Source organism: Camelus ferus, chromosome 13, assembly GCF_009834535.1.
Source record: "Camelus ferus isolate YT-003-E chromosome 13, BCGSAC_Cfer_1.0, whole genome shotgun sequence".
NCBI lineage: Eukaryota > Metazoa > Chordata > Mammalia > Artiodactyla > Camelidae > Camelus > Camelus ferus.
The window spans coordinates 38,440,927-38,505,778 of NC_045708.1; the positions used below are offsets into that span (position 1 = coordinate 38,440,927).

The following is a 64,852-nucleotide window of genomic DNA, read 5'->3' on the forward strand; positions in this document are numbered from 1 at the left end:
GATGGGCCCTGCATGGGGAGGAGGTCCCTGATCCTGTGTCAGGAAAATAACCATGATAACAACTGTCATGCTCAAAGTATTAACTGGATACTGTGAACTATGCTAAGTGTCAGACGCATATTCTCAGCATGGACTCCACACAACCACCCCATGAAGCAGATCTCATTAGCCCATTGACAAATGTGGGCACTGAGGCTGAGAGAGATTAGTGCTTCATCCAAGGACCCACCATTCATAGGGATGGGGTTAGGACTCAAATCCCAGTCCATGTGACCCCAAAGCCTGGGCTCCCAACTTGTTCTAATGCCCAACATGTGACGGGGCTTTGGAGAGAAGGGGTGTGGGATGGGCTGGTGTGCGTGTGCTTGATGCCTAATGCAGACCACGGGTCGGGTGCCCCCTCTACCAGACTCGCTCTCGTGCAGTCCCCAGGGCAGGGCCACGGGTGGGTGTGCAGGCTCCCATGGGAACCAGGCCAAGTCTTGAGAAAGACTCTTGGCATAACAGCGTGAAGTGGTTCTTCCAGCAGCCGGGTTCGGTGTTTCCCAGGTTGGCAGGAGGCAGACACGGCACATTAAAAATGACAGTGAGAAGCATAAATTACCAGGCACGGCTGCTTAGGTCTGTGCACTTTGTCCATAATTCTCTCTCCGTTCCGGCGTGATTAGAAATGAAATACTTGTAGGCTGTGCCCATTACCGTGTGTGGGCCTGGTGGCCTCCAGCTTATTTATCCTTCCTAATACACTTGGCAATTTACAGGCCCGCCAAAAAGCCACCTGCCACAACGCCTCCTGGATTTTTTCAGCTGAGGATCATCCCTCCTCCCTGCCTGCCGCGGGGCAGAAAACGCAGAAAGCCGAGCATTCTCTCACCGCTGTGGCCCAGGGAGGCAGGGCAGGGCAGGGCAGGGCAGTGCACCAGAAACTCTGGCTCAAGCTCTCGGCAGTCAGTTCCCTCTGTGTCTAAGAGCGAGGGGTCTGGAGATGAACATGCTGAGTGACCTTTGGCGCCTCCGAGCCTCTCTGAGTCTCCATTCTCCATCCAGGACTGGACTTGGTAACACGCACGCCAGCTCCATTCCCCCCGTGCGGCTGCCCGGCACAGGGTGCAGACACCAACTCTAGGGTGTCCCAGGTTCACAGGGAAAGACGCCTGTCTGATCGGTAACGTCAGCCATGGTCATTTGTTCGGTGATGCTACACATGCTACATATTTACGATTCCTAAGACGTGCCTCTGAGGGCCTTCCAGCTCCGAAATGGGGGCCTCTGTTGTGCTTCTCTGTGTATTGGAGGTGATAAGATTTCTCTGTTTGTAGACTGGAGGGTTAGGCCAGGAGAATAAAAGCTTCCTCTGTGCTCCTGTAGCATTTCGTACAGGCTACTGTTAGCTGGTGTGTGCCACATGCTAGACTGGGGGTATTTTGAGGATTGACATTTGATTTCTCTCCGGGCCCCTGGCATCCAGCATAGAGCTTGGTACAGAGTGGGCACCAGTGAATGTTTGTTGAAGGGATGGATAGATGAGTGAATAGATGGAAAATGAATGAATGAATGAATGAATGAATAAATACACGGAATTGTTCCAACCTCACAGAGTGTTAGTGAAGATGAACTCCATGTTGCTAAGGTCCTGGGAACGAGGAAGAAAAATGGAATGTGAAAGATAAGATGTCCAGAGTGCCCAGGGTGCTGAGCAGGAAGGACAAGGACACAGCAGAATGGGGAGGGAGTGTGTGTGGGCTGGCACCCCGTCTGGGCGATAAGCAGCCCGGGCTCCAGTAGAGTGCCAGCCAGGCAGTGGGCGCGGCCTCCCTCGGAGGGGAATGGGGACAGGACACAGGCACGGGTGCTACTGGCTTGTTGAGCAAACGGGATTGCCCTTGTTGCTTTCTCTACATAGTACATCTCCTGGTGACGCATTCATGCAGAACAGAGAGTAAACGGAAAAAGTAGAAAATCACTCCAAATCCCACCACGGCAAGATAACCACTGGTAAGATTTAGGTGAACCTTTTTCAGGCATCTGTGCACCTAAATACGCATGTATATATATTAAATATGAATACAAAGTTGCAAAATGAGACACTACTCTCCATGCTGTGCCATAACCTAATTTTGTCACTCAACAGCATGTTAGAACATATTCATCTGTGTCATAATTTTAAAAGTGAGGAAATTTTAGCTCAGTAATGTGAGGCCATTTGCCCACATGTATGTCTACCCTCAGGGTTCTCTCTCTGCCTGCCTTGTTGCCTTCCTCCTCTTTCCTCCCTCTCTCCCTCCTTCCTTCCTTCCTCCTCCCTCACTCCCTACTTAAAGGAATTAATTCACTGGAAGCACAGAAACACAGAATCATAAGTCTTGCCATCCAGTATGTAAATAGATGATGTTTAAATGCTGTTTTTCCTTGACTGTATACCCAAAAAGCAGTCTGCATGGAACGTGCAGTGCTGTTGTGATTACGTAGGTCTGTGTCTTTTCTTCTGAAAAGACCAAAGCCTTAATTGAAAGTGTAACAGTGCATCCCCATGGCTTTGGAGTTGGCAGGTGTGATGCAAGCAGGGGCTTGAAATGTGCTTGGCCAGGTGGAGTGGGGAATAGTAGGGGGACGGGTTGTGTTCCCCCCACTGCTAGGAAAAGAACATGTCCCACCTGGCCTGCCATCCTGGGATGAGGATGCGACCCACGGGGCAGAGCCACTCCAGACAATTCACAAACTTGTGAGCAAGAAACAAATGCTTATTGTCTTGCAGCACTGCGATTCCGAGGTTGCTTGTTCTGCAGCCGTGGCTGACTGATACATCAGGGATACACTGCCGAGTTACTCCAGCCTCAGGTCCCAGTTCCCTCCTCTAAAAAATAGAGATAGTGATGGCCTGCCAAATAGGGCTGCTGTGTAAGTCAGATGGGCTCCTAGCTGCACAGTTAGTAGTGGTCACGTCACCGTTAGCTGTTAGTGACGCATGACCTTAGAGTGAGGCTATTCAAATCACACCAGTGGGCTGTGAGATCAACTTAGTGCGTCACTGCTTGCATTTTCTTTTGATAGAACAGAAAGTCATCACAATACTCACAATTAGAAAGGGTAAACATTGTCTTGTAGGACCGTTGTTTTAAAGTGTGTATATAAAACAGATTTCTTTCTGTTGATCATAGTCAAAAGGATTGGAGAGCCTCCGCCTGAGCGAGGTCAGCCTGTTTCCGTCCCTGGAGGCTGGCCCCGTGTTGATGAGGCAGGAGCGGAGGTGGGGGGATGCCAAGGGCACCCCTACACTTGTGTGCCTCTCCCAGGCCCGCCCTCTTGTCACTGAGCCACCAGGCAGAGCACGCCCAGGACGAGGACAGCAGAAACCCAGAGGCTGCCCCGGGCTGGCCTCCTAAGCCCCTTTTTCTCGGCAGCCTGGGGGCATTCCCTGGGCAGGATTAACCAGACACACCTCGCCCTAGGTTCTTAGCTGCTCTCTCCCTGGCCCTCCTGTAGAGCACTTAGGTAGAGTCCAGAAGGGGCAGGATTTAGAGTCAGGACTGGAAGCGGATCCCAGCTTTGCCCATTGCTAACAGAGGAGATTAGGAAACATTCTCCCCTCCATGAAATGAGGCCGTGGGGCTCTTACCTAAAAGGGGTAAGATCCTGGATGAGACAGGTATCACTACGCCCATTTTTTCAACAAATATTTATTGAGCTCCTCCCTAGTTGTGGGAGGGGTCATGTCCAGCACACAGTAAGTGCATAATAAATGGCAGCCATTATCATCATCATTATTATTGTGTTGTTCCCAGCGTTTTTCTAGTTTTCATTTCATTCATTCATCCAGTTGTTTATTCTACAAACCCGTATTGAGTGCAGAATACTAGGGACATAGATGACCCAGGCTTGTCCCATGTCTCACCCCAGAGGCCAGCTCTGTGTTGACTGACCTCAAATGCAGTGACAGGTTTAGAGCTCTGAGTCTAGAACCTGACGGTCTGAGTCTGAATCCTAACTCCTCTACTTACAGCTGTGTAACCCTGGGCAAACAGTTTACCCAGCCCGCCTCCTCCATGAAATGGGGCCATTAGAAGTGCTCACGAGGTTGTCGCGTGGGCTCAGCAAGCATTCATGCAGGCCAAGCGCTCAGAGCGCTCTCTGACCCACAGGAAGCACACAGCAAGGGTCTGCTGGCTGCTACCACTACTCTCAAAGTTCAAGTATGTGACCTGGAAGGGACCCAGGAGACACTTCTAGCCCAGGGGTGGCAACACATTTCATCTCAAGTGCCAGTTGCCTGAAGTGCTGGGTTGAGAAGGATTATGAGACCAAATCTGGGCTCAGTGAACAAAGCCTTGAGTAACCAGAGATGACAGGATGGGTAAGGGAGGGGAGCATGAGGGTGCCAGGTTCGCATAGTTGCCGCCCCTGATCCAGCCTGAACGTCTGATTTTGCAGACAGGGACTAAGCCCCAGAGAGGGGAAGGGACACACCTGGGTCTGAGGTGGCATTTGAGCCAGGACTTTTGACTCAGTCCAAGGCTCCTGCTGACTTTCCTCCAGCCTCAGTGTTTTCCAGGGAGCATTGTCGCATCTTCCCTCCACCTCTGCTCTGCTGGGGTTCAGTAATTTGCACCAGGCTTAACTGGGCTTGGGAACATTTGAGGCGAAATACAGGCCTGTGGAGAGCGTTCGCTTGAATGGCACTTTTTGCAATGATGAATGTGCTTGTTTGGATTTGAATGAGACCGAATCAGCAGATACAGTATTGCGCTGGAAACTGAAGGGGTGGAGAACGCTCCTTTTTTTCCCTTGAAAAAGCATTTTTTTTTATACTGCAATTAAACAGCCCTTTGGGCTGATTTTGCTTCTCTGCTGCTGACATTGAAAAATGCCAAACAAAGATAGCAGCCCTGCTCTCCTTGAGATGTGCCCCCAGGGATGGAGAAGCAGCCGCTGTGTCTCTTGGGAAAACTGGGTGAGCGATGCCAGACACCGTTCTGGGAAATATGGCTTCCCATCCTGCATGCAAAAGGCCCCTGGGCTTCTGGGGAACCCCAGCCCAGCTGTCCCCATGAAGGACCACCAGCCTATGCTGCAAGTTGCCTGTTCTACCCCGGAACCCAGGAACGACCCTATTTGCTAAGGAGCCCAAAGTCTGTGTGCATCTGGGGGCCAGAGGTTTTGAGGGCTGGACGCGGCAGCCAGTCCTTATTGGGAGCTACTTCAGACCTGTAGGGGCTATTGACGTTTGAGGGTCACCCCGCATCTGAACCCCCTTCCACATGTTGGAGATCTCAAGATAGTTGAGATGCAGGGCCACACCTCCCACTTTGGAAACCGAGGCAGAACAGATGACCTCCTCTCCGCTCCCTGAAAGCTGGGCTGTGGGCTTAGCTCAGAACTCTGCTGGGACCTTGGATCCTGAAGGTGGGACACAAGCAGAAAGAACCATCAGGGATGGCAGCAAGAAAGCAAACCATGGCAGTTAAGAGTGTGGGCTCTGGAAATTGCCAGCCAGGTGGTATTCATCTATAGGCTGCTAATCTTGGGCAACTTGCTTCACCTTTCTATGCCTCGGCTTCCTCATCTATAAAATGAGTACATACAGGTAAAGCATTTGGCACGTGCTTGGACCTGGTGAGGGCTCAGTGAAGGTTAGCTGATGCTGCTACTTGTCATGGTGGTGACAACAGCGTACTGCCCACAGAGGCACAGTCTTCCCTGGGACTCCCAGCCGTGCTGCAGGGACACCCAAAGCAGACTGGTCCCAAGGCACAGTTGTGGATGGGGCCTCAGTAGCCTGGCCCCCTTGGCTCAAATCAATATCCTTTCAACAAGCCTCTTTTCTGCTCAGGTTGCTTAAGTGTATTTTTGTTGTCCTTAACTAAGACCTGAGGGTACAAGCCGTAATTAATCCATAGAATGGTTTAGAGGATTCTTCAGAATCCATCTGTGTGGCCACAGTTGCCTCGGATTAACAATGTAATATCTGTTATCTTTCTGACCCTCCATATGCCCCCTGGGAGGGGCAGGGCACCTTCTGTCTTCCATTTGCTGATAAGTACTTGCAGATTCACAAATGAGTTGAGGGACGTGAAGGCTCGTAGTAAACGGTGAAGAATTTTGCCACCAGTGGTTCTTATTTCAGCATAGTACCGCAGGATCCAGACCTCTGTTCAAACCCTGTTTCCTTCAGTTTCTTTGGACAAATCATCCCCCACCTCCTAGCCTTGATTTCCTCATCAGTAAAGTTGGAAGAACAACACCTGGAAAATTCCAAAAGAGGATACTATAATGCACCACAATGGGAGTGTTGGTTGGCGAGACAGTGGCAGACTTTACCCAAGAAATTGGGGGGAGGGGGGCAGGCACAAGATAGAGGTAGGAGATTAGAGGTACAAACTACTACGTATAAAATAAACTACAAGGATATATTGAACAGCACAGAGAATATAGCCATTTTTTTATAACTATAAATGGAGTATAATCTATCAAAATTTTGAATCACATGTTCTACGCTTTAATATAATACTGTAAAACAGTTATACCTCAAATAAAACAAAACTTGAGAACAAAAATATGTGATAATAGTGTGAAAACTCTAATAATGTATCACATCTTTTTTTCTTAAAAGATAGAACAAAACCCTAAACAGCACTGAGAAGCCAGCCCCAAAACAAAAATACCCCACCTTTTTTTTTTTTAAAACCAGGGACTTACACACCCTTATGCCTCTGGTAAAAATGGATTAGATTAGGTAACAACTGCAAAGCATTAAATTAAATTGAAAGAAAATTTGAAAAATAAGAACTTTTTAGTTTTTTCAGACTTCAGGGCAGGGGAGAGCTCTGGGCTTGGGGGCAGGGTGTGGGCATGGGAGCAGGAAAGACTGTGCTGGGCAGAGGGCCCACTTGGCTCCCCCCAGGATGGAAGGATGGCCTCTGTGTGGCTCTTGGCTTTGGGTGTACTCAGGCCACTCTGGGTCATTTCCCAGGACTGTATTTTCCTAGGAACTCATCAATTCTCAGGCTATCCCAGCTATGGAAGCTCCCCTGGATTTTTGTGAAGAGAAGGGTGGATGGGGATTGAGGTGTGTGTGTGTTGGGGTTGGGGTTCTATTAGCTAAGCAAATCACAGTGGTTAAAAGAAATATTTTTGGAGTTAGAGTGTCCAGGTTAGAATCCCAGTAATACTACTAACTTGCTGTGTGAACTTGTACAAGTTAATTCACCTCTCTGAGCTGTAATTTTCCAATCCATCTCTCATAGAGTTTAGGGATAGTCAGCTTTTAGCACTGAGTCTTAATAAATGATAGTAATTAGTATCACATTGTTGCTGAATTTATCTCATCAATCACCTCTTAACAGCATTCCCTTTATCTTCTACCCCAGGTCTCTACCAGCACCAGAGGGAAGGAAGGTCAGTTGGAGCAGAAGTTCAGCTAATGCCAGAACTTGGCCTGCTGTAGGCTCCCAGGCGAGGCCTTCTTGGAGTTCACCAGTATTTGGAGCAAACCACAGCCTGGCTCTGGTGCCCAAGACTGTGCCTGGTGCACAGACAGAACTCTCCAAGTAGGAGTTATAGTTATTACTATTTTGGGTACAGGGCCTCTTTCAGAAAGTGGATGAGTTTAATTATAGGAAAATTGTGAATAATGTGATCTTTTTCATTCCTGTAACTGTGACTTCCAGACACCTGCTCCATTCAAGAAAAAAATAGGTTTAATTTAAAAAATGCTTCTTCTGCAGTCCTTAATCATCACCTCATTGAAGTTTGTGATACAGAATGTCTTCCGTTGAGGAAGTGCATCAGAGTGATGGGGAAAGTCTGGGAGGGGAGGCAGAGCCCCTGATTTGGGAAGAGCATCAGGTCCTTTTACTTCACTGGAGCGGGGATTGTCCAGACTCAGGATAAGGGCAATGAAACTTGGCCACACCCATGACAGAGTATTTTGCATCCCTCACAGTGACATCTAGGGAAAGTTTAAAGTCCCTTGAAAGTGCTGATGTTAAAATGTTGAGTGAGAATCACAAATGATCCTGACTTCCTAAAAACTGACAAAATTTCTCACATAAGAAAAGACTGGAATTTCACTTCTATCTATCTAAGATGGAGCATCAGAGACTAGACTTACCCTCCCACCTGAACAGCTGAAACACTAGACAACATATATGAAATGATGGATTTTAGACACTGAACAACAGGAGGCGCAGGACAGTCACCCTGAGAGAGGAGAAACCCCTGAGGAGTGAGACTTTGATTGTCCCATCTGCCTGTCTGGCTCTGGTGCAGGAAGAAGGAACACAGGCAGAGCCTGCCCCCTGTGACCTGAAGAGAAAGAGCAAAAGTCTACAGAGCCAAGACAACAGGGTGCAGGGCAGAGTACCAGAGGAGGGGAAGCTGCCCAGAGAGAAAGTTCTGGAAATCTGCCTTGCTCATGCCTTCAGGTGAGAACTTATCAGGGCATGTGTGTGAGGAGATTATATGAGGCTGGGGAAGAGCCACTCAGAAGGAGCAGGAGACACAACATCCAGAGCTCATACAAGATAGGGAATCGATTGTGTTCCTACCAGCCGTGGATGCAAAATTCTTAACCAAATTTTACCAAATGGAATCCAACAATATATAAATAAATAACACATCATGACTAAGTGGATTTTATCCTAGGAATGTAAGATTAGTTTAATATTCAAAATGAATCAATGTAATTCACCATATTAACAGATTAAAAAAGAAAAGCGTATGATCATTTTAATAAAAGAAAAAAGTTTTGACAAAAATCTAGTCTCCAATTATAATAAAAATTGTTCTAGGCAAGCTAAGGATGGAAGGGAATTTTCTCATCCTGATAAAAGGCATCTACAAAATGCCTTCAGCTAATAGCATACTTAATGGTAAAACACTAAATGCTTTCTAGGAGAAAGCTGAATGCCATCCAAGATCAGGAACAAGGCAAGGATGTCCTCTCTGTCACTTCTCTTCAATATTATGCTGGAGGCTCTAGCCAGTGTGATAAGGCAAGAAAAACAAATAAGTGTCTACAGATTGAAAAGAAAGAAGTAAAACTTCTTTATTCACAGATGACATGCTCATTTGTGTTGAAAATCATACACCTCCTACAAAAAAGCTACCAGAAATAATAAGGGAGTTTAACAAGGCTGTAGGATGCAAGGCCAATATACAAGAATCAATTATATTTCTATATACTAGAAATAAACTATTGGAAATTGATATTTTAAAAGTAATATCATATTATAGCATCAAAAGTATGAAATTAAGACCTAAATAAAATGAGAAATAGACCATGTTCATGAATTACAAGACTCTATGTCATTAAGATGTCAGTTCTCCACACACTGATCTGTGAATTCAATACAATCTCAATCAAAACCTAGTGGGCTTTTTTGCAAGTGAGTGGAAATTGATAAACTGAGTCCAAAATTTATATGTAAATACAAAAGACCTGGAATAGCCAAAACAACTCTGAAAAAGAAGAATAAACTAGGAGCACATACACTACCTGATTGCAAGACTTATAAGCCTACAGTACTCAAGACAATGTGATATTGATATAAAAGCAGACAAATCAATGAGACAGACTAGTCTAGAGAAAGAAAAAGATCCAAGCATATATGGTCACTTGATTTTCAACAAAAGTGAAAGAATGCACTTTTCTGCAAATGGTGCTGGAACAATTATATGATCAAAATGATAAAAAAAAAAAAGAATCTTGGCCCTTATCTCACACCATATACAAAAATCAACCTGAAAAAGATCAGAGACCTAAATATGAGCTAAAACTTTAAAACTTCTAGAAGAAAACATAAGAGACATTCTTCATGACCTTGGGCTTCACAAAGATTTCTTAAATACAACACAGATACTAAAAATTACAAAAAAATCAATAAATTGGACTTTATCAAAATGATAAAGGCTTGTTCTTCAAAAGGATATGTTAAGGAAATGAAAAAGCAAACCAGCCAATGAAGGATAGATGAAGAATGAACCAGATTCAAGGGCATGAAGTGGGAGGGACTAAGGAAGAGAGATATGGGCAGATCTGAGAACATAGCAGGCAGCATCAAAGGCACTGGATGAGAAACTGGATTTGGGTGGTGGCAGGGGGAGGAAGACAAAGAAAGTGAAGATAAGCCACGGGGCCAGAGTCCTGCTATGTACCAAGACAGAGAGTACAAGGAGGAAGAGAGGGTACATGGGAAGACACCAGCTTCCAACTTTGCAAATGTGTAGTTTGGGTGCCTGTGGCATCCGGGGATGCGTCCAGTGGGCTGCTGGCCATGTGGGTCTGAGCAGGCACCATGGTGGTCAGCAGAGGGGAGTGTCTGGGAGCCCTGAGAGTGGAGACAGTGCCCAGGGAGGGGGACAGGGGAGCCGGGACCAGGTGCTGAGTTGTACCCACATTAAGGGAGAATGAAACACTAGAAACAGAGAAGGAAAGGGTTAGGAGATAACAACTCCAGAGAGCCCCACCAGAGTCATTGCCAGTCCCCTCATTAACCTGGCTGTCACCAGCCTAGGGGCAGGGACTGATTCATTCCCCAGTGTGTCCTCAGCACCAGCCTACACCCGGCATATGATGGGAGTTCAGTATCCCTTTGCTGGATGAATGAGTGAATGAAAAAGGAAAAAGCAGAAGGGCTGGTGGACAACAGATAGGAATTTGGTCCAATTTCTTACCAAAAAAAAAATCAGATTGGGACATTAGGACAGCAGGTTTCTTGTTCCTTGGGGTGGGCACTCTGTCTGGCACCTCTGAGAGGGCCTCCGATTCCAGGGCCAGAGTCCTCCCCCACTCCCCTTCTCTTCCGTATGCTGTCTCAAGTCCCAGCCAGGAAGGAGCTGGCAGGGAAACAGGCCACTGGCTTTCCTCTCCCTTTTCACAAGCCTGGGCCTCCCTTACCGTAGGTGCCCCTTGACGCCTGGCCCCAACTCCCCTGTCTTCCTCTCTCCATCCCTGGGCACCGTCTCCACTCTCAGGGCTCCCAGACGCTCCCCTCTGCTGACCACCACGGTACCTGCTCAGACCCACCAGACGAGTCCCCAGATACCACAGGCACCAAACCCACACATTTGTGAAGTTGGAAACTGGTGTCTTTCCAAGTACCTTCTCTTCCTTTTCGTACTCTCCGCCTCTGGGAATAGCAGGACCCTGGACTCCCTGACTCATCCACACTCCTCCTTCCCCCTCTCCCAACAAATCCAGTCACTCAGGGCATCCCATAGGTGATGCCTGCTAAGTTCTTCTTGGATCTGTCCACTTTTTTCTCCCTCTGACCTATCCAACTCCAGCCCCTCAGATCTGACTGGTTCCCTCTCATTCCCACCTAACTTCCTTTGGTTTAAACTTCCCTAATGTGTAGCAGACAGGAGATTTTTTTGTTGAAAGTGACCTAAACCTAACTCAAATTGGCTTGAACAAAAAATTGAATTTATTGGCTCATGTAACTAAAAAGTTCAGAGGTGGCTTCAGGCCTGGCTGAATCCAGAAGATCAAACGATGTCAATAGGACTTGGTCTTACTGGGTTGGCCTCACTTTCCCACATCAAGGCCAGCAGAAAGAGACTTCTTTCTTCCTTACACATCTAACAGAGCCTACTGACCAACTGGGTCCCATGGCTAATCCTAAACTTGTCACCAGGGCACTAGTGTGTGCACTGTTCTAACTGGGTATGTCTGGCTCACAAGCTCTTGTCTAAGGTTAGACGTGGGGTCAAGCACTATCCAAACCAATTGGACTGCAAGTAGGGGAAGGCAAGTTCCTCCAGGGAAATCAATGTCTCTGTCAGGATAGGTCCAATGGACATGAAACTGATGTCGCCCTCGCCTTAGACAGGAAAGCACTAGCAAAGGACAGGAAGCTGTTAAAAGGATTGCTGAGCAACAGCGGCATTAATTGTAGTCATTTACGTAACACATCTTCTGTTCCTCCCCAATTATCACTATGCACAATCACCGTCACACATGTGTTTAAGTAGGTGTGGGATGAACTTTGTTGTATGGAGTATTTGATGACAGCACTGAACTCTGCTGGTATGACGCTCATCTGTGCGGCACGTTCATTGTATGCTCCTGGGCAAGGCTGCCTGCTTTAGCTCTAAAATGACAGAGAAGAACCCCCTCCAGCCCCGCAGCACCCTCTGCTACCCCAGGGAGTGAGTTCTGGGCTAACCTTGGAACTAACTTCAGGATGAACCTGTCCGGAACCCTTGAGCTCAAGTCGGAGCCCAACCTGCCCAGTGCAGGTGTCCTGGGAGTGCAGCCTCAAGATTCTGACACCCTTTCTGGCAGGCAGATCACCTGGGAAATGAGGAGCCTGATGAGGAAACTGGCTGAGTGCACTCTAAGAAGTGGCTCTGGTGAATGTCCTGGGAACCTCTTCCAGTCAGCATCCCCCAGCCCTCACCCTGAGATTATCAGTCCTCTTCCTCAATAAATGGGACTTAGTTATCTTGGAAAAAGCTCCTCCTGGTAGGGGATTTTCAAGGACCTCTCACTGCAAAAGACAGGGACTTGTCAAGTGTCAGATGCAGAAAGCCTTGTCTGATCATGACTTATTGAAAACATCTGACCAGCTGGGCTTTAGGAAAAAGAGGAAGAGCAAGCACACTGGTTTTGAGTGTACCAAGGACATAATTCCTGGGTGAGCCTCATGGTAGAGTCCAAAGACGTCCTCTGTCCTGGGGCGCCCCCTGCTGTCCGAATCCATGAATGGCGTCCAGTAGCGCTCAGGCCTCCACTGTGAGGACAGGGAGACTCGGAGGGCAGACGTAGAATGGCTCTGCTCTTTGGGACTGAGAGCTTCCAGGTCCTCCAGGCAGTCCTCCCCGGCATGGGCAGGTAGCATCCCAGTGGAGGGGGCACCCAAATGCTGACCACAGAAATGTGTGTCTGACATTTTCTCCTCTCCCTCTTCAAAGGGCAAGGGTGGCAAGGGACGCCAGGCTCCAGGCTGGACCCACCACAGAATGACAGGGACTCTCTTCATTATCTGCCCATCTGCGAGATGGGGTTCACACATCCGCCGGCGACACAGGGTTGTCTGAGGCAGGGCATCACAGTTGTACATAATTCACCAAGTGCTTCTGTAAGTGTTAACTGAGACGGTGCTCACACCACACCCTGTGGGAGCCATGCTCCTCTTAAATGTGTTGATGTGGCTCAGGTGAACCCCCTACCATGAGAGCTTTTCTACACTGAAAGGCTATGATGTTGCTCTCCTGAGGCCCCCACTGCCTCGGGGGAGTTCCAAGCCCAAGGGGCTCTCAAGACTTCAAGACCTGGGACAGCCCTTACCAGCTGCCTCATTTATTATTCCCCAGAAAGAACCAATCGCTGTCCCCTCCACAACCTCCCTCTCCAATGCCCAGCTGCCTCATGGCTGCCCTGGCCTCACCAACTACCCCCTCCTCATCCCTGTCCCAGCTTAGCCTGAATATTACCTTGCCAGGAAGCCCTCTGACCTTCCATCAGGGCTGGCCAGTCCAGGGTTCTGTAGTCCAGGGATTCCCTCCATCCTGCCTGTCGTAATTGTCAGCAGCTGGCCCTGATACCCTCACCAGAGTGTGAACCCCTCCAGGGAGGGGCCCCATCCCCAGCACCGGCACAAGGCCTGGCACTCAGGACGGCTCAGCAGGGGCGTGGGGGTGAAGGAAGCAGGCGGTCCTCAGGAACCCAGCCAGGACAGCATCTGCCAGGCCGTCTCCTGGGTGGAGGCCACCCACCTTATCTGTGAGAGCTGTGGTTGGAGGTGTCCCTCCTGGGGGAGCTGTCTCTGGATTTATTCATTTGCACATGTGAGTGCCAGTGGGCCTGGGGCCTGGTCAGCGCTTCCCACTGGCTGCCCCTCCCCAGAGAGATACTGAAGGGACCCCTCCCACATGATCGTGAAGGCAGGGACTGGGACCCAGCAACGGCCAGGGGCTATACCCTTCATTCACTCATTCACTTATTTATTTTTCAGTGAACTTCAATCATCTGTGTTGATGTATAATTCACATGCAATATAGTTTACCCATTTAATATAGTTTGGGAAGTTTTGACAAAGTGTAACCACCACCCCACAAAACATAGGGCGTTTCCATCAGCCCCAGAAGTTCCCTGGGGACCATTTGCAACTGATCCCCTCCCCTCCCCCAGCCCTGGCCACATCGATCCCTCTAACTCTCTATCCCTGTAGCTTTGCCTTTTCCAGAATATCATGGAAATGGAATCATACAGTGTGTATCCTTCTGAGATTGGCTTCTTTCACTTAGTATATTGAATTTGAGATTCATCTCTGCTGTCGCATGTGTTGGTAGTTCCCTCCTACTTACTGAGTAGTGTTCTGTGATGAGGATGTACCACAGTTGGTTTAATCCAGGCCCCAGTTGACGGACACCCCCTTTATTTTTTAAGGAGAACAATTAAAGGTCCTAAAGAACTGTGTGGATGTGGTTCTGGGAGAAAAGAGGTGGCAGGGCTCCTTCCAGAGGGGACAGTCAGGAGAGGCCCCTCCCAACGGCTCCTCTAACCGGGTCACTGTCACCATTCCCAGCGGGGCTGTGGAAATGAGTTTTTCCTGGCTGCCTTCCCAGATCTGATCAAGAGCTTTCCCCAACCAAAGTCTTTTGAGCAGCGCATTCATCTAATTTTCTCTGTGTGGATGTTCTTTTTTCCAATGGGCAGGTATTAAAGGTTAGGGAGAAGCTGTATCCACTCTCCTGGATTATGCCAGCACCTCCTGAGTAGGGCAGAGAAAGTGGGGCATCAGCTGGGCCAGCCGACACGTGAGGACCCCTCCTGTCCAAATGGGAGGTGGCTTCTTTCCCTGGCATGGGCAGCTGTGGTGAGAAAGCCCCTCCATCCACAGCCTGGCCCCGTGGGAGTCAGGCCCATGAGGATGAGACAAAAAGACAGGATCAGAGAGACAGAGAGACACGGAGCCCTGGCTCTGGCCAGCTGTGCCCTCAACAAGAGCCTTCGCCTCACAGTTCTTAGCTGTAGGTGGAGCTAGCTCCCAGAAGACCGGAGTTCAAGGCCTAGCTTGGACCCATTGCAGGGCCTTGGTCAAGTTGTTTAGCTCCTCTGGACTTAATTTCCTCATCAGTAAAGTGTGAGGTCACTCAGATGATCTGTGAGCAGAAAAACAGAGTCACCCTTGTCTCCTGCTTGGCCCTGCCCTTACCCCTCTTATCCAAACCTCATTAAAATCGTCATAATATGCATTCTGTGCACACACTGGTTGAGTGCCCCCAGTCCTTTACCCTTTTAGGGATTAGGGAGCCAATATCCCGAAAATCAAAATCTTAGATGACTGATCCATTAACAAGAATACCCCACTATTGATTCTTCTTGTCTGCATCTCAACTCCCTCCCCCACTGCAACCCCGCATGCAAGACTTTGAGTGAAGGACTTACCCTCTCTATGCCTCAGTTTTCTCATCTGTAAAATAGAGATAACAACAGTACTAACCCCCATGAGGATTAAACAAGAAAGCCTTGAGAGATGGGAAGTGTTTCAAACATTGCCTAGCACAAGGTAAGCACTCAATATAGGCTTGCTGCTGTGATGGTGGTGGTGGTGGTGGTGGTGATGGTGGTGACAATAATGGTGGTTTTGCTGGTGATGGTGATGGTGGTAATAATAATGGTAGTTGTGGTGGTGATGGTGGTGATAATAATGGTGGTGATGGTGGTGATGATAGTGAGGAGTTTATCTTTCTGCAACCTGATCAGATCCAAGTTGGGGGCCTGTCCCATTGTCCAAATACCTACACCTTGGCTGCTGTGCGAGACTGGCGGACTGGCCACCAGCCATCATGCTGCTGTATCTTGACCTGTCATTGCCCTGGGTGCAGCCTCTGAGGGTACCCCACCTTCCGGCTGGTCGCTACCGCTGCAGGGAATGGCAGTGTTGACAGAATCAGGCCCTCCAAAATCAAAAGGACTGTGGGATGTATTCTAAAAGTTAAAAACTCAACTAACAAAACACGTTCTTTATGTCTTTCTCCCTCAATGTCATGCTCTCCTTTGCTCTGGATCAAGACTGATTTTCTTTCTTTTCAAACGCAGGGCTAAATCTCCTTTCAAATATGTATTTTGTTATACTGTGTTTATTGTTGCACTCCGCCCTCAAAATGCGTGTTCAAAACACTTTTCAAACAGTAAAAATTTGTTTGACTGTAAGAAATGAGAAAAGGCTTCCCTCCCCTGGGGGATCCCAAAACAATTTCTGGGAAGCTGGTGAGGCTGGATCTCGGGCTGGACTCAGGAATAAAAGAGACCTGAAAACTCTACGCCCGGCAGGTGTCTTGTTTTCTCTCCCATCCACACACGCAGGAGCCACGTCTTTCCTCCCAGGATCCTGGTTGCCAGGTAATACACGGTGCACAGGTTCTTGGAGAAGGTGTGAGGAATAACTCTTTTCTCCTCGTTACCAGCTGCGGAGGCACTACTTTGTCATGAACACCTCACACTTATTACCTCTCATCCTCACAACACCGACTCGTGGGTGTGACTAGCCTCATTTTACAGTTATTATCCTCATTTTGCAGAAAACAGGCTCAAAGCCCAAACACAAGTGGCCAAGTTACAACCACAGGCACGGACAGGGTGAGAACTCAGGAGAAGCTTGGATTCCAGAATCCACTGCAATTGAATAACTCTGTGCGGGAATGAATGACAGGATGATCTGCCTCTCCCTATCTGCTGTGTGCCTTTCCATTTTATGCCTCAACCCCTTGTGCCAAACCTTGTACACTCGACCTCATTAATAGATTTCTTAAACCTAGAATCTTCTTTGAACTTTTTTGGTATGCAGTTTGATGTTTTGGCATATGTGTAACCTCTGTGAAACCATCTCCCATCAAGAGAGCGAATTTATCGATCACCACCAAAAGTTACCTCGTGCCCCTTTGAAATTGCTTCCTCTTGGCCCCTTCCGGGCAGCCCCTTCCTCCAAGCAGCCACCAGTCTGTTTGCTGTCACCGTTGATTAGTTTGCACTTTCTAGAGTTTCCTGTGTTCTCTTGTTTTGTCTGGCTTCTTTCACTCAGAGTAATGATTTTGAGTTTCATCCATGGTGTGGTGTAAATCAGTGATTCTTTTCTTGGAATCTTCCTAGAATTCATTCTGTAATAAGCCCTACGTGGTCATGGCCTATTATTCTTTGAATACTCTTGGTCTGCTAATAGTTTATTTACAACGTAAGCATCTGTATTCCTTACTGAGGGTAGTCAACCAAAGTTTGGACCCAGAATAGACCCACCAGATAGCCAAGAGCAGCCTAGAAAAAACCTGGTAGACTCTTCAGGGCTCCAGCAAGGAGAATTCAGGGAATGACATGATTTCTTGAGCCTGTATCCGTGTGCAAACCCACGCGGCCCACGACGGGCACCAGTTAACAAGGGACAAGCTGTTGTCCCCTCCCTGGGCACAGAGTGGACTTGTGCTGAATTAACTGACCCATTTGGGGCTTCCTTAGAAGGAGGAAACAACCAGTCTTTTTTTTTTTCAACTTTACTGATTCCAGAGAGAATTCAGAAAGGTGAAAAGCCAAATAATTATTATAAAATGCTTGAAAAAAGCAGACCCAATCCATGACAAGTTTGGGAAAGAAAGCCATTGTGTGCTCACTGGAGCAAAGTAGAGACTCAGGATTTTTATAACAACTGAGAACATTCTTCCTGCTCATCACGTCTGAGAAAAAATGATGTCCTCTGGGCAGACACCTGAGCAAGGAGAGTGGGGTGGGAGAGGGGCCAGGATGAGGAGACGGGGACGTGAGGGGAGAGGGAGGCAGGGCAGAGAGACAAAAACCTGGGAGGACACGAGAGGGGCAGTGGGGAGAAAAGAGGGAAGAGACCAAGAGAGGGAGAGCAAAGAGGAAGAGAAAGATGTTAGGCATTTAAGCAAGCATCAGCTCAGGGAAGCCAGGCAGCATCCTCCCTGAGCCTTTAAGCAAAGTACCTGAGCTCTGAAGGCAGGAAGGCAGAGGCATAAGGGGCTGTGTTGAGCTGTGTTCTTCAAAAAGATATGTTCAAGTCCTACCTCCCAGTACCTGTGAATGGAATCTTATGTGGAAATAGGTTCTTTGTGGGTATAATCAATTGTGGTCATACTAGATTAGAGGAGGCCTCATAACAAGAGAGAAGTTAGACACAGACACACAGAGGAGAAGGCCACACGAAGACAGAGACAGAGATTGGAGCAACGTGTCTACAAGACGAGGACTGCTGACCATGGACAGAAGACACCACAAGCTGAAGAAGCAAAGAGGAACCTCTTGGAGAGCCTTCGGAGAGACAGTGTTGCCCGCCAACACCTTAATTTCAGACTTCTAGCCTCCAGAGAAAATCAATGTTGTTGTCTTAAGCCCCCCAGTGGTAATTGGGGGATGGTAACTGTGGTCACTGTTCCAGCAGCCCTGGGAAACCAGCACAGGGTCCCTATCAACTAAAGTACCAGCAGCCCCATTCAGCTACAGGCTGAACTGCATCCTCCCAGATTTGTGTGTTGAAGTCCTAACCCTCAGTACCTCAGAATATGACTGTATTTGGAGATAAAGTCTTTAAAGAAGTGATTGAGTTAAATGAGGGCATTAGGGTGAGCGCTAATCCACCTTATAAGAGGAGGGTATCTGGACACAGACATTTGGAGGGAAAACCTTGTGCAGACAGAAGGAGAAGGCAACATCCACAAACCAAGGACCGAAGAAACCAACCCTGCCCACAACTTGATCTCAGACTTCTAGCCTCCAGAACTGAGATACACTTCCGGTGTCGAACACACCCCATCTGTGGTACCTGGTGATGACAGTCCTAGCAAACAATACACCCCAAACCCTCAACGTCCATCAGCCCCATGGTGGGGCCAGCTGGAGCTCTTCCCGGCGGCTTCCCGGGCCAGCCTCGGTGGCTCAGGCTGGGGTGGGAGGCACTGAGCTGTGCGGGGGGCTCCACCTGGCACCTGGCCAGCCCTTTCAGGAACACAGTCCTCCTCTAGCGCCCCAGTAACCAGAGGCCACCCCAGAACAGCCCGACTTCTCAGGCTACTCCTGTACCAGGCTACCTGTAGTGCCCCGGCCTGGACCCCTCCTCCAGTGGCCCAGAGCTTCCACACGTGGCTTTGGACACCTCCTGGCCGCCAGCATGATGCGAAGGCTAGAGCTGGTGCACCACAAGGGGCAGGATAATAATGGTCACAAGTGGGGGCTTCCACACCTGGGTAAAATGTTTATATGCTTCAAGTCTGTCCCTAAGCCTTCATCTCCTGCCAGGTCTGGGAATTCATCTTTCAGAGCTGCCTGCTATAGAGTGGACTCATATTCCTGAGGAGAGTGTCAGAGCAGAAAGATTCAACTTCCTTGTGCATCGTTTTTGTTTTGTTTTGAACACCTGAGAAACCTAAGGCGCAGAGCGGGGAAGGGACTTGTCCCAGGTCACACAGCTATTTGGGGTTGAACTGAATGCAGAACATCTGGCTCCTGAAGCCAGCCAACCCCTCAGCTTGCTAAACACAAGTGCCTCATGAGCTCTCCGACAACCCACTTGGGTCACTATTTTTTCTGCCTAACAGTCATATTAAGATTTGGGGTGGGCGCAGTATTTTTTTTCCAACATTTAAAAGCACTTCAGCATCTTATTTATTACGGCAAAATCCAGTTCACATCCCTGTTAATAAAACAGTGATTCAACAAAGAGCTTTTATTACACAAATAAATTTCAGTAATAACTGCTCAACCAGACAACTCTGCAATTAAAAATAAAACTGTGCAGTAAAGAGAAATGCAACTCACAATAAACTAAGTTGTTCCCTCTCCCTGCCCTCCGTCCACCGGGGCTCCACAAAATTGCTTCCCAATTTCAAACCATTTGCTGGCACTAGGCTGTTTAGTACTGTTCTGTTCTCCAAATAATGGGACAATTTCATATTTTCAGCTCAGGACTGATTCTCCAACAGATAGTCACACATCCTTTCAATCCATGCCAACTAGATCCACCAAGAAAATAGAGACTGGCAATACTCAGCCCCACCAGCTTGTCAAAGGCAATAACCTCACTGCTTACATAGCCATGGAATATGTCTCTTTGCTTAACGTAATCCTGAGTTTTGATCTCATCACTGCCTAAGGTGAAAGCTCAGGGTGTAGGAACCCCATTGTATTAGTCTGTTCAGGGTGCCGTAACAAAACATCATAGACTGGGTGGCTTAAACGTCAGATGCTTCTTATTCTCCCACAGTTCTGGGGACTGTAAGTTCGAGATTGGGGTGCCAGGATGACCAGTTTCTGGAGAGGACTGTCTTCCTGGCTCACAGACAGCTGCTTTCTCATTGTGTCCTCCCTCACATGGCAGGGAGAGGAAGCAAGCTGTCTGATGTCTCTTCTTGTAAAGGCACTAATCCCTTCATGAAGGCTCCACCCTCCTGACCTCATCTAAATTTAATTATCTCCCAAAGGCCCCATCTCCAAATACCATCACTTCGCAGGTTAGGGCTTCAACATATGAATTTGGGAGGGGACATAATTCAGTCCACATACCCATCTACTAAAACAGCTGACTGGTTATTTGCAGAGTGCTCCTGTGCAAATCTGTGCTTGAATCATATTAGTGAGAATCCTTTTTTCTATTGCATGTCTCCCAGGCAAAAATGTTTTTTTTCCTCCAAGTAATTTCCCCTTCGTATGCTGGTGAGGACAATTGAAAAGGAATGAACTATGTTTGAATCCCATTTGTTATAAGCAAATGGAAGGGTTAATTGCTGTTCACAGCTCTGGAACTGCTCTTTTTAGCTGCAGAAGCTCTGAACTACTCCCAGTAGGAGACCCCAGGGATCTCCGATAATTTCCCCCTGATTATTGCTGTAATAATTCCTCACTCCTCCAACCTTTCTGTAGTTTATAGGTAACATAGCTCTTAAAGAAGTGAAGAAATTAGGCAAAGGCTTTTGATCATAAGTGCAGATAATGCACATCCTACAGACTCTCTTTTGTGGGGGGTTTTCTATACATAATGACACAGCTAATCTTTGCTTCTGCAGCATGTACATAAATATTAACCAAGATGACTGGCATATGGTGCTGTTATGTGTCTTTTAAGAAAATCTCTAGCCGAATCCAATATTTCCCATGTGGCACCTGATACACTGTGGGGGTGGGATATTTATAGAGCAGTAATAATGGTATTTGAAAACACTGTGATGTCTAAAGTCTTTATTTCCCTGCAAATTTCATCTAGAAGGCTGCATTTTGCAGACATAAGCTTCTGCCAGCCCTTCACGGGGATTGCTGGAGTGCTGAGCTTTGTTGGGATTCACAAATGGCCACTTTCCATTTTGAGCATCACTGCCTCGGAACCCTTCAGAAGGAAAGTCCCCTTCTCACGTGGGAAATATTTGTAGGTAGGGACTTGCCACCTGACTTGGCCTTCCACTTTAACAAAATTAAGTTTTGGATGCATCTCCCCTTCAAAACCTCAGTAGAGCCTCAGGCTACATGCAGTAGCTCATGAAATTGTCAAATCAAAGAATCTTAGGATCAGATGATCTGTGATCTAGGAGTGAACCTAGTTACCATTCTAACCAAATCTTCCCTTTTTTAAACCAAGGAGAACATTGGTTTGGTGACGGGGGTTTGGTAGAACAGGGGTCTTTTTGTTCCTATCCCAGTGCTTACTCATCACCCCTGGATTCTGGAGCTAATGCAATAATGCATCTTATCAGATTCAGTCCTATTCTGTTTCATTTTAAAATGTTTACAAACAAGCCCGCTGGGATAATAGCTCCACTTCTAAGGTGGCAATGCAGGAGCTGGATCTGGAAGGATGGTGAGGAGTCAGCCAGCTAAAGAAGGGGGCTGGGAAGGGAAGTAGGCCTGCCAGGCAGGAGACCTGCAGGGAGAGGGATCCAGGAAATCAGAGGGGTAGAGGGGGAGAACCTAAGCTAGAGTGATTGGCAGAGACCAGATCACAGAGGGCTATGATGTATTGTCAAAGCCAGGGCTAGATTCCACCAAGAAGATCAGGGGAGCACTGAAGGTCATGGATAGAGACAGATGTCTGACTTGCACAGACAACCCTTTCAGTGCAGAGGGAGGACTAGAGGAGGGCTCAGGCTGGGGGCAGGGTGCCGTGCAGGCAAGTGTAGGAGCCCAGACCAAAGGTGACTATGGCCTGAACTAGGGTGACCATGGGAACCAAGAGAAGGTAGGTCATCAAGACCTGTTCAGAAGAGAGAATAGACAGCCTGTGGGCAGGGAGAGAGGAACCAAGGTGACTCCCAGGTCTTAAGCTGGTACAGGAGGATGTGGTAGGTGGTGCCAGCAGCTTAGCCCAGGAACATAGAGGTTGAGATTTCCCAGGGAGAGTTGGAGCCAGGAGACGGGGGCTTGGACAGAGGGCTGAGAAGAGGAGTGAGGGCTTGAGATGGAGTTGGGTGGAATGGGGAGAATGACAGCTCTGAACATCCGGAAGTGCTGAGAGCCAGCAGCACTCAGCTGCCCAGGTAGACATGGAGGAGGGGAACCGTTGGGCTGTCCTGGGTCTGGTTTGCCAGGAGGGTGCAAGGAAGATCTAGGGCACAGGTATGAGGCTAGAGTCTGGGCCTGGTGAGAAGGGGGGATGGGCCAGGACCTGCTCATAGGCTATAAACTTTGTAGGATCTGAAGAAAGCAGTCAATGCTTGTGTCATTTAAGTCTCTAGACAGTAACTCTTGGTGCCACCATGACCCGTGTTCAAATTTCTAGGCGGCTCCCCAGTCAACAGGGGCCAGTCCACGAACAACTGCTTTAAGCAAGCATTTGTTGCTCCCCTTCCTTCCTGAGAGAGGCTGGCTGTGTCACTGGATCAGCAGGAGCAGCACATCTGATCAAGTGTTTCCCGGGGCAACCACACTTCAGGACACGCATGCCCAGGGCCGCGTGGAGAGCAGAAGGAGCACTGGACCAGGAGTCCAGGGATATCCCAACCTCTGCCACTGCCCTTGTTACCCCATCTGTGATGATCACTACGGTCCCTGCTGGCTCTCTGAAGCCATTAATGCCAACTATGAAAGGAGCATACACAACAGGAGAGGAATTTTGAGAGAAGCAGTCATAGGGCAGATTGCAAGCTCGCTCACAGGGCAAGCTAAGCAAACCCATGACGGAGTTTAGGGCCACATGTCAGGGCCTGGCTGGAGTTTGAATACTGTTGGAAAGCTCAGAGCAAGGAGATTTCCCCATGCACTCTGGAGCAAGGGAGGCCTTTCTCCCTGATGGCCATCTCTGTTTATGATCTTAGGACGGCCTCTTAAATGCCACACGGGCTGCCTCTTTAAAGATCTTGACAATAAACAAGTCCAGTAAATAGGACACCTGGAGTGTGCCAAGTGCCTTGCTGGGTGCTGTACCTGTGCACTTCTCAGCTTCAGAACCACCTCTGGAGGTGAGTATTACTGTCCCCACTTTTCCTATGAGGAAATTGAGGTTAGGATTGGTCAAGGACCTCACCCAGGTGGCTGTGCTGGAATCGGAACCCACAGCTGTCTGATCCAGATCTGTCTGCTTCACAGGGAGGCCCAGGGACCGTCAGTCTGTCCAGGCAGAAAAAAAGGATCACTGCTATTAGACCACAGAGGCTTCAGTGGATGCATGAGATGTTCAATTCACCCTGATGGGCCAGGGAGGTGCCCCCAAGAAACTTACAGTGTGAGCAGGACCTTACAGAAGTTTTAGGGAAACTGCTTTTATGGAGTTTAGGCTCTTGGGAGAGGCAAGCCTCTAAACAACCAGCAGCAGGGCCAGGCTTGCAGTTGCTGATAGACTGCCACCCTCCCCTAGAAACACGCCCCGCTGCGGCAGCGTCTGGGCGGTCTGACCACACACACATCTGCTGGCCGATCTGCTGCTGACAACAGGATGTGACAGATCAGCCGTAGGGTGTGCAAACTGACGTGTCTAGGAGGAGAGGCAGCGTTTGCTGTGGGGACGCCTCCTCTCCTCCTGTGGGCCCCCGGCGCCCGAGCGCGGACCTCCATCTGTGCTGGCATCGCTCATTACTAATGCAGCCTGGCAGGTGCTCTGCTGAGGGGGAGCGGGATGAGGGTCTGGCTGTAACCCTGACTCATTTTTGTGGCAGGAGATTGATGAGATGTTCGAGGGTGCCTGGATGTGCCCTGGTTCGCCGCCTTCAGGAAAGGATCAAGCTGGTGGAAACAAATTCAGTCATTCTGATTTAGGGACGGGCATCTTGAGGCCTTTCTCTTCCTTTTTGTGTCACTCATAGAGTCTTAAATCCTAAATTGCTTTTTATTCAAAACAAATTTATTTCTTAAGTATTGGCCCATTGTCATTTCAAAAACTTTACTCAGAGTTGAGTTTAAGGAGCTGGTCGGGTACCTTCTAACCACAACTTGGGCTTCAAAGTGCTGTGTACCACTGTATTCTGTTTTTAGAAGGATAGCTTTAATGTATACACTGTCTGACTGCCGTGCCTACTACAATTATGGTTATTATTATGTCTTGCTGATGTATCACAGTGGAACATGAGCTGTGCAGAAGAAGACAAACTGACACGTTCCCACCTGGCAGATTCAGAATCTAAATAGTTGTATTTAGATTTCAGTGATGGCATGAACTATGAAGAATTCTCTGATTCTGTGTGTGTGGTGTTTAGGAGTGGGGGGGGTGGTCACTAAAAATACTTCTAAAGAAAAAAGACCTTTTCCCAACAGTGCCAGTGGAGGTGATCTATAATCTAAAAGGAGGTAAGATGGGGGAAATAAGTGACTAAAAAATTAGGATATTGTAAGACTGAAAACGAGGCTTTGTTTGTAACATATTCACAAAGAGAATGTCAATTTTTCAGTAAAGGCTGCAATTACCAGAGTGACAGGCTTCTGGTTCTCATTCCTTAATACAGCAAATATTGATAAAGTGCCACCATGTACCAGATTCCAAGGATGCCAATTTTTAAAAATAATAGAAAACCCTTAATGTCAAAATCTATTGCTATACGTGTTACAATCACTCACTGATAAGACAAAATTCTTTTAAAAATTAGGAACATTAGATTTGTAAAGGTTAATATGTTTTTTTATTCATATCCTAGAACAGACCCTCATAAGGACAAACTGATTTTAAGAGTATAGTAAATGTGGAGGAATTCATCGTGTAGAATTAATCCTGGCTTTTGACGTCCTGGTGCATTTCCAATGTGGGCCACATACTCTTTGAAACCGGGGCTAAATAAGGGAGGGGTCCTGCACAGACAGATGGGGGTAAGGAGCTGGGTGAGAGCCTGGATAGACACGGTGGGCAAGGGAGCAGGTAGGCCTGGAAGCAAAACAAAATACAGGAAGAAGAGCAGGTTAGAGGTGCAGAACGGGTGAGCCAGCCAATATGACAGGGTCCTCTCAGGTGACGTTTACACATAGCTTTCCAGAGCCTCTATGGACAGTGACTGACTTCTGTCCAAACTCCCACAGTGAGGCTTGACTCAGAGTTCTGTGGCTTCCCAGCTGCATGACTTCATCATCTTAGTTTCTCGTGCTTCAATTTCTCATTTGTAAAATGGAGCCCTTTCTTGTGGGCCTGTTGTGAGGACGCAGTGAGTTAATCCATCTCAAGGGCCTGATACTGTGCTCAGAAAGTGTTAGCTATTATTATTCAGAGGAGTGAGTGGGTATTGTTCATTGTTTGAGTACATGACATCCAAATCTCTTTCTCTTGTGTGGGTCCTTGTAGGGGGCAGGGCTTACCCTGAACAAAGGAGGCAGAAGGTGGGCCTGGTGGCAGCCAAATGCATGCCCCCTCCTGGGATTTCAGTCCTGAGGGAGTCAGACAAAGGTTCAGACCATTTGCAGAGCTGGCGGCCATGAAGAAGGGGTGGCTGGGCCACCATGATGGGTAAGTTGGAACGACCTAGGCTGTCCAGCCTCCCTTGCTCCTGCCAACACTGCTCTTGCAATAAATTCCTTTTCTGCTGGGTTAGCCTGAGGTTGTCCTATGGTTTGCAGCAAGAACTCTGTGAGGAGCCATGCTCAGGGGTGTTGTCAAATACCACTGGCCCCCGAGACTGGGGGAGGGAGCACTGCCTTCTGGAAACCACACAGACCACGGAGAGAAGATAGCCCTAAAATCCACCAAGAACCCAGGATGACCTCAGAGCTGCCCATCAAGACCCCAGGACAGAAATCCTGAGGAGGGAGATCTTGGCAGAGTGCCCCAAAGGGCCGGAAGCATCATGGCAGAAGCCTCAGGAAGGCATGACTAGGAGAAACCTCTGAACTTGGAAACGGCAGGGGGCTGGGAAGCCTCGGGGGAGGGGAATGGGGAGATGAGCAAACATTTACTTGGGACCTAAACCGTGGCTTTTTGGTCTCTAATCCTTTATTACTGTTTTTCTGCCAACTGCTTCCTTGCAGGGAGCATGAGAGTTTTCTGCAAGTGGGGCAAGGGTATGTTTATCAGCTTGTTACAAATTACATGGTAAACACCATCCCCCTGGTTGAGGCAGTTACTGAGTCTCTTTGTTAGATTAATAAGATTACAACAATCTGGGCAGACTTTCAAGTGTTTATTTTCCAACCTTACTTCAGAGGGTGGTAGTAACATAGTACCGGGCCTTTCTGGATTCTGCGCAATTCTGTTCTAAGCGTTTCTCTCCACATATGGAGAGGAGGTCATTAATCCTCAACCTCTGACAATTTATAGTCAGTATCCTACAGCCCGTTTTGTGATCAACAAGTTAATGTTTATTTTAACACCTCCATGGTTGTCACCTTTGTCCCACAGATTTAAAGGTCAGAATGACTTTACTTCAGTTTGTAACTATATGCATTTCAGCAAAATTGACTTAAGGTCGAATTCTGTAACACAGCCCTATTTCCCTGTTGACTTGTATTGTTACATTATGGATGTGGCAGCTCCTTGGCAAAAACACGCCCCCTCTACCCTCAGTGCCATGGGGGAGGGTTCTGGGGGACGTGGGGGCACAGCGGGGTTCGGGGCTGGGGTGGCTCTCCTTGCAGCACTTTGGAACGTCCCATCACCTCTTGCCCTCCAGACTTGCGTGCTGCAAGGACTGTAGGGGAAGAAGGGGTGACCAAAAGCCATCTCTGCCTTCAAGGCGGTTCCCCGACACCCTAAGCAGTCTCATGCCCCCGGCCCAGGCACAGGGCTGCTCTTCACGAACTCGCCCTTAAGCCCTCAGCCTTCCCAGATTCCATGTTCATATTGTCTCAGGGCTCCCCGCCTGGTTTTAGACATGACTGCTTTCTTCCATAAGGTTTGTGCTCTTTCGGGACATTTCAAATGTCATCTTTATACCCTTCATGCTGAGCTTATGATGTACCAATTATTGGGAATTTAGTAAATGTTAAATGAGCAAATGGATTAATGAGTGGGAAAAAAATGAGTGAGTACGTTAATGGAGATACAAATAGTAATTAGCTTTATCTAAAGGAATTTCATACTCATCAGCTTATATGATCCTCAAGGCAAATTACAAAGGTAGTTAACTATTGTTTGAATTTCATAAAGAAGTTAAATTGTAACAATAATAATAACTCTAATGCCTGAGGACTGACTGTGTGTCAGGCACTCAAAAAACATGCTCTGTTAATCCTGAAACAACTGTGTAAAGTGAACAGTCATCTTTTACAGTTGGGGAAACTGAGTCTCAGAAACTTGTCCAAAGCCAGAGCCAGGATTGGAGCCCACATCTTGGGACTCCAAAACCTGTTTAATTTCTACTGGCAGAGGGTGAAGCCGATTCAGCCAGACAGAGGGAGTGTGAGCTGACTCTTGAAGGACTGAAGTGAAGATCAGTGAGGGATGGACACCCTGGTCAGGAGGACTGACATGGGCCAAGGATCAGTACCAGTGGCCAGGAAGGACCGAGCTATAACAGGCCTCAGGTGCTCTGGGGTAAGGTGCTTGGCTTTATTTTGTTCTCAGTGGTACCCATGTGGGTGGGCTGAATACTGCAGGGCCTGTGAAGTATTCTTCAGCGTTAGTGGAGGAAGAAACTGGAGACAACAAGACCAGTTACAGGCTATGGCAATAATTCGGATAAGCCATAAGGTGACTTTGCATGCACGGGTAGTGGAGTAGAAATACAAAGCGAGGAACAGATATGTGAGATGTTGAAAATATTTTCCATACCTCTCCCCTTCTCTGTTCTTAAGCAAAGAAATTTCTCCTATGAGAGACCCCCCCCATCTGTTGCTGGTTCAGGCCTCTGTGCCTTTGTACTTACTATTCCCTCCGCCTCAGTGCTTCCCCCCGACACACGCACACCTCCACCCACCTGCAGAACACCTATCAGCTTTCAAAACCTTGCTCAGATAGAAATCCTCCAAAAAGTGTTTCCTCACACCGCAAGAGTGATGGAGTTAACGATCCCATCTTTGTGCCACCTTTATACCTTGCACATCATTCTGTTGGGGAATCAATGCCAATGCAGTTTGTTTCCACATCTGCCTCTTTCGACAGACAGTGAACTCAATGGTTGGGACTATTCTCATCTTTGTGTTCCTGTGTGTAGGGCAATGCCTGACGCACGCTAAGCACGATGTTGAATGAATGAATGAACGCACACACACCTGAACGCATGAATGAGTAAACGAGTGAGTGAAGACGTTATTCTCCCCTTCTCTTCCAGCCATTAGTGATGTCCGAAAGAAGTAAGCTACACCTGTCATTCTTTCTCAGATGAGGTATTTTGTTTTAAAAAATGCTTTTCATTTAAGCTTTGTTTTTGTAAAATTAATGAGTGTCTCATTCAGCAAGTTTGAAACACCCAAAACAAGCAAAAAATGGTTGGGGGAAAGAGAAGGAAAGAAGAGGAGAGAAGGGAAGCCTGGTGGGGCCGCTGGCCTGCAGTTGCTGTTTCCCCTGCGCAACCAGACCTGGGGGCGGTCCTCTGTTACAAATGACCTCAGACAAAGGTTTCATTTCACTTCCTTCCATTAGCTCACAAGAGGAGCCAATAGCAAAAGACTTTGAAAATGGTGAGGCACGCCAGGAGAGAGACGTATTATTATTCTGCCTGGGTAGTCAAATACGGCCTTGGGAATAGAGTGCTAGCTTTCCACGCTCACCCAAAGAAAAAGATGACTTTAATGTTAAATGTATTCCTTTCACTTACTAAGACACATATTAATTAGGGAGAAGACATTTTACAAAATATAAACTTAAATCTGTTAATAAGCACAGATCTTCACAGAAAAGTAGGAAGTACGTGGAGACTAGCACCTACCCTCAGACGGGAAGCCATCTGTGACTTTAGAACAAGCATTTTTACTAACTGGAGGTGGTACACTGTTGTGAAATGCTAAACTAATACCACTAAACGTTATTATGGCTTCAAAAAGTAGTCACAAGCTTCAATAAGCACACTTTTATCTCAAGAACACACAATCTAAAGCCAAAATAGTTCGGTTTAATGTGCTCACCCCTATACATTGTTAGAAAGAGCAGTAGGAAGAGAAATCTGAAATTTGCCTGCTAATTCATTTGATGGCAGCCAACGTCTCCTATCTTCCTTGGCAAGAAGGCCATTTTTCTATGCTGTATTTTGCACACAGAAATCTGCATAAAGTGATTTGCATACCAAAAACACACTTGTAAAAGAAACTGTTTGCCTAGAAGCCAGGGAGGGATGGGGTTGCCACCGTTGGCTTCTGTACACACCACACCCCCAGGCTATTGGCTTTTCGTTTCCCTACACACTGCATTTCCCACAAAGGGCTATGTACTTGATGATGCATTAAAAATTAAAGCAAATCTATCCTGTCTATAACCAAGAACAACCATAACAACAGTATAACACAACACAGGCTAAATCTTTCCATGCTAATAGCCTTCAACTTTTTACTAAGGGGCTGGTAATAATAAGTGCTATAATCTATTGAGTTTTTATTTTACACCATATGTTTCACATGAATTATTGCTAGTTCTCACAGTCATCAAAGGTAGGTGCTGTGGTTCCTTGTTTTTCATATGAGGAAACTGAGGCTTGGGGAGGTAAGGTCACTTGTCAAAGCCATGAAAAGACGTTGGTGAAGCCAGGTTTGGAAGCCTGGTCTCATTGCTCAGCCCTTTCCTGCCACCGCCAGCCCCCACTGCCTGCCTCCCCCTAGTTTTGTCACAGACCATGGTTCCACTTCTGAGGGCCTAGTCTACCAGTCTAGGGTGGTGAGGAGTCATGCTGGGAGAGGTATACCACTTCGGTTTCCTGCCATTTTTTCTGACTGGAGCCTGGAAGCAGGACAGCCAGTCTCAAGGCTCAGAGAAGGTGCTCAGTAAACTAGCTCAGTGACAGACACGGGGTGGGGGGAATGGGCAATGGCCTGTGATTCAGGGGGTCTGTGGGGAGAGAGGCAGATTGGTCACTGCACAAAGAAGGTACATGGTTGTTGAGATGCAGTGGAACCCCCCCGCTCGGTGCCCCTGCGCCATCACCAATTCAGTGCCAGCCCAGCTGTATTCCTACAGACACAGACTGGTTTTGTGTGTGCTTAATTATCATGCTACTTACAGAGAATTTATCAGCAGCAAATCAGATGCTTAGTACATTTCTTAAGGAAAAAAAATTGGTAGTGGCTCTGAAATTTGCTCATCTGATGAAGCCTCTGGATTCTTCCAGTATGCAGCATTTGAAAGAAATCGGCCATTTTTGGAAAGTCAATGGGGGGAAAGTGCATAATAAAAAGACTGAGGATGACTACAAAAAAGGTTTATAAATATTTACCTTCTTTTAAGATGTCGCTTTGTGTGTTTTTATTTTTATTTTTCCACACCTGGTTTCTCTTTTTCAGGGCATGATAGCAAAATTTAGATCTAATCATATCCCATCATCCATGGATTGCCACTGTGCGGATTCCTGGCTTTGAGACTTCATTATGGATTAGTCACTGTTGGAAAGCAGTTTTCCTGACACTTTCAGGAATAAATTCCTTGTGATATGATCTATAGTACCTCTGCCTCATAGCAAGTTCCAGGTTCAAGCAAGTAATGTGACAACAAACTGCTCTGGAGGCAGACAAATGTGGTTTGAACCCTGGCTTTTTGTCTCTATGGTTTTACCTTACTGACTCAATCTCTCTGAGCCTCAGTTTCCTTGTTTGTTTAAAAGGGAAAAGAATATAAGGGTAGACCCTGGTTGCCTACCCAACAGCCATTTACCTCTTCTTCCTTGCTAACATTGACAACAAAAAATCTTGGTTTTGTTTGGGTCCCCATGTGCCTAATCCCTGCAGATGTGTCACATCGATCTAAGGCCCCCAGTCCTTTGTCAGTGATTGGTTTATGGGAGCTACAGGAGAACATGTGACCTAATTCTTGCCTTTGAGGCCAAAGGGGAAATCTGCCCCAAGCTTCTGAGAAAGATTTACCTCCCTGATAAGAGAGACACTGAAGAAAAAGCCCACCTGCCTTTTGCCTGCCTTGCTTCCTGATCTGGATACTGTTGCTGAGACGTGATGTTTGGTGTTGTGGCAGCCATCTTTTGAACATGAGGGGAGACATCACAGACACCCTACAGATGGCAGAGCGGAAGGACCGAAAGAACCTAGGTCTTTGGGGACAACACCTATCCATTGAACCAACCTTGGTCCACCTGTCTCCAGATCTCTTGTTAAAAATCAATGCCTTTATGGTTTAACCTGTTGTGTATTAGGGTTTATGTTGCTTGCAGCCAAAACATATACAAGTAACTTATACAAGTAACAAACTCACAAGATGGTTGTAAATAAACGATACCTTGTATATAATGTATTTGCCACAATACTTGGCACCATAAATGGTTGCTATAAATATTAGTAACAACATTTGTCAGACAAAGGTAATGATCTAAAAAGAGCAAAAGTTTCAAAACACAATACAGACAAATAAGATGAATGATACTGATTTAGCACAACAAAAATGCTTTATATTCTTGGTAAGGGAGACATTAAGGTATAAGACAATGATTACAGGGACAAATCCTCATATCTGGGAGTAAGATGTAACTACAGCCAGAAAGCGAATGCTATTAGAGATGAAAGGACTGTGGTTTTTGCCAGGTTTCCATCCACCCTCTTAAAAATGGACAATCGTCCTGTCAGCAGCTCTGATTCATGTCGGGAGACTAACAATTACGTGTATGTGAATTACCAGCCTCTCAAGGGGGCAGAGTTCTTTCAACCCACAAAAGCTCTTTTCAGAATACCTAATTTTACTAATATTTTCTGAAAACATGTTCTGTTTCTTTATGGCAGGAAAGATAGGCTGATATGCATATATTTAAAATATAATAATTTAGAAATACCATTTCCTTAGAAATAGCCCATCATTATGGAGTACTGTGTTAACTCACAGGACTACGTATAATTTAGATATGAAATCACCAACTTTTCAAGCAACCTACTAGAACACAATGTAATAAATCAGTAAAATAACATGTGAAAGTACCTGGCCTACAGAGGTAATGTCATATAGATATGCCATAAATAATCTTGGAGTAAAACAGATTTTTTTCCTTCACTCTATGTTTTGGCAAAGAGGCAGATGACAAGATTTCAAACTAACACTGAGGATTAAACACACACTAATAGTTACATCCATATCCATTTATGTCTTGGGTCTGTGTACATCCATCCAAAAGCCCTATACTTTCTACTGGTGTTCGATAAGCACTGATTTTCATTACTGATGGCCCAGGAGGCCTTACAAACCCCTACATTATTAATCATATTCAGCATATTTTAAAAGAGAAATTAATCAAGAATTGTAAACAAAAGGGGATTTTTAAATTCCTGAATGGTTTGGTTAACTGGGATTTTCCTGGATACTATAAACACACCTGCTTTTCTCAAAATCCATCTGCTCCTTTTCTTATGATAGAGGGCAAAATTGTTGGTGGCTCAACTCCCCACATTGTGAAGTGATTTTCCAAAATTAATGATCTCCTTATCATTAGAGATTAAGATATTCATTCCTTAGAGGCAATTTCCAGCCTTTACAACATGGTGGATGTTTTTTCCCTATTCATTTGTAAGAATTTACTATGACAACGTCACAGTCAGCAGTTTACTTTTGCAGCTGTAGTCTTAACTTGATTGAGGAAGACAGAGGTAAGGGCTGTACCTTAGGGAAGAAATAGATATTTAAGGTGCATTTTACAGTCTTATAATATTTTTATAACAGCTTTATTGAGATATAATTCACATACCATGAAATTCACCCTTTAAAAGTGTGTAATTCAGTGGTTTTTGCTGCATTCACAAAATTGTGCAACTATCACCACTAATTCCACAACATTTTCATCACTCCAAAAAGAAACCCTGTGCCCATTAGTAGCCACTCTCCATTCCTCCCTTCCGTCTCTCAACCCCTACCCTAGCTCCTGGCAACCACTAATCTACTTTCTATGGGTTTGACCACTCTGGACATTTCATATAAATGGAATCATACAACATGTGGCTATGTCTGGCTTCTTTCACTTAGCATAATGATTTCAAGGTTCATCCATGTTGTAGCATGTATTCTATTCCTCCATTTCTTGAATGGCAAATGGTACTTTAATCCTTTTTTTAAATGATGAAAACATTCCATTCTATGGGCTATACATTTTTTATTCATTCATCAGTTGATGGGCATTTGGGTTGTTTCCACTTTTGGGCTATTACGAATAAAGTATCTAATGATAGCTTTTTTTTTTAGATGAAATTCATTTAACACACAATTAGCCATTTAAAAGTATAAAATTAAGTGGCATTTAGTGTATTCACAATGTTCAACCACCACCTCTCTCTGCTTTCAGAACGTTTTCATCACCAGGAAAAAATACTCCATATTCATTAAATAAGCGCTTCCCAGTCCCTTCACCCCAACCCCAGGTCATCACTGATCTGCTTTCTGTTGCTATAAATTTGCCTATTTTTGATATATGATATAAAAGGAATCATACAATATGTGACAGTTTGTGTCTGACTGCTTTCACTTAGCATAATGTTTCTGACGTTCATCCAAGTTGTAACATGTATCAGTACTTCATTCCTTTTTATGGTTGAATAGTATTCCATTGTATGTATAGAGCACAATCTGTTTATCCATTCATCTGTTGATGGACATTTGGGTTGTTTCCACCTTTTGGCTTCTCATGGTATTTTAACATCCCACTTGTCATCATCCTGTCCAGGCTACCATTCTCTCACCAGGATTACAGCAGCATTTAAACTAACCTCTCCCCTTCCACTCCATTTCTTCCCACACAGCAGCTTGAAGGTCATTTTATGCTTAGTCCTTCACGGGTTTTCCAATGTCTCTAAGAACACTCTAAGTTCGAATCTTCAAGAACTACAGAGCCTGCAGTGACTGTCTTCCTAAATAGTTTTCCTATTACATTTCATACCACTCTGTGCAGCTGAAGGGCACCAGCCAAAGTGAACTTCTCTAATTCCTCAAAACCGTGATGAGTCTTTCTCTTTCTTCAGGGCAGGTGCACATACCGTGCCCACTGCCATGTTTCTTCTTCTCTTTGCAACTCTAACTCCTACATATCCTCTGGGTATCATCTCAAATGTCACTTCGATGTACAATCTTACAACACACTCTACTTCTTTGCAGCATTGGCATAATTGTAAATTATTTTTCCTATTAGGTTGTAAGCTCCACAAGGGCAGGGATCATGTATTATGCTCCTCATGAAAACCCTTCTGCTTAGCACAATGTTTGGCACATGGTAGATGTTGATCAATAGTGTTACAGCCTGGGACATGAGCATAATTACCAAACTGCCTCTAAACTTGTGGATACTCTATCACTGAAGGTCTCAAAATATGTTAACTAAAATGGATACCCACAAAAACAAATTTTACTTATAATTACATTGTTAGTACCCTCTCTACTCACCTCCCACCCAAATAGCAATCAGGAAAATAAGACAAAGCTTTCCAAATAATACTGAAATTTAAATTTCCTTTCAAACAGTTCTTTGTTTATGATTAAAAAATAACTGATCTTTAAGACCACATAAAACAAGTATGCTACAATTGAATGGTTGCCTATCAAAATGTGATCTTCTGACTTCAGTGATAATGCTTGCCTTTGAAAGGATCAAAAGAAAAACTTTCTAAAGACACACTTGCATAGCAAGGAAAAATGCATAACATTAATACTTTGATTCTTTCCAATCTTTACCAGTGTGGTTTAACACGTAAATATGGCCTTTGTTTTTCAAGATCTTACCTACTCTCTTTATTCACTTCTCAAAGGACAGATCAATAGATGAGATTACAGCTCCCTATCATGAAATTAATATCATACACTTGAAAAAGCTACTTTTAATCACCACCTGGGGGGAATGATAAAGAGCCTAAGCCGGTTTTTTTAGCTGTAGGAACTAAAGATTAGAGGGAAAAATTAGAGAATGTGATAGAATAAATTCTCCTGTTAAAACTGCAGTACCACATATTTTTTTAAAAATTAAAAACATAAATGTTTTTATGATCATCAGTCCCTTCAAGTTAGGACTGAGGAAATGACTTGGTGCAGGAAATGATTTAAATATTAAAATTAAATGTATTTAAGTATTTTGCAGTTTGATTACTTCTAAGTAATTAGGCCATAGGTTTTTCACAACTGAGACACATTACAAACTTTCCACTAGTGCAAAATTAGGAGTTTTATAGTATATACAAGTAGAAGATTTTAAAAACATATTTTTGAAGTACTATAAAGAGCAATTTATGAAAAGGATAGTCATTGGTTATGTCAAGGTACTGAGCTAGAGTAGTGAAAATGTGGGCTCTGATTCAGACTGTATCATTCATTAGCTTTATGAGCAAGTCACCTAGCTTCTGAGTCTTGTTTCTTTAAATAGAAAATGGACTAATTCAAGGATTGAGATTATGTGAAAACGAATATAAATGTCTAACAATACCAGATACACTGTGGCTTTTCTAACAGACATGCACAATTTCAGAGGGCTAATTACAGATGAGGTGAAACACTGACCAGAAGTTTAAATTGTTCCAAAGGAAGAGTAACTAGAAAAAAATGCCTAATGACTTTGGACTCATATCATCTTTCTTAAATTACATTTTATTCTTCATTGGTAGCTACCAAGGCCTATTTATTCAGACATTTGTAAACTATCACAAACAAAATAAGGCGAATAGAAATATAGGGACTGAATACAAAAACTGCTGACCCAAACAAAGCAAATCAATCCTCTCGACCATGCCCATGGCAGTCAGATTCATGCCAAACAGTTCTCCTTAGATTATCCTTGTCTAAACATTGTATATTACGGAATTATCTGGTGTCATCAACAGATCATGAAATACCACAGACCAGAACAAGGGGTCTCTTACTATCTTGAAACTCCATAGATTTTGCAGCAATTCCTTAAATTATGGTAGAAAATAATTTACTTAATAAATTGTTGACCAAAGAAATTTCCTACACACATTTATAAGACAACACTAATCAGAAGTTTATTTTTATTAAAATTTTGCAAAAACGGGGCAGGGGGAAGGTATAGCTCAGTGGTCAATTGAATGCTTAGCATGCACAAGGTCCTGGGCTCAATCCCCAGTGCCTCCATTTAAAAAAAACCTAATTACCTCCCTCCCCCAAAAAAATTTTGCAAAAAATAACCTGCACAATTTAGTGCCTCAAAATTTATCATCTGCCTTCCTTGAGAACTTTTCTTTTCAACAAATCTGGACACTAACTGCCTAAGAAAATTCAAACTGCCTTAAAAATACATAATCATCCTTTCTCTGTATCCTCCCTAACAAAAGAGAGGCACTAAATATAATTTCATTGCATCTCATTCACAAGTTCTGACTTTTTTTCCAAGCTCTTTTATTATCCAATCAAGACAGTTCAAACATACATGGACACTTTAAAACTTTTGTTAACCACTAAACATTTTACTATTACATAGTTAAAACATTAATATATTCTGAGTTTGTGACTTTTAATACAAGTTGTTAAGGCAATCATGTAACATTTTGGTAAACCATATCAAATATCATATTGAAGTTTACTTCTTATTCACATTCTACAAACATCTCTAATTCACAGAATTTCACTAATTTTAGAGTTTCCCGAATTAGAGATGTGAAGGCTACAGAAAACTGAAAAAGTGCCTTATAACCTCAATATATTTTATGAACCTCAAGTATTGTAAAGATTACTGAAAAATCTACCAAATGAAATGAATGGCATTTGTTACATTAAAACTGAAATTCACCTTCCAAAGTCACCAAAACCATTCCTTAATATCCAACCAAAAATTGTTGTAATTTGTAGGGTGGTGTGTGTGTGTGTGTGTGTGTGTGTGCGTGCGTGCGTGCGTGCGCTAAATGTCAGGGTGGTATAATCTTCTTTGGATGTACGGCTGTTAAAAGCTGAGTTGTACAAAAGAAATCTTTAGAGAACAGAGGCTTTTCTTTACATATTTATTCCCAGAGCCTGCCCTTCATCTCATTTTGGTTTTCCACACTGATCCAATTGTAGCACTTCCTGGAGCGAGCTATGTTCTAATCAGCAACATCAGGAAGAGAATCGGACAAAGCCAAATGAGAAAATGCAGATCTCATGTCATGCTCTTTGAAAACAGTGAAAGCTTTCTCAGCTATCAGGCAATATTAAGTCACAATTTAACTTTTAATAATTTTTACCTGTAATGGCCATGAACAGGAAATATGGAATGAGTCCTTCATCTATTCAAAGGTGCACGATTTCTATTGAGATGAGCACCATGTAGCAGAATTCTACTTTGTTCTCTGTCCTATATAGTTGCACTGACCTTAAAACCTCATTAGAAGGCTATTCAGTAGTGATGCTTGGGTATCTCCATGGAATGGTGAATCAAAGGACATACAACCTAGAGGCACTAAATCACCTACTTACTTCCTGTTAAGAATTTTTTCCTTATAATTGTTGAAAAGCTACTGAGTTAAAGCAACCATGCTGACTCCCCAAAGATAACGTCTCAAACCCCGAAATGAAACAGTTGCAATCCTCTTGAATTGCCAAAAAGAAAAAAAAAATCAATCACTTAAAGACAACTCGGACCGCATGTTAAGTCACCTCTCCAAAAACATTAACATCCTACATACTAGTTTTGTCCGAATCGCCCACCGGATCGAAATACTGGCAAGGGTGGCTGCAGGAGTCGTCCCATCCATACCTACTTCCTTTTCTTTAGGGATTCGGGAGCTTGAGGGACCGGAGGGCGAGGCAGCTTGAAATAGACCTTGACCGAGTCATAGATGAACCACTGCAGCGCAGTCAGGGTGCCAATCATGATGATGCGGGCGAACAGGCCCTTCCACACACCCCCGAACTCCAGTTTGTGGAGAACCGCGAAGGCTGTGCTGCCCTTCTCCTTGTTTAAAACGGACACGACGGAATCGGCGGGGTGGGACACGACGGCGCAGAAGACGCCAGCGATGTAGCCGGCCACGAAGGTCACAGCCAGCTGCTGGGCTTTGGTGCACTGGCTCTGGGGCTTGGGCACGACGTACTTGTAGAGCACCTCGACGGTACGCTCAAAGCAGGCGAACTTCATCATGGTGTAGGGGATCTGCCTCATCCAGAGCGGCGCCACGCCTTTGTAGAAGGCCCACAGGCCCTCTTCGCCGTACATTCTGGGGGCTGCGGCCCGGAGAGTGCGGGCGTAGCCCCGCTGCGTCTGAATGCGAACCTTCACCGCTTCCATCGGCGCCAGGGTCACGTCGGCGAAGAACTCGGCGCTGGCCGAGGCCGCCAGGTACAGGCTGGTTCTCCACTCGTAGGCCTTCTCCTGGCCCAGGAGCTGCGCATAGCGGATCTTGAAGACCTCGTAGAGGCCGAACTTGAAGAGGCCTTGCAGGGAGTAGCCCAGGAAGGTCGGGGCCCAGCCTCGGGCCAGGCCGCGCAGCCCATCGTCCCGCACCGTCACGCCGAAGCCGCTCAGGATGCCCCTGTACTTGCCGGGATCCACCTGCATGCGGCACTTGACCAGGTCCAGGGGCACGATGGCCGTGTGCGTCACCCCGCAGGTCAGCATCCCGCCCAGGCCGCACAGCAGCAGGTACTTCGTGGAGCCGTACTCATAGCCGGCTTCCTCCGTGGCCGCCGCCGCCCAGGGCCTGCCCTTGAGTAGGCCCGAGCTTCTCGCCTGCAGGGCTCGGTAACCGCCAGCGTCACACATGGCCAACACTTTCCCCAGCCGGAGCTCTTCCCTCCCTCAGCTGACGTGGAGCAGCGCGCATGTGTCTGAGCTTCCCGCGCGAGCCTGCCAACCAAACGGTCCGGGTGAGGGACGGGACCCGCCGGTGCCCCACAATGCTCTACTGGCGCCTGCGCAGCCGCTACCTGCGGGGCTGCTATGGGGTCGCCACCGGGCTCTTAAAGTTTAAGTCGGAGAACCCCCCGCCCCTCACCTCCAGGACCGCTCTTCGCTCCGCCCTCACGCCTTCGGGCGAATGGGCTTCTGGTGCCCGCAGGAACCCCGCCCCTCAGCCTTCCCCAGCCAATGGTCAGTGGTCCTTAGCTCTCACCTTGGTAAATCTTCCCGTGCTCAAAGCGGCTTGTGTCCAGTTCAGCGGCTTAGTTCTCTACAAAGATGCTAAAAAAATAAATCAGCAAGTACAAACATGAGTAAACACATGAATAGGCAAGTAAATAGATAAGGAGGTGAGTGAGAAGACGGAGAGTCGCCATGCACCGTTGCCTTCCTGAAAGGCCTTTCCTTAGTCTTCACTAAACTGTGCCCACTTATGGTAACGGTCAGTCATCTCCATGGCCCCAGAGTGTTCTATGGAGGCAATGGGCAGAGAGAACCAAGAACCTAGCATTGGAGGCCCAGCCTCTCAGCTTCCAGCCTTAACATTCTTATCTGGCAGATTGGGAGGGTATCTCCCCCAATACCCACACTCCACTCGTTTCCCTCCAGGAGTTGTGAGGGCTTAGGAATCATGGAGGTACTCACTAAATTGAGAGAAGGGTGCTGATTATTTTCATTCAGTAGGTGTTTTTTCATTGACTACTGAATTCCTGTCATGATTTTGGAGATTAGGAAAGTCAGTCAGAAGTCCTCTCTTTCTGTAGGGAGTGTGCAGTCTCACTGGCCTGGAAAATGAGAACTAAGTGACTCCACAGGTAAATCAGTAGCAGACATTCATTCATCAACCACTGTGTGCTGGGCCCTGTGCAGGGTTAGGGGTTTAACAAAGAGTCAGACATATTCTTGCTTACTTCTAAACAAGGAGATTAAAAAATCAGTATTGTGTGATAAGTATTATAACAGGAGTTTGATTAAAGTTCTGGATGAACAATGAGGGGCAACTAATTCTGCCTGATGACGTTAAGGAGACTTCCCAGAGAAGATGACAATGCAGCTAGCTCCTGAAGGATGAGTAGGAGTCAGCTATGTAAAGAAGAATGGGAAGGTAATTCCAGCTTAAGGGAAATATGAGTGCATGACCTATTAAGGAGAGGTGAGTAATTCAGCATGATAGAAACCAGCAAGGGTTGAGTCTGGAAAAATAGAATTGGGTCAAATTAGGGAAAACCTTAATACTTGTCTAGGACTTTGACTTTTATCCTGTAGGGAGGCTAGTGTTTCTTTAAGTGTGATCCATAGACCACCTGCATCAGAATTACCTGGAGTGCTTTATTTAAAATCCCAAACTGACACAACATTGTAAATCAACTAAACTTCAATTTTAAAAAATGAGAATACAAGGGTAAGACTATGCAATTTTAATAAGCTCCCTTGGGTGGATTGTTCATGAAACTTCACTAAAGTCTGAAAAACGCAATATGTGGATATTGGGAGGTCAAGAATTTTTTTTTAAAGATTCTCTGATTTACTGCTTATATCCTGAACTGGATGTGTACATAACTCTGAAAATTCATCAAGTTGTACACTGAAGTTTAGTGCTCATTACACACTTTAAGCATGTTACACCATAATTTTTAAAAAATTGGCTGGTATAGAATTCTAACCACAAACTAGGGAGGTTGGCCAAAGGGAGAGGAGAGGCAGATACAAGACTTCTCAATTAACAAGTCTTACTGAACTCCTGTCCTTATTGTTGTCTTATACTAGCGTTAAAATTAAACAAGGCCATTAGACTGAGGTGGCTTTAATGCCTTAGCAAATTCTGTAAGGAAGCTAAAACCTAAACTGTAATGCCTCAAGGCTAAGAAATCGAAACCAATTATAAACGGCCTAGTTGTGCCAAATAAGGCAAACACTTAAGCTACAGCCAGTCAAGTAACTTCCTTGTTTTGCTTTGACATCTCTATAAAAGTCTTTCCCCAGCTCCTGTCATTGGAGTGCTTCTAACTACTTCCTGTTTGGTGCTGACTGGAATGGATTTTTGCTCAAACACACTCTTAAAATTTTTAATATGCCTCAGTTTATCTTTTAACACCAGGAATTACAGTAATAAAGAGAAGACTGTCTTCTTGAGTCATAAGAAAACAATGAAGTGTTAAAATATTCCATGCTGACTCAATCAGGGCTTCCCAAAGTATGTTCCCAGGAATATTGGTCTACTTGAAAAAGGTCAGTGGTCCAAGAAGTTTGAAGGGCATTTCACACTAGAGTGTTCATTCTCAACTGAGGTGATATCATCCCCAAGGGGGTGAAAATTGGTTCTTAGGGGGCAAAAAAATCTTAGTACAATGGTTTGTGGCCTTCCAAAGCTCAACTCCACCCAACAAAATCTTACTCATTATTTAATTTCAGGTTGGGGAATGGGACTGGAGAGTGTCAGGGGGGATAGAAAAGGCCATTAGGAAAATGAAGTCTTAAAAGGCTCCTGGGGAAGGAAGGCCAATAATGAATAAGAAGTTGAGGAACACTAGAGCTTCCTCTTAAAGACTCCCATATTAAAGAGAAGTTCCATAGTAAAGAACTTCAACTTTGTTAACTTAGGGTTCCATAATCTTACTAGATCTGAGGACCCATATTTTATATAATATCTATTTACTTTTCACAGGCATAATTTTCCAGAGAGCATATTTTGGGAAATGCTGGACTCTATCACAAATGGAGTTTAGAAAAAATAAGGAGAAAAGAGGTCTAGAGTAAGAATAGTGCCTCCTGTTTACCCAGGCCCCTAGTTCCTTAAGATACAACTCAGATATTGCTAAAGAAAATGAACAAGTTGAAGAAACCAGTCTAGAAATCTTCAGGGCCAGAACTTTCTTAGACAGTTCAATGACTTTATTGAAACACAGCCATAAAATCAGAAACAACTGGAAGGAGCCTGTAAAAATATTTTGCCATTACAGAGCACACAGTCACCACTATTAAGTTTATCTCCTTGGCAATTATGTAATACAGGGCAACATTTCTGTCTTGAAATCATTACTACACATTTGCTGTGTTCTTCTGCTAACTTGAATTGAAAAGTAGACCTTTCCACAGGGCCAGATGTAGACTTTTATGTTTTCTTATTTGTTATACTTACAGAGAAGAAAGTTAAAATGTATTCATTCATTCAACAGATTTTTATTGTTTCTATTATGTGCCAGGCACATTTTAAATTAATATACCAAGCAGAACGTTAAGCCAATAGTGTCCTCAAACAGAATTTTCCTAAGTTCTAAAGCAGAATCACCGATGGCCCAGATACAAAAACAGCAAACCCTTCTTGGGCACCTGCTTTTTGCCAGGTTATTTAAATGTCCCTAATCCTTACAACAACTGTATAAGGTAGATATTCTTCCCATTTTTAGATATGAGTGGCAGACACTTTTCTACCCAAAAGCCAACTGCCTATTCCTCTTTACTACAGAACCTCTATTTGTTCAGGTGTCTGGCAGATATCCTTTGACCTCTACATCATATTTGCTCACTTTCCACTCATGACATTTTAATTTGCATGTAGGACATTTGATTTTCATCCATAAATACTTAGGCCCATTAGCAGTTTCTCCACTCCAATTACACAAATATTTATCTGTGCACGATGTCCCCACCCCTGTGTCCATGCCTTTGTGTGTGTCTTTCCACTTTCCTCTGCCAGTTCATGTCATCGTTCAGAATCAGGGGCAAAGTATGTATGCCAGAAAACGTTCCTTTATTAACCAACCTCTTTTGTGTTTTTCTGGTAATTACTGTTTCAGTAGTTTGCCAGACATTCATTTGTATTTAATCTGGACTGGCAAATTGCCATTTTAAAAAACTGTATAGGAAATACTTCAGACGAGACTGTAAGAACTCTGCTTACTTTGTTTAAGTATCAGCTCATGGTTCACTGTCCTATCCAGTCTCAGTGAGGGTTGGCCGACTCACTTATCAGTGAAAGTGAACTGGAGTAGTTGCTCGAATTATTTTCTAGCTTTAGCGTGTATAGTGAACTTAGGCAGGTAATCTCATCCCCCATCATGAATCTCTATATCCATCATAAACATTTGGAAAATAGTTTTTGGTATGTCATTTAAAAAAAAATCACATGAAGGACATTGGAATTAATAAATTTAAGTTCTTAGGAACAGAATGGGAGGGGGAATTCAATGTTTATTAAGCACTGCTGTGTGTCAGACACTGTATAATGGAAAAAGTCACATGCTTTGAGCAGAAATAAATTCTGAGTTCACCTTTGTTTCTAGCTGTGTGACCTTAGGCAAGTTATTTAGCCTCATTCTGAGCTTTATTTATTAATTTATTTTCAACATCTGTAATTAGGACAAATTATAGCTTTTTAGATTTGTTATAAGAAGAGATAATGTGCCCAAAATACCTGGCCCAGTGCCCTGGGCATTTGAGCATCCCATGAATGTCAATTCTGTTACTCACCCCTCTTTCCTGCCCTCCTTAATCCTCTCAGAACCCATATTTCTGTGATGCCACAATCTGCTCTTTCCTGTCTACTTGAGTGGATGATTTATTCAGTTTACTAAATTCCAACTGACTTACATGATTTAGGGCAGGAACGGAGGAAATCCTAAGTGGCAGAAACATGAACTTCTTTGACAGTGCCCCAGGACATGTCATGGTATTAGACAAGTAGAACAGAGATTGCTCACCTGTGGCACAAAAGCCAGGGCCACAGAAAGGAACGGGACTGAAGACTGGGCAGCCTTTCTCCTTTTCCAAACTGACCCTTTCAGCCTAGTGCCTTATTCAATTGAATTCTAGTGAAGGCTACCAACTCATTCCAGTTTGCCCCCAGGTTTTCCTAGTTGTAGCTCTGAAAGTCCAGTTTCCCCAGAACTGTCTCAGTCCCAGGCAAATCAGGACCATTGGTTACTGTACTTACAGGAGTCTGAGCTGTGCCAATGGCTTCCAGCCACTGCCAGCGTGCTGTGGTATAAGAATCACTGGCCTTGGAGCCAGGCACACCTGGGCCCAAATCCTGGCTTATTCCACTTCTGGCTATGATTCTTGTAAAAATCATGTTTCTTGAACCTCGGTTTCTATATAAACTTCATCCTATTCTTTCCTGAATTTGTAATAAACTTCATGTTATTATTAAATTAAATGCTAGCACAGTGCTTGCAATGTTATATGCCCTCAGTGAATGCTAGTTCTTTCTTTCCTGACTTCCATACACTTAAGAGGGTTTCATTATCCCCTGGAGTACCATGTCTCTAAAAATGTCTAAGATTCAGGGAAGGGGAGTAACCACTGGACAGCAGGGGACATTGTTGCCACTATTCCTCTCTACCTGTTTGCATCTTTGCAACCCTTTATCCTCACACCAAAGCAATGAAACTTTACTAAACCACTGATCAAAGATGGCTAAACTTTAAACCCACACTTGGCTTTAACTTATCTAAATGTGTCCCACATGCCTGCAATAATGTTTAGGGTATATCTGGACCATTTTAAATCTTGTACATTTAATTTATAATCCTCACTCCAAGAGGTTTGTGATGTGCCAGGGGGTCAAATGTTTATTCTTAGAATTATTTAACCCCAATCAACTAATTATTCTGATGAATTGTATACTTTTTCCCCCTTTTTGCTTGACCAGACTGGAAACATCGACAGGCATTTAACTGAGATTTATTTGTAAAACTGTGACATATTGGGAATTACGGAGTTCTTTAAACTGTCTCTTAAAATAAATATTTCTGATTTACCTGGCAAGTTAAAGAGGAAAAAGCAACCATCTCCTAACTCATTAAACTAAGAAAATCTAATCATGTTTAAAGAAAATGTGGTGGCAGGTAATAATCCCTATATGTGTAGATGAAAATAGTTCATAACAAATCTTCATGACTTGTTTGTTTATTTAGGGAATTATTTGTGCAAAGCAACATTAGTAATCCTAATGGTAATGATTGTTTACCTGTGGTGAATTTTGGGGGGGAGCACATATATCAAATAATTTTTAATTAAGTTTCTAGAGTTTTTAATAGTATAAAATGTCCAAAGAACTCCATTTACCAGCAGCATGTAAATAATCTACCCATGGGATCTTAGGAGAATCTGATGGACTATGTAACACAGTAATGGTGTAACTTTAGTATATGATGACACATTTCTTTCTTTCCTAGTTTACACAGCATTTTACTGGTAATTTATACCTAACAAGATAAACATGAAAATATTCCTATAAAAATAACAACAATGCATTTGAAGATTCAAAATGCAAACTAGAGTTTTATTAGACTCTGCTAGCTAACATACTCTGGTAGTCAGATAAATATTTCCAGTTCTAAAGCATGAGACAGTGTTTTGATTCCATTAGAAAGGCTCTAAATGACAAAGAGTGCATTCAAGTTACTGAAGGTAATGTAGCCAACATGAGGAAGGGATGTATGAAAGTGGTGTACTCCCCATGACAGGTTAAATTTGAGCTGCTGTTGAAAACCTGGTGTTCATAAGTGGAAGGAGGATTGAGCAGACAAATCTTTCAGGGCTATCCAACAGACATATACTGTGGGACATATATGTAATTTAAAATTTTCTGGTAGCCACACTTTTAAAAGTACAAGGCCACATTAAAAAATAATGTTAACTCAACACATCCAAAATCAAAATATTTCAAAATATAATATATAAAAGTATTGAGATATTTTACATTTTTTCATAGTATGTCTTTGAAATCTGGTGTGTATTTTATACTTTCTGCATATCCTAATTTGGACTAGCCACACTTCAAGTGTTCAATAGCCACATGGGGGTCATAGCTATGGTATTGGACAGCTTGCTCTTAATCTATGCTTGGAGAGCCTGATGCCACAAAAAGTTGTGCAGCTGAATCAAATCTTCTGGTTGGAGGTGGCCTTGGTTAAGTCAGAGATACCACTTCTCTCTCCTCATTCCTCATTCCCTTGCCCCTTCCTCCTCCTTGATATAGTGTAGTGGGTGCTAACCATGTGCTGGATACTCGCACTTTGCTGGATATTCTACATGCCTTGTCTCATTAATCCTGCAAGAATCAGAGATCTTATTTTATAGTTAAAGTAAATAAAATAAACGATGATAATATAGAGTAGTTGTTAAGATAGAGACTTGGAGGCTATTCATACATGTTTCTGACATTTCCTGTATACCTCACGAAAGAAATATCTTAATTTCTCTAAGCTTCAGATTTATCATTTGTCAAAAGAACAAAATAAAAGTACTCTTATATATGTTCTGTAGCTTATATGAGAACACATTGTCTATTTTGTATGTTTTACATTGCCTGCAAAGCTGTAAGCATTCGTTAAATCTTAGTATCATTGAATGAGACAAACTGTGGGACACTTTAGAATTTGCAGCAATTATAAAAATACTGTTACTACTGCTACTACTACTGAGGTGCAAAGAAGTTAAGTGACAGTCAAGGTAATGCAGCTAATAACTAGTGATCAGGTCTCAAGCTAGTCTGCCTGTCTCTAGAACAGTATTTCTTGCCATCTGTTTACAGTTATAATGTGGACTGATTTTGTACTGATTCTGTGACATAAAATGAAAAGGTCTCTTGAAAGAAATTCGCAATATCTGCTTGCCATTCTCATAGAAGCAGTATTCAGGGGAAAATTCTAGTGAGTTTTGTTTTTTAATAGGTATTTACTGTTCTAGAAACCAGACAAGGAACATACATAGAAAAAGGAAGCTTAAATTTAATTTTCTTTGCTCCTTTGTTCTTTCTCACTTTTACTAGGGAACAGTGCTTTATGTATATTGGCATTAAATTCATGCATGCTGTGTTAAACCAAATTTGCATCTTAACAAAGGACAGAGATATTAAAGCTATTAGCCCCTTTTTACGATATATTTATAGGGACATGTGCCTCTCATAAGACAAAAAACTTGAAATTTATGGAAATTTGATAGTACTATCAAAAGTACATATAATCAGTTACACACACTGAAAATTTGTGTGTGTAAAAATTTTTTTTCCCATCAAATTAGCAAGTCAAAACAAAACAAATGTCAGTGCTATTGGGTCTAGCAATGCCACTGTGAGCATGTCCTCTCTGCTCACATGTACTTCTCATCTGCTCCACAGAATTGTTTGTTCCAGTTTTTACCTACACAGCCTCTTCAACTGCTTTCCATTTGATTTCATCTCACTCTCCTCTCACTCCTTTGTTTTCCATCGCTGTTGCTGCTTTGTGCCTAGCCTGTTTAGGATTCCTAGGAGAAGTCACATGAACCAGTCAACAGGGACCCAGGGTTAGGAGGAACCCTGCCTAGTGTAGTGCTAGTTCAGGGGCATAACTGGTGTTGAGTGTGTGCCCCACCTGGAACAACTTCCCCAAAGAAAACCCCACTCTATTTTAATCTTGTGAGTCCTAGTTACTATTTGTTCCACTTTCTGTAAAAAAAAAAAAAAAAGAAAGAAAGAAAACCAAGGGCAGAAACTAGATGTCTGGATATGTGGATTCTAGTTTGGCCTAGCTCTACCACGTCACTTCCACTCCTTAGTCTTTGATAGTTACTGATCCCAACTTGGGTCCACTTGCCCACCGCACAGCAAAGCCAATTTACTGACACCAGGTTGTGGTGAAGGAAAGTACAGTGTTTATTTACAGGGCACCAAGCAAGGAGTACATGCTCAAAAGACCCAACTCCCTGATGGCTTTCAGGGAGAGGCTTTTAAAGGCAACATTTAGGGTGAGCATTGCAAAGGGCATGACTTTCTTCTGATTGGTTAGAGGTGAGGTAACAGGGTGGTGTTTCAGCAATTTTAACCATCAGCCTTCTGATTCCAACCAGCCTGGAGTCTAGTGGTCAGCATGCGATCACCATCCTCCACCCAGGTGGGGGTCTTAGTTCCAGTTCCTACAGAACAACTCAAAGATACATGTCAGATTGCTATGTATACCCCTTGAGGAGGAACTAGGACTCTGTTGTATTGCGGAACTATTGTTTTCAAACTAGTTTTCCTTTGTTTCTGTATTCCCTCACTTCCCTAATTAGTAACTGCTTGAATCTGCTCTTTGGAACTCAGAGAAGGCCTAGGAGACAAAAGCCTTTTCTTTACAAAAAATAGGAGGTGTGGAGGGAGCTTTTGTATCCAGGAGGGCCTTGCAGGGTCCTGCTCAGTTTCAATAGCGACTCTGATAATTTTCTCTAAGGACTCCCTCCACATGGTTACTGGTTAACCTCTACATCTCCTCTCTCTCCAGTCTCCTGCCTTCACTGTACTACAGCCACACTGCAGCCTTAAACGTGCTGTTCTCTCTGACTGGGACACACCTCTCCTGCTTCTGTGCCTGTTTAATTCCTACTTATCCTTTAGGCCTGAACTCAGGAATCAGCCCCTCAAGGAAGTCTTCCCTGATTTCTTGATCCAGGTTAGGACCCTTGTATGGGTTCCCATAGCATGCTGGATCTCCTCCGACTCCTTGGCTTTGTTTACTGTCTGGTTTGCCACCTAGAATGTATGCCTAAAGGTGAGGATCCTGCCTTTTTATTTACTTCTGTGTCCCTTATGCTTAGCACATAGTTGGCACTCAATAAATATTGGCTATGGTTGGAGAAAAGCAACTAAGCAGTGCATCCTAGGAAGTTTCCCCAGGTTGCTACCACCTTCACTTTCACCTCCCTTTGTCCCAAATGTAACGGGGTATGTAACAAGATGAACATTTCTATTAATTACCAACGCTTTCTTGGGGAGAGCACTGTTTGCTTAGAAAAAATATTCAGTTAGCACATATATGGTTAAGAACATGGACTCTGAGGATAGATTTCCTGGTTTTGAATCATGGCTCTGCCACTTAATGGCTGTAAAACCTTGAGTAAGATACCTAACTTCTCAAGACTTCAGTTTTGTCATGTGTAAAATGGGGGTGAAAATAATAGTAACTTAGAGGGTTGTTTTGAGGATTATATGAATTAATACACATAAAGGACTTAAGAATTCCTGGCACACAGAAACACTTCGTAAGTACTAGCTAGTATCATTACATTATTAAACCATCAGGGGTGGGGGCTGAGGTTAAGGAACCAAAGTTGATCCCCAAATTCTGCTTGTCAGGAGAGTGGTCCTACTCACTCCAGGCTTTCTGTTTTGTAGGATGTTTGGGAAAAGTTGCTGGATCCAAGTTGATTTACTATGCCAGTGAGAGAGGAGATAACTTTGACACTGGCAGGAGAGGGAGGCAAGATTCATTAGTACATCTAACAAATATTTACTGAATTCTATACTGTGCTAGACATAAAGGAAAGTAAGACAGTCACAGCTGTTACAGAGCTCTCAAAGAATCAAGAAAGCAGACAGAAAGTAGAGAGGCTGGCTCCTGGGGTGGGGAGAGAGGGGTGGCAGGGGTGGGGGAGACCAGAACAGTTTCTCTTCAGTAAGTGTGGCACAGGAGAGGAGGATCTTGAAAGAACAGAAATGCTAAGGCAGGATTTTTAAAGCATCTGCTATAGGATGTGTCATGTAAATCCTCCCTTCTATTCCCTACAAAATCTTCAATAAAGTTTTCATTGCTCACTAGAGAGAGAGCTTGAAGAAGATAGCAAGTATCTGGGTTATAGCTGCTAGGGAAAAGATGGTATAGGCAAAAAAAAAAAAAAAAAAAAAAAAAGCCCTTTCTTACTCTTGTGTGCTGCCAGTGAGGAAACATTATAGTGTATGCAATATTTAATGATTATAAACGGTACCCCGGTGCACTGAATAATACAAGGCTCTTTAAAATGAATATAAATTAACAGTATCAACAGCAACCATATCAACCAAAGAGAAGCATTATTCAAGGTAGGAAACTTGAAACTCCGAGGAGAAAGGGGCCATATCTGAAGCTGGAACTCAGATATGACCATCAACAAGCCCCTCTGCAGTTAATTAGTCAAACTGGTGATTCCTCAGCAATTATAACTTGTCATTTTATAAACTATTGTTTATGATGATGCAGACTTTCTTTTTTATTTTTTTGGTGTGGTGGGGTAATTAGGTTTATTACTTATTTTTAGAGGAGGTACTGGGGATTGAACCCAGCACCTTGTGCATGCCAAGCATGCACTCTACCATCTGAGCTATACCCTACCCCCCGCCCCCGACTTTCTTAAACATAAATGTCCAAAGGCTTAGGTGTGGGGAAGGAAGGGGCCCACTATGTACTTACTGCTTCCATCTTTCTTTGACTTCCAGTTTTTCACTTTTACATCTTACCATCTTTTTAAATAATAATTTAAAGAAATATACATACATATATATATATGTGTGTGTGTGTGTATATGTGTGTGTGTGTGTGTGTGTGGTATATATATATACCAGCAACCTAAGAAGTAATCAGTCATCAACCAAAATAAAACAAAACTAACAATTTGCCTGAATTTCCAAGAGTGAAATAAATAAAGCTCTGTTGGAATTTACCTACACAAATTGAGACTTTGGGGGGAAAAGAGAAATAAACTAGTCTTTTTTTTTCCTATTTGTTTACTGTATAAACCCTGGGGTTTCTGCATCGTATAATGTGACCACTGATTAAAAAGATATATGGTTGTTTATTAATGTTCTCAAAAGCACTATGCAAATTCATAACACCTTGGGTATATTTTTGCCCCTGAAAGTTATGAAGTAAATATGGAAGCATTTTGACGTTAAGGTTAAAATATGTTAATTCAACAGTTGTCTTTGAAGAGGATTTTCTTTTAAATCCTTAATAGGAAAACAAAGAGAACTTGGGTGGTCAAGAGTGAAATGTAAATGAGAGTAGTTTTCTTGTTTAGGCCTTATCAGCCCATGTCACCTGATGTTAAAATTTAAATTTGATAATGCAGAAAATGACCTTACAATTTGTAGTATCATGAAACAATGCAGCTTATGCCCCAGATTTTTTGGCAGTAGTACTGAAACTATGATTTTTAAGTAACATTTGCAAATGACAAGGTCAGTGAAAAAATTAGACATTCTGAATTGAGTGGAGTCAGAAAAAGAGCTTGCCTGCCCTTTTATCTATGTATGGGGCCATATTGTTTTTAAACATAAATTAAGATAGAAGAGCAAAGCAGAGACAAACCTAGATCTCTTTAAATGGATTTAAGTCACCAGTGAAATTCCTAAAGGGCCAAATAATACAGGAAGCAGATACTTTTGCCCTCTTATTAAGATGAGGAATATATTTAAAGCAGAAAAAGACTTTACAAACCTCTTTTCAGCTTTCCAGTATGTAAGCAGCCACAGAATGGCAACCATTTTCTATTGTCAGGCAGCTGGTGATAAATGCAAAGTACAGCTGCAGCTAGAGGCTCTGGGAGATCAAGGTGGACCCCAGGCCTTGGCTCTCAGCGTCTATCATTCTGCTACCAGAAAGAGAGAACTTCAGAGAAAGGGCAATTAAAAATACATAATTTTAGCTAGGTAATAACCATAACTACCTCCTTAAAGATAATGATTCATCCTACGATTATAAGGATTATACACTTTCAATTTAGGTGTTAGTGACCCTGTTTTTTTTTTCTTCTTCTTCTTTTGGACCTAAGGAGGGTGGGGAACAAAGACGTCAGGGTGTCACAAATTTCTATCAAACAAGAAAATGAACTAATTTAGTGGCCTTGGGAAACTATGAAGTTTGTGGCAGCTTTTCCCATGAATGGAGTCTTTTTACAGGGATAACTAAATTCATGGTACAGTTAAGCAATGATTCAAGGTCATGCTAAAATATCCTAAATCTGTTTTACTTTAAAGTATTCTAAGTATGCTTTACTTTGGAAGGCACCACCAATAGCAATACACCATCTTCCAGAAATGCATTTCTGTACCAACAAGACACTTAAGAAATCGGAATTACTATAAGGGCACACCCCTGAGCAACTATCATAGTGCACTGAGCTCCTAGGAATATTCTGGAAGCATCACTGTGAACGGCTGCCTCTCTGTAGGGGAAATAAATGAAATTCAGCAGAAGTAGCAGCTTTTGGAAGGAGAAACACGGTCTGTCTCTCAGAATGCTTTTCTACCACAAGGGGTTTACTGAGAGCTACGGTCCTCTGGCGCTTTAAGTCTCTGGACCGTTGAGTATCACTCCGCCTTTTTTGAAATTACAAAATACCTTCTATGGGATGGCGGGAATAGAAAGTTTGGGAATTAAATGCCTAAGACTTCAGATAACCCAGATGTCATATATGCAATAGCATTCCGTAAAGAACTTATTCAACTCAATCCCTTGCATATTTTTAACTAAGGCACAGAAACTCCAAATTTTGCACCCAAAACCAGGAGGGAAAATGCAAAGGTCTTGCTGCAGCTACTGGGACGCACTGAGAGCCACTTTGTTACAAGTGTATCCAATGTCCCCAGCACCAGGGACTTGTGGGGCGCTGCTCATCCCTGCTCCATTCGCTCCGCAGCTCCCAGAGGTGGCGGTTGTACTACGAAGGCAGACCTTGCCAAACTGGCCGACAACATGCTGCGCACCCCTAAGTGCTCGCGGTGCCGGAACCATGGCTTCCTGGTGCCCGTCAAGGGCCACGCGGGCAAATGCCGCTGGAAGCAGTGCACTTGCGAGAAGTGCTACCTGATCACCGAGCGCCAGAAGATCATGGCCGCGCAGAAGATGCTGAAGAAGCAGGCCTCCGAGGAGGAGCACGAGGTGGCCCTGTGCGCGCAGGGGCCCCAGCTGGCCTCCGGGGCCAGGGCCGCGGCCGCCGTCCCGGGCTCCAGCTTCCACTCGCTGCCTCTGCTTGCCGCTTCCGGAGACGGGCAGCCGGGCCCCGAGGGCCGCGCGGCCGCCTACTTCCCCGAGAGACCCCCGCGCGGTCCAAGCCCCCGCCCGAGCGCCTTCCATCCAGTTCTGGGCGGCCGCGGCCGCGGCCACGGCCACGTGGGGCCGAGCACACTAGCCGCCGCAGCCGTGCCCGGTTCTATGGAGGACGCAGGTCAGAGAGGCCCTGGCCGCCTGGAGCTGCGCAGGCCGCTTGCGGCCTGTGCCCAGCCCACCGTTTGCCGACTTCGGTAAGATTCCCGGGCCCCGCGCGGGGTCGGTTCCTCTGTGGGCTGCCGTCTCCCCGCTCCTCACGCTGGCGTCCCAGGCCAGCTCGGATCCAGCGGGGATGCGCCCTTGGGGTGGGGGTGGGGAAGTAGTTTTCTAGAGATAACCTTGCTTTGGTAAATCTTTCTTTGAATAGGCATTTGCGTTCCATGCCTTTTTGCAATAAGGTAAAAAGAGAGAAAAGAATGGGTGGTTCTGAGGGCTTTTAACATTTAGCTACACTTTCTGCCTTTCCATCTTGCAAGAAAAAAATGGCCCCCAGTGGGCTCAGCTGTGGCTCCTCCACGGAGACGCCCTAGGGAGAGGGGCCGGACTGCGCTTGCGCACGTCTTCCCGCCCTTTTCTTGGGCTGGAGGCTCCTCCCCAGGACGTCCCAGTGGGTGGGCTAGCGCAGCAAGACTGCGCCTGCGTACCATTCTTCCCTGCCTGTGCCCTAGAGGCCCCGCCCCTCAGCCACCCTCTGACCTACTAAGTCTGTGCAGCCCTTCCCGCCCTTTGCCAGGCGCTCCCTACAGGTGAGCAGTTATTCTATTGAGATGTCGTTGCCCGTCTTTTCTCCCCTCTGTCCACATGCATAAATTACATTGTTATCCCCTCCCTTCATATGCATGAATTACATTGTTCCCTATATCTTGCTCCTTTCACTATTACAGCTTAAAGTCACGTGTAGATTTGAGGCGTTTTAAAAGGAACTCTTTTTGGGTGCAGACACATATTTTTCTGGTTTTCCCTATGCCAGTGTGATAGAGCACAAGTCCTGAGTCAGCATGCTGAGGGGGCTGCTCACTCTGTAAACTTAGGCAAGCTCCTTCCTTCTGTTGGGGGTCTCTCCATATGCTAAGGGCATTGACCTGGATGCGCTGGGGCCGTTTCTGCCTTCCGGGACATTCTGGGAAAATCTAGGTCCCTAGGGAACTAGATAGGGAGGACAGATCTGAAACAGCAATCTTAGGAGATGGATACCTTTCCATGGACACAGGGCCTTTTTTTGTTCCATTTCTCGAAGGACAGGGACTGAGCACTTACATGTGTGCCAGATACTAGTGATGAAGAGGTAAGGGAGCGCAAGTCAGATCCCTTGACCTCAAGGATCCTATCCTTGTAAGAGGGACAGCACTGACCAAAAGAATCACACCGATTGATGTGTAGAACTCTAATAATCGATGGTTTAGATGTGATCTGAAGGAAGATTAGGAGCTGAGTACTGAGGATTTAAGGAGGCAAAGTGAGGTTAGGAGAAAAAGCCTTTCAAGCTGAGGGAGCAGCATCTGCAAAGGCCCTGAGGTGCAGGAGAAAGAAGCAGCCACTAGGTTATGGGACATCAGGAGGCTGGAGTGGAGGCAGGAGCCAGCCTGCATGGGGCTTTGTGGCTGTGCTGAGGACTTTTTCTAACAGCAGTGGGACGTGGTAGAAGGGTTTAAAAAGCAGGCAGGATCAAAAGCATAATGGATGTGGGAGTTCTCTGTAAATGGATATGAGTATTTATTATACTGCTACCTTTGGACAGTAATGTGCCCCCTTTTTTCCTAAATCCATGTGTCTTTAACATTTCCCTCATTGCTTGTCTTTTCAGGGCTGTCTCTGAGCATCAACTCAGATTATGTGGTGGGGTCTGAGTACCTGGAGAGAGAGCCTTCCAAGCTGTACCCCAGCTCCTCCAGCATGCACCCCTACCGCCCGTTCCCGCTGGGCTACCATGATGCATCCCTGACTCCAGGGGTACCCCTGCAACGGGGCTTCCGCCATGTGTCCTGCAGCCAATACCGTGGAGGAGGCTTGGTGAGTCCCATCCCCAACTTTTTTTCCAGGTTCCTCCTTATCCCAAATGCCCTCGCTGCTTTTACAGACCATCAGTCCCAGAAAGCCAATTGATATGTCCACTCGGTGCCAGGCCTGGAGCACAGGTCAGGGATGCAGTATTGACCTTGTACAGTGTGCACCTCTGGGAACACACACATGTAGACAAGTCTGTACATGTGTAGACAGGTCAGGCCTGGGCTGTGATGTGGGCTAAAGTCTCTGGGAGCTCAGGCAAGTAGGAATACAGATGCATCTCAGATGAGCCTGGGGAACAGCTGCATGGTGACGCTGGCCGAGTGACCACCAGCCTTGACTCCCAGAATGCTGGCGCTAGAAGGGCCCTTCATTTTGCTGGGAAGCAGCAAGGAAGTATTCTTTCCTGAAGCCACACGGTTGAGGGGAGAGCCAGGAGCAGACATAGGTCCTCTGCCCCAAAGTTATGACTCACTTGAGAGCAGAGGGCTTTCAGGAGGACGTGGCACTTAAGCTTAGTCATGAAGAATATGGAAACTTTCCCCAAACACCTGTCACCTTAGGAGACACTTGCTGAAAGAGCAAATGGAATTTAATTCTTTTATATAATCAGTGGTCAGTTACTAACTGGTGTGCTTTTGGAGCCTGGAGTTTTGAGCACTGGGTGTGTAAGAGTCAGGCCATCCCTGTTGTGTGAGATACGAGTTGGGGTGACCAGGTTTTGTGGCCTTGGTTACCAGCTCCTTCACCCTTTTCCATTTTGGCAACCCTTGAGGGCCAGCAGGACTGCAGGATAGTGAGAGGCCTGCGTGACCAGTCCTGACTTTAGCCCATAAGACTGGACCTGTCTGGGAGGTTGGTTCATACAGAGCTCAAGTCCATGGGAATGTAGACCATTGTTACCTTTACTCCCTCCCTCAGAGCTACAAGCCTAACCCTGGGTGTAGCAGAGGTGTTTCCCTTGGGTAGAGGGTGGAGAAAGTGAGGAGAGAGCAGGTTTCTTTGGTTTAATGTGGAAAGTGAGTAAGAAAAAGGATAAAATCTTGACATTTACGTAACAAGGTCATTAGCCACAGAGTGGCACACAGGGGCTGGATCCTACTCCTGCTTCAGCCTCAGCAGCCTCTCCTCTGTCTGTTCGAGATATTTTAAAGTTTTATTTAGAAAGCATTTTCAATTGATTCAAGGGAAAAAAGTTTGACCACCACTGGTCTTCATCATTTCCAGGGTGCCTACTGGCCCTTATGTGATCCTTTGAGGAGTGTGTTATTTCCTCAGTGTCCGGTAGAGGACGAAGGTGCAGAGAAGTTACGAATTTGTCCAGGATCCCAGAACTGTTGAAGGAGGGCCTGGGATTCAGCTTTCCCACCTGGTCAGTGACAGAGCCAAGACAGAGGACAGCAAACATGGCCCTTGATTCTCACCAACACCCCTGCCCTGCCTGAAATCTGTGGGTGCTGGTCCCCCCACTGCAGCCCAGGGAGAGCGCAGCATCTCTAGCCTCTACACAAAGAGAGGGGCCTTGGCCAAATGGAGCACACGCCCACCGTCTGCTCACACAGAAGCCTGGGGCCTGGCGTCCAGGGCAGTGCTCTGATTGACAGGCCTGCCAGACGGCCTTTGTTAAGAGTGTGATCTCAGTCAGTTTCTCTGGGCCTGAGCTGCCACCACAAGCCCCAGGCAGGAGCTGTGATCCAGGGAGAGACTTGGCTGAGCAGCTTGGAATTAAAGCGCTAATAATCCCCCTTCCCACCCCCTTCATGTCTGGATAGAGGATCAGGCATTTATTTGTGAAGCTGTTTCAAATCCAAGAGCCTGTGAATTGCTTTCCTCCTTGTCCTGCAGCTCCCTGCCCAGCCTCTGGGATAATCCCTGAGCCTTCTTCCGCCTTCTCTTCCTGTCCTGCCCTACCTGCTGCTTCTTTGCTTCCTCTTTTCCCCTCCCACAAAAGAGCACAGGCCTGAAATCAGACAGACCTGGAGGCCAATCCTACCTCCATTGTTTACTAACCACCTGACCTGGGGAGGTTACCTGACCTCTGAGGACTCACTCAGGTTTTAGTCTGTACACTGGTGCTAAGAGTCCTATCTCACAGGGCCGTTGACAGGTGCTAGCAATGAGGTGTGACTGCGTATAAAGTGTCTGGCACAGGGTCTGGGACATGGTAGGTACTCAAAAATGGGCTTTCTTCCCTTCCTTGTGGTCAAATTAAGTTAGGAAATGCTGGGTTAACCTAAGGAGAATTTTGCAGACTGCCTCAAGGCTTTAATATTACTCATGTGTTGACTCAGCAACGTGGGGGCAGTATGCAGCATTTCTCAAACTCCCTGGACAAAGAACACTTCTAAGATCACTTAAAAGCATCTGGTAGGATGCTCCGATTCTCTGGAACACAGCTTGTGGTGTGCTGCTCTGAAGTCTCTGGATGGAGAAGTGAACAATAGGAACTGCACCTGAAATTCATTATTTTCTATTACATTCACGTCTTTCTCAGCTAGGCTCTGAGCTGTGTAGTCATCATTCCCTCATTCCAGTCTTGGGGTCCTGTGGTGTGGGGTTAGCATCCATCTTCTGAAAAAGGAACAGAAACAGAGAAGGGGTAGATCGCAGAAGCCACTTTCCTGAGGTCACCCATCTTCCCTTGCTGCAGTAACAGCTTCACTACCCCCAGGTCTTCTGTCGTGTTGGAATGGGGACCCCACAGGCCCACCACGCTTGAGTCTAAGTCCTTACACTGTCAGAAGATGGGACGATAAGCATTTGGGATGCATCTGGACCTTCCCCCAGTGCAGAGCAGTGGAGTCAGGTCCACTTGGGATCCAGGCCTACCTCTGCCGCTCACCTTCATCTCCTGACGCTGTTTTTCATCATTACAGTGAGGATGGTAATAGAACCTCCCTCCTAGGGTCGTAAGGATGGAATGAGGTCGTGGACCGAGGCATATTCAGCAGGGCTGAGTCCATGTACCGGTGCGGCGTTCCCCAGGCTTACCTGAGATGTGCCTGTATTCCTTCTTGCCCTCAATCTTATGGCAGGTGTTTGGGCCGCACAGATGAACCTACTCCATGGGGATCCCCCCACGTGGGAGAATGAGACGTTGGGTCGGCCATCAGGCTAACCCTCTCCCCTCTGGCACTCTGCTGTGTGTGTCCCGCAGGTGGTGGAGCCAGCGGGAGACTTCCAGCCAAGCTACTACCCGCCGCCGCCGCCGCCGCCGCCGCCTCCTCCACCTCCTCCACCTCCTCCACCTCCTCCACCTCCACCGCAGGCGCCCCTGCCGCAGCCGCAGCCCCAGTTCCTCCCGCCGGGCTTCCTGTCGGCGCTGCACTTCCTCCCGCCGCCCCCACCGCCGCCTCCGCCGCCGCCCTTCTCGCTGACCATCCTGTCTGATACAGACAAGGAGAACACTGGTAAGTGAGCACCAGTCTTCCAGCTTCAGGGGGAGCCAGGAAGACTTCCTGGAGGACCGGGGTCCTAATAGGAAGTGGATGTGCAGAGAAGGGAAATTTAAAGTGTGCCCGACCCTGGGGTAAGCTCTTTCCTTACAGCCCTCCCGAAATTCCATGCCTGAACATCTCCGGGAGATGGGTCCCCATTCTCTGGTGAGGAACCCCATACAACCCTGGTTACATGGCCGAGCTCAGATTTCAACGGAATTATCCATCTGGCTCCAGGTCCAATGCTGAAGTCCTCACCTAACTGGTCCCAGTGGGCAGAGATGTGGAGGACGACATGCATGTGGTGTGTTCATAAGACCAGAGTGTCAGGCCTCTCTGGCTGGGGAAACAGCATGTGCTGACCCTGGAGCAGCAGCTAGAACCAGTTTGGGGCTGGTAGAGATGATCCCTCTCCTCTGCCCCAGGCCACTGGGGAGAGAACCAGGCCAGGGGCTAAGACCCTGGCCTTCACAGCTCTGCCACTGGTGCACTGGGTGACCCTGGGCACTCATACCTTCCTCCAGCCCTCAGTCTTCACACCTGTAAAATGGGCCCTGTCACAGGGTTACTGTGAGGGTCAACTGAAACTGAATGTGAAAATGCTCTGGGTTTTCTTTTGACGGCCCTTGCAGCTTTAAAGGTTCTAGGATTTTTTTCCCCTTTCAATCCTCCCTTGAGGCTCCTCAGGCAAAGAAACTAAGACCTGCTGCCCAATTGCTGTGTGTGTGACACCTAGATCTATTAGCCGGAGAGATGGTACAGTGTGGCTGGAAGCATGCTGGCCCTGGTGCAGGACAGCCTGGGTATAAGTCCTGGCTCCAGCATTTACCAACGGTGTGACCTTGGGTGGGTTCATTCACTCCTGAGTGCCTCAGTTTCAATATCTGCAAAAGTGGCTACTAAAGCCTCCTTACCTCACGAGGTTTTCCTGAGGATTAAACAGAACCTGAAATGATGAAGATTAGTAAAAATTAGTTCTCAGTTACTGTTTCACCTAATCCCCACACCAACCTGATGCTGCAAGGTAGGTATCACCTCCTTTGACGGGAGGAGAAGCTGAGATTCAGAGCTGGGAGAAGCTTACTTCCTGCTACCCAGCTTGTGACAAGCGGAGCCAGAGTGTCAACTTGGGTCTGTACCATGGTCAGGGCTAGAATTCCAGTCTCCTGACTCCTAGCAAATTAAAGGTGGGAATGGGAATAACTCATTCTCCGTAGGGACTGGGAATGATGAGAATGCCTTATGGGAAATTTACATTTGAAAACAGGTGATTTTCCCTCTTTCTCAGTCCAGCTCCTCTTCTTTTTCCCTCACAGATGACCAGGATGTGGAGGGGCCGGGTGAGCCCAGCCAGCTGTCATCTCAGGAGCAGTCCGACTAGGCCCAGGCCCGCTGGCCAGCAGAGTGGGGCATTGGGGGTGTTACAGCAATGATTTTCTTATCTCCGTTCAGTGATGTGTACTAAGGAAGGATAGTTTTAGGCATAAGATGGCAGTTAATTCCCATTTGAAGTCAGGAGGAAGGAGGGTGATTGCGACAGTTCTCTCAGTCATGAGTTGAGGGGTTGATGAGGAGCTCAGAGGATGAAATTACCAGGGCAGGGCCAAGACTCTGAGGAGTGGGGGGCTGGTGGAAGCTCACGTTTAGGAATGAATTGAACCAGCTCTGGGTTGTGCTTCTGTTATCAGACTCACTCCCAGAGGCAGCCTTTGATTTCTTCAGGTCCTGTTCCAGAACAGGGGGCACCATCTATTTCAGCCCGTGGTTCCCAGCTGGAGGGCGACATGGACATCAAGCACCCAGCACCTCCAGATGGCTGGTGCGAGCAGCCGCAGCCGGGACCAGGGCGCTGACAACAGGTTCTGCAGTGTCCTTCCTTGCTGCACTGTCCCCCATGGTCAGCCTGGCCCCTGCCCCTCATCCCTTCTCCAGGGCTCTGCCAGTAAGCATTCTGGCTGTTGGAACTGCTTCACTTCTGTCCCATAAAGTTTAAGCCATTAGAGGCCTCATTTTTGGTTTTAAAAAAAATCGATTAAAGTTTGACTATTTGGTGTTTTTACAGTGATTGCCAACTTTAAAAAGTAGGCTGCTCATAAGCACTGATGCAGTTCTCAGAGAATAGAATGGTGCTTCCAGGTCATCTGTGACATCAGCATTTTCTTCTCTGGGGACAGCTGACTGTTGAATAAAATGAGCAGTGGAAATCCTTGTGGAAGGTGTATTCTCTCTTCAAATCCTTGTGGAAGGCAGCTTTGGGTAGGGGAGTCAGGGGCTGGGTTCATGGCCTGTCTTCTCTGTACTTAGACAAGTCCCTCTCTTTACCTCAGTTATCAAGGGAGAGGCTTGGGCCAGGCTAGTAGGTTTTTATTTTTATTTATTTATTTAAAACTATCATTAATGTTGTTATTTTAAGCAGTAGAGACCTTTTAAGGAAATCTGACGCAGACACATTAGATATAAAGATTTCTTTTAGTTTCCCTTCCCCAACTCCTTTCATGGTCCCTGCAGAGTGACATGGTTTTAAAAAACAGAACTTGATCCCATTTCGCTGTTTTAGGGTCCTGGTTCTCTTCCCTTCATTTCACTTTCTCCTTTTAAAAAAACATCCAGTATCTGTACTGGATTCAGAGCCCGGCCATCAGCTCTGCCTGTGAGGAGCATGGAATCTCGTGGCACAAACAGACAAATAAATAGACAGTCCAATGGGAATGCTTTGGGGGCAGAGAGACATAAAGGGGCTTTGAGAGGGGTGGTCAGAGAAAGCCTTCTGGAGAAGTTGGGGCTTCACCTGCATCTTAAAGGGCAAGAATGAGTTAGGTGAAGACAGGCACTCCCAGTAGCGGGGGCAAAAAGAGGGTAGGAGACCTGGAGGGAAGGATTTGAAGGTGAGGATCCTGTTCTCTGTCTGGGAAGGACTAGCACCCAGGAAAGCAGGCTGACCTGCCTCCTGTCTTGCCTGTAGACCAGGGTGGCAGGAAGATCATTGAGAAGTGATAATCTAACTGTTCTCTCATCATCACTCTGGTGGCTGTGGGACCTGGGTCTGGGCCTGCACTGCAGGAAGGTATTGAAGTGGGACAGCCATGGGAATTTTTCAGTTACTGCTTTACAGTCACAGTGCTTTCAGCAAAGCCAAATCAGGCATGCTGAGGCCCACGTGTCAGCACTGACTTCAGTCTGGACCTGAGGATGCAGTGATTGTGGACTAGCCTGGCTTTGGGGCTGAAGCTATCAGCCATCCCAGTGCTAGCCGTTCCCTGGGCAGATGGGAGGAGACCTGGCTTCTGGTTCCACTTGGCCTCACTCACCCTGCCCTCACTGGACCCCTGATCTTCTGACAGTATGGCCAGGGGGGCTGGATCAGTGACCATACTTTTTCATCTCTTTGCTTTACCTTAGACTCCATACTTTGAAAGATGTTTCAGTCAAGCTGCATTAATCATAAAGCTGTTTTCCCATTTCTGATCAACTGAAATATGAGACAGTCTGTGACCACCTAAGCTCCACACCATTCCAGACCAATGTTCAATTTGCCTGTGGGGTTTGAGATGGGAAGGTCTGTCGTGCGGAAAGAGCAGAGTCCCGTTGTCCTGTGGGGCTCCATGTCCACAGGACTCCTGGAAGGGGAGGCAGTTCTGTAGGCCTGTGATCTGATGATTCTCCAGAGACTGGTCAGCATCTTTCCTGCAACCTTGAGCGTACCCCTGGGGCGGAAAGACCAACTGTGGGGCAGAGTGGGAACCTGCCTAGCTCCCTTCCCCTTGTGTGAACCCCAAGTTCCGAAAGCCTCAGCCTGTGCTTTCCTGTGAGTTCTTACCACAGTTACTTGCCCTGGTGGGGTCAGCAGACCCCTGCTCCCTGTAGCCTTTCCAGTTTAATCTGTGCTCCCTGAATGCCCTGTTCCTCCAGGCTGGCTTCCAAAAGCTTCAGCATGAGCACTGAAACACCAGATCCGCGCATGTTGCTGCCCTGCTCACATGCCTTCCATGCTCCCTAGTGCTTGAGACCAACACTCAACACAACAGGCCCGCCCATCTCTCCTGCCTCCTCCCTTAGGGGCTGGCCCATCCCATCTCTGGCAGGGGTGGAGAAAGCCAGGTCCAGGCAGGAAAGGATCCGGAGCAGAGAGACTGGCGGCCAGAGGCAGCACTTCCCAGCCAAAACAGCCAAGGCTTGGCTATGAGGTAGGAGAACATTCTGGAAGGCAGCAGGCTGGCATGCCCTGACGCCGAATGCACTGGCAGGGCGCCGCCAGGAGAGGGCGCGCAGGCAGCAGCTGTGGGTGTGGCCCGCGGAGGTAAGACCACCACAGCGGCGGGTCCTGTTGCCTAGCGACCGGCTTCCCTAGAACTGCGCAGGTGCATTGCGGCGCCTCCGCAAGCCCAGCTGGAGAAATAGGCTTGAAGCGCCCCACGGAGACCTGGGATGTCCCTGGGAAATGAAAATGATGAGCCTCTAGGCTGGGCTGTGTGATCACCAACCCTCTCAGCAATCATCTGTGCGCTGACCTGCCCGTGAAATAGATGCGTACTACTATCTTTGTTTTCAGAAACCAGTCCCAGCTCTAACCCCCGTGTCCCATGACATATCCCCCTGCTTTCTCTCCTTTTGCACTTTTGCACATGCTGAGCCTTCTGCCTAGACGCCTTCCAGGTTCACCTACTCATCTCCTACTTAGTCCCAGGGCCCCGTCCTCCAGGGCCCCTCAGCCTGGCTTAGGAGGCTCTGTAGGGCCTACCCAGCCCCTCTGTCACCCTCTATCACACTGACCCCCCCTGAGTAGGTGTCTCTCCCACAAGTCTGTGGGCTTTCTGGAGACACTGACAAGGTCCCATTTGTCTCTGTGTCCCCACTCCCAAGGTGAGCTCAGCGTTGGTGAGGACTGCAGTTATCCAATGCCTTTTGCAGAATGAATGGCTGAATTTTAGAGCCATTTAGTGCGTTATTGGGTGGAGGGTTGAGTTGCCCTGTCTCTATTCACTCACTGAAGCATCTTCTGCCTTACACTTGTGCTCTGTCTGCTCAGACATCACACAGGGGACCGAGTAACAGGGAGTCAGCCTTCACCAAAACTCTATTGTCTGCCAGGCACTGCCCCTCTACCCTCATTTAATCCTCACAAAAACCCAGGGAAGATGTACACTATCATCTCCATTTTACGAAAAAGAGTGAGGCACAGAGAGGGATAGTGATTTACCCAAAGTCACACAGCTTGTAAGTGGCCAAGAGTGTGTAGAGGGCAACATATATCCCTGGCACCAGTTACAGAATTGTTAATATCCCCTTTGCCCTGAATTACCATCTTGAGATTTTTTTTGAACATGGACCACCTGAATGCACCCTCATTTCTAGACAGATTCTGGCATAGCACAGGGAGAGCAGCCTGAGGACATTTGCCTCCTGAAACCACTGCCCACTCTACTCACTGACCCCAGCACACAAAGTCTCCTGAGAGAATGCTAAAACAGGCATCCTGGTGACCAGTGTGGGAAGGGCCCTCGGGGTCTTTGGGCAGAAGGCAATCAACATCTCTGTTTCTCAAGCTCCTGCGCTGGCCTGGGCTTCACCACAAGCCCCATTGTGCGAGCTGGGACTGACAGAACGCTCGTTCTTGTGGCCAGAGTGGAGCAAGGATGAGTGTCTTCTAAGGCTGCACCTCTAGGTTTTGGTCCCTCAAGCCCTACTGGAGGGAAGCCCTCCCACCATGACACCCCCAGTTTTCGTGGAGAGTGGGGTGGGGTGCTCTGCAGACCAAACACGCCCCTCTGTGCCTGCGCAGGGGACAAAATCCTCTCCCTGCTGCCCTGGGGATTCTCACAGCTCCTTCCACTCCTGGATGCTGTGGTCTTGGTGGGCCCAGGCCCAGGCCCCTCTCACTGGAGAGCTGCTCAGAGACCCTAGAATGAGCTGGGGCCTCTTTTTCTTGGCCAAGGGCCAGGGTCTTTGGGCCAAGCTCTTCCTTCTCGCCTCTTCCTAGCTGTGTGCTCTTGGTCACATCACATAAGGTTTCCAAGCCTCCCTTTACCCTCTGTAGCACTGGTTCAGGGTGTGCTAAGGCTACAGGGAGCTCTCACGTGAAATACACCTTTGATGACGCCTCTCATCTCACAGTGTATTGTACCTATGTGTTCAGAGGATTGAAGGCAGCGTCCTCTTTGAGACCATGTCAGGAGGCTAAGCTCTTAATTTCCTGGCCCTCCCACTGCTGGGCCCTGTACTGAGTGCTTTCCACATACTCTTTCTGTGAATTCTCACAGCGACTCCTCCAGGCAGACACCTAATACCCCTGTCTTACAGATGGCAAAACTG

The 64,852-nt window shown here is 45.9% G+C and overlaps 1 protein-coding gene and 1 non-coding gene across 2 annotated transcripts; one reads left to right on the plus strand and one right to left on the minus strand.

Annotated features, from left to right (window-relative positions):
• Positions 1 to 36,161: 36,161 nt before the first annotated feature.
• Positions 36,162 to 39,169, minus strand: LOC102519469. The gene has a single exon (XR_001365330.2). It is a non-coding gene; the product is annotated as a phosphate carrier protein, mitochondrial (transcript).
• Positions 39,170 to 39,203: 34 nt separating this feature from the next.
• DMRTB1 (DMRT like family B with proline rich C-terminal 1) lies at positions 39,204 to 60,747 on the plus strand. The gene is given in 6 exon segments (XM_032494653.1): positions 39,204 to 39,471; positions 52,528 to 53,258; positions 53,260 to 53,296; positions 54,907 to 55,112; positions 58,264 to 58,516; positions 59,860 to 60,747. Coding segments are annotated over 6 exon segments (1,560 nt in total). The 3' UTR covers positions 59,925 to 60,747.
• Positions 60,748 to 64,852: the final 4,105 nt, after the last annotated feature.